Source organism: Heteronotia binoei, chromosome 14, assembly GCF_032191835.1.
Source record: "Heteronotia binoei isolate CCM8104 ecotype False Entrance Well chromosome 14, APGP_CSIRO_Hbin_v1, whole genome shotgun sequence".
Taxonomy (NCBI): domain Eukaryota; kingdom Metazoa; phylum Chordata; class Lepidosauria; order Squamata; family Gekkonidae; genus Heteronotia; species Heteronotia binoei.
In genome coordinates, this window is record NC_083236.1 from 12,276,549 (window position 1) to 12,348,326 (window position 71,778).

Here is a 71,778-nt window from a genome sequence, read left to right on the forward strand (position 1 = left end):
TTGCATCCAAGATTGCTGGGAGGGAGCAGTAAAAATGGAAGCCATCCAGTTGAAAACCCCCACTATTATCAAATATCTATCAGATGCACAGGGTGAGAACAAAGAGTGAATGTAATTGTCCTTATATAAACAATACTGAATAATAATTTTGGTTGGGGGGGCCTAAGTAAAAAAGGACGAAGAAAGATAAAAATAATTCATATCAAAGCCATGTTTCCCACCCACCCTTCCCAATGAATTACATTTAAAACTTTTAAGAAAAACATTAACATATATCATGAGGCTAAAGTACAGATTTCCAAAACTGAAATAGGAGTCTCAAACTCGTCTCTTCCTGTTTCGTCTTTGCAAATCCAAACTCCCTTGTTGGTTGGGACTGGTTAGGACTATGATGCATCAACCTTTGGCCCATCAAACCATCAATCAACTGCTCTTGTATTGCATTGGCTGACTGCTCTCCCCCACCCACTGCTGGCCCAGGACAGACAAAGATTAGCCCTCTAGGGAAACTTAGGCAGTGGCTGCTGCTAGGCAACTAACCTTGCTTCTCACAGTAAAAAGCAGCCAAGCTTGGTTCTCTCAGTAAAAGGTGGTGGGAAAGGCCTTTTCAAGTCCTGTTTTAGCCTTTGAGGGAGAACTCATTGGTTGACTCTGCTCATCTCTCCCACCCGAGTGGCTGTTGCTAGCCAGCCAAACTGCTTCTGTCAGTCAAAGGCAACCAACCTTGGTTCTGGCAGTTTATGGTTCTCCCTCCCTCATTGTCTGAGCTGCCTTTCACGCTAAAGAGAAAGAAACCCTTCAATTAGCTGAGGGAGGGTGGAGGAGGGAAGCAGCTAGAGAAAGGCTTCCCTTGATTGGCTGAGGACTCCTCTCTATCCTCCTCTGGAAAGGGGGAAAAATGACATCCTGTGGCAACAGTCCACAGACAGAGAGATATAGAGGGAAAGTGAGACACAGAAACTAAAGTCCTGTGCTTAACACCAACAACATTATCAGAGACAGACTGTTGGCCTGAAAGGTATCACTAAAGGCCCCTGAGGCAGAACTCATTGGGGCCAGTCCTAACTATGGCTGCCAGCGCCAGGTTGGTGGGAAATTCCTGGAGATTCTGTGGAGTTTGAGGAGGGCATAGGAGTTAGGGCTTCAGAGCGGGGTCTGACAGTCACAGGTTCTTGCTGTGGAAGCTGACAGTGTGATTTCAGACCAGTCACAGACTTGCAGCCTAGCCTTTCTTCACCTTTCTTCCTGTTAGGCCTGTTTCATTCACTGTACAAGTCAAAACTTTAAAAGATGCAATTTATTTGCACCTGCCCACCATGTCCCTCACACTGTCCAGGTACTGCAGTTCTGTGTTTCCCAGCCTGTGGGTTGGGATGAGAAAGTGAGTCATGAAGCCTCTGAAAGGGGGTCCTGGGCCAGGCCCCCCCCCCATGGCCCCCCCTGCCCTTTCCATTGCTCCCTTTCGTATTTCGGAAACTGAGATCTGACTCTGGAAACAGTATCTTCCATGTCATATTAGTATTTTTTTGCTCACAGCATATGCATGTTGATCAAGTAAAAAATGTCTTGATTACTAGAGTGAGTTTCTTCAAATCTTAGGTGGGGTGATGGAGACAGAGAAGGTGACTGACGGCTGGAATGGCACCTCCATAGGCTGGGTGTGCAGGGATGCCGCTAGCTTGGGATTCATATAGGGGCAGCTGGACCCTTTGTGTGCTGTTTGTTGAGTTCTCAAAAACATCTGGTTGGACATTGCAGAAAATGGAATGCTGACCTAGATAGGTGCCAACATCTTCATTTGCCTAGGGCCTCAAGGGTCAGCCTTGCATGGGTCACCATACCGAAAAGATTGGGAACTGATGCCTAAAACTGTTTAAAGCTTCCGTCCAGTCTGCTTTAATGTCTTGAGCTTCTAATTTTATTGCATCCAGAGCAGACAATAAAGACTGGTAACTGGAATGCAGATCACTTGTGCATACAGTCGACACAGTCACTCTGGTGATATCCTTAAACATTAACACCATCTTCAATTTATTTCTCTTAAGTACAAATACAGAAACACAAATTATTACACAGGGCAGTTTAAAATGAGATAAATCATGGTCCTGGAATAATTATATGAATGGAAACAAATAGAGCTGGCAGAATACTGGCAACGGGTGCATCAATAAGTTAAGTTTGAAATACAAAATCCCCCTTACATCTTTTTTATAGGTAATCATTCAAAAAACTTGATGAAAAGAATAGAAGGAATGTTATCAGCTTCTTGGCAGAGTGTGATTGGTGAAAAACATGATTCAATTAGTTCACTGATTTTAGAGGCTTCCTCGGCAAGTCAAAATTAGGATGCACTTGACACAGCCAGCTTCTTTAGGTGGTCCATAAATACTTGCAGGCTAACATCATCCGTTAGAATTGGGGCACCCGATTCCTAAAATCAGAAATTACAGTTAAATTCAAAAACCCGAACAGAAAACGTCAGCAAGAAAAACTGAAGCCCTGGTCCATACTGGATCAGGGGCTAGTCATTGGCTGATTTTACAGCTTTTCTTCTAGTCTCTATTTCCACAATTTTCATTCAGGCTCTGGATAACACAGTAGCTGGGCTGAGCGCACTGAAAAATGGAGAAACTTGCCAAATGAGCAAAACACAGACCTCTCGCAGACTGGCAAAGAGCGAATGACACATTTTCACCTGTGCTTCCTACACAGTCGAAGGTCACCATTTAATTATTTTTTTCACATGCACAGTGGTTTATAGGTTTATTGGATTTATATCCCATCCTCCCCGCTGAAGCAGGCTCAGGGCGGCTCACAACCAGTAAAATCAGAACAATTGTACAATTAAGCAATTCAACAAAACAAACTAAAACAGTTAAAACAATCTGGTGCTAATCACATTTGGTATTCTCTCACTTCAGGTAACATTCAGTATATATTAGATGTACATCAGTCCCACCATATCAGTCATTCCAGATCCATTAAAGGCCTGCCAAAATAGTGTTGTCTTACAGGCCTTGTGGAACTGGGCGAGGCCCCGGAAGGCCCTAACCTCTTCCGGAGGTTGATTCCACCAATAGGGGCAGCAATCTCTCTCTGGTGGACTTTAATCTAGCCTCCCTTGGTCCAGGGATCGCCAATAGATTTTTTGTCCCAGATCTGAGTACCCTCTGGGGAATGTGTGGGGAAAGACAGTCCCTAAGGTAAGCAGGTCCTTGGCCATATAAGGCTTTAAAGGTGATAATCAGCACCTTGTAGCGAATCCAGTATACCAGTGTTTCCCATTTGCAGGGTCGTGGCCGAGTACCGGGCCACAAAAACCTCACTATCGGGTCACAAGAAAAGCCAAACCTAGCCTCCAGCAAAACATGACCTCTGCTCTGCTCTCTTCCCACCTCTCTCTGTTGTGCAGAGAAAAGCTAGCCTTGAAGACTGACACAGGCTGCAAAGCCTGTGCTCCATTTGGCTTCCTTCCTTCCCCTGTCTTTCTGTTGTGCAGAGAAAAGCTAGTCTTGAAGACTGGCATAGGCTGCAAGGCCTGAGCTCTGTATGGCTTCCTTCCTTCCCCCATTTCTCAGTTGTACAGAGAAAAGCTAGCCTTGAAGACTGACACAGGCTGCAAAGTCTGAGCTCTGTTTGGCTTCTTTCCTTCCCCCATCTCTGTGTTGTGCAGAGAAGAACTGGGCTGCCTCTCCTTCCTTCTCCCCCCCTCCCAGTGTTTGAGAGAAAAGCTGGCGTCCACTAGCACTTTAGACCCATGAAGTGTTCTTCAAGGTATGAGCTTTCCTGTGCCTTGCAGTATGTTCTTTTGGGGAGATTTCCCCAGGAGGCCTGGGCAGCAAAGAAGGGTGTGTGTGTTTTTTTCAATTGGGAGGGGAGGGGAGTGGGCATTCCAGTAGCTATTTTTTTTTTTTACCAAATGACCCCTGGGCAGAATTTTTGCTGACTGAGGTCATCTGATGGTGAGAAGGTTGTATTTTTCCTCCCCCCCCCTTCTTCCTTTCTTTTCCTGTAAGTGATGCTCTGTCTGTATTCTTGGTGCTGGGAGGGGGAGAAGCAACAGTGGGAGGGCTTCTAGTGCCCTGCCCCACTGGTGGACATTCTGGAAGTGACATCACAGGAAAAGGTGGAGTTTTGGTTCAGTGTGCCCCAGAAGTGACATCACTTGGCCCTTGACACCACAGGAAATGACATAATTCCTGTCTCCCGGCTCCACCCCCAAATTTCAGTGGGCCACAAAGGAGAAGTATAAAAATAACCGGGCCATGGGAAAGAAAAGTTTGGGAAACCCTGCAGTATACTATTGGCAGCCAGTGCAGTTCCTGCAGCCCCGGCTATATGTGCTCCCATTTGGGGAAGTATGCAGTCCTTAATCCAAGAGCCAGTATGGTGTCGCAACTAATCCCTGCTTTGCCATGGAAGTCCACTGGTTGTTGCTGGGCTGGCCACTGACTCTCAGTCTAATCTTCCTTACAGGGTTGTTGTGAGATTAAAATGGAGGACAAGAGTATGAGGGAAGCTGCTTTGGGTCCCCAACAGGGAGAAAGACAGTTTATAAATGAAGTAAAGTAGTTCAATAACTAATTAATCAAATAATAATCACTTACTTGTCCCCATGCATACATGCTATTATGAGTCTGAGAAGGGTTCACTTTAGACAAGAGAAACCGCGCCTGTAGAAACAAAAAATGAGAAAGTGCTTTAAACAGAACAGACACTAGAACCAAATTTGAGTCCGGTGGCACCTCGAAGACCAGCAAAGTTTTATTCTGGGTATAAGCTTTTGTGTGCCTGCACAAAGTGTGCTTATAGCCAGAATTACACTTTGCTGGTCCGAAAGGTGTCGCTAGACTTAAACTTGGTTCTGCTGCTTCAGGCCTACACGGCTGCCCACCTGAACAAGACACGGTCAAGCTTATTTCAGACGTATGTGTAATCTGTCAAGGCCTTGGAATTTATCTTTTCACACTGTTTAATCTGAATTTAAATTAGAGCCTCTCTGGCACGGCTGGGGGGAGAATCTGGAAGGGTGAGTTCTGTGATCCCAAATCCAAGACATCAAGCTGGCATTTAATGCTTCAAACCCTCATGGGACAGATGCCTACCGCACAAATGACACCTACTGTTTGACTGAATCAGAAAAGGGGAACAGTTGCCCTGGTAACCTGCAAGCTGGACTACCCTAGAGCAACGGCAGACCACTTACAGGGGCTGATGAGTGAGCCAATGGGAGGCTGTAACGTCTACTAAGAGACTGACGTTGGCTTTCCGTTGGTTAAAGCACAATTCAAAGTGCTGGAGTTTGTCCTTAAAAAGCCATAAATGGCCTGGATGCAGCTTCATTTAGAGGATGTCTCCTCCCAAGTGACACTTCCCTGAACACACTAAATTACATTGGGAATCCTGCTGACAGCTCTTTTATTCTTAGAAGCTAGACTTATGCAACAAAGAGAAGAACCCTTTTTCAGTAACACGTGAAGCTACCTTATACTGAATCAGACCAGTGGTCCATTATGCTCAGTATTGTCTACTCAGACTGCCAGTAGCTCTTTCACACAATCCACTACCTGATCCTCTGGACTGGAGATGTTGGGGATTGCACCTGGACCTTTCTGCATGCCAAGCAGATGCTCTACCAGTGAGCCACACACTCCATTATGATAGCAAAAGAGTAGCTGTGTGAGCCTGTTGTAGCAAAATAAAACAGAAATCCACCAGCACCCTAAAGACCAGCAACAATTATTGTAATATGAGTTTCAGTGGGTTACAGGCCACATTGTTGGACAGATACATGAGGGAAAGTCAAACTGGGAAATTTACTTGGAGAGGTGCGGTGGGGGGAGGTCCAAGACTTGGCATGAATTATCATGTGACTCTCTTCCCCCCAAAGGCTTGCCAAACCAGACTGCTTTTCACATTTCGCAGGCCAGCACAAATTCCCCTCTTCTTGCAGCTAGAAATGGAATGGATGGACCACTGGCCTGATCTAGCACTGCTGCTCTTACATATGAACATATGAAGCTGCCTTATACTGAATCAGACCCTTGGTCCATCAAAGTCAGTATTGTCTTCTCAGACTGGCAGCAGCTCTCCAGGGTCTCAAGCTGAGGTTTTTCACACCTATTTGCCTGGACCCTTTTTTGGAGATGCCAGGGATTGAACCTGGGACCTTCTGCTTCCCAAGCAGATGCTCTACCACTGAGCCAACGTCCCTCCCCTGCTCTCCAGGGTCTCAAGCTGAGGTTTTTCACACCTCTTTGCCTGGACCCTTTTTTGGAGATGCCAGGGATTGAACCTGGGACCTTCTGCTTACCAAGCAGATGCTCTACCACTGAGCTACCGTCCCTCCCCTGTAAAACCAATTTTAGCAGGAGGCTGCCCTTGACCTGTAAGGATAATAATGTATTGCATTAATCACGTCCAGGTTTTCTTAGAACTTTTCCAGTTTCACCCTCTGCTGTTCTCCAGCGTTGACAGGCTTCACCTTAAAGGATGGAAAATTTGTGGGGTGGGGTGTTTTTTTTGTTTTTTGCCTAAATCTACATCGTTCACAAATGCAGTTCTCTTAAACTTTTCTTTGTATTTAAAGAAACCGAATAAATAAAATGGGTATATCCCAATTAATTTAGTGTTGATCATCATCATGTGCCTCCTGTTTTGCTTTTTAAACTGGTAAAAGTGATTTCTGGAGAGGGAGGTGGGCAGACAGTGAGGCGATCCAGTTCTGATGCTGATGTTTCTTTAGACCCATGTTACATGCTGATGTTTCTTTAGACCCATGCAAAGAGTTGGCTTACCTGACTGCCCCCATGCTCTGTGTTAACATAACGCGGCATGGGGAACCTGGTCTGCAGGATTTCCTGGGCATCATCTAGAGGCGCCTGCAGTAAGTGCTTGAAGTTTTCGTATTCAGGCATATCTTGATAGCCAGCTTTGCGCCACTGGGCAATAGTCTTATGGGGGGGGGGGGGAGAGGAAGAATCAATCAATATCCAGCAAATTCTTAACACGTGAAGACAGTTAGCGGAAGGTGGCTTTAAAAGATAAGACTAGGGCCAAATAACAAACAGGCAGGGCAGGGAAGCCAGATGTCCCTGAGAAATATCCTCTGGAAGGAACCTTTCCACAGATTCAGAGGACAAAATCTATAGCTTTCCGTTTCAGACACCTAAAATCATAGTGTAGAACAGTGGTCCCCAACCTTTTTGGTACCAGGGACCGGCTGGCCGCCCACCATGGCTCCAGAGCCGGCAGGGTGAGGGAACTGAATTCGGCCTCCCCCCACCGTGCAACACAGCTTTGGTGGCCTGCCCCCCTCCCGCGGCGCCTCCTCCTCCCTCCGTGTTAAACCGGGGAAAGCACCTTCCAAGCTCTTTAAAAGCTCAACCCCCTGCCAATCAGCTGATCTGCGGGGGAAACTGCGGCAGCAAGGGTAACTTCGGAGGCAAGGGTAGCACGCTTGTTCAGCAGCTGCTCGCCGCTGCTGCCACGGGAAGGGGGGGGGAATAAGCTTTTAAAGAGCCCGGAAGGTCCTTCCCCCGGCTTAAAATCGTGAAAATGGAGGGAGGAGGCGGCGCCGCCGGGGGGTGGGCAGCGAGGCTGGCGGCCCGGTTGCTGACTACCGGTCCAGGGTCCGGGGGTTGGGGACCCGTAGTGTAGAATATGTTTTGTAACGGAACGGCCACGTGCAATTAACTTGACTGACTGACTAATGTATTTTCCATCTCTATGTGAACTTGTATAGATAAAAGCCGCCCACTCCTTAAAACCTTTTGAAATTTGGAATCAAAACTTAAAATTAACCAAATCAGCAGTGTTTAAAGAAAATATATATAAGATGATGCATCGATGGTACTTAACACCTGAAAGATTGAGTAAAATATACCCTAAGTACTCAAACAAAATGTTGGAAATGAAGGAAAGCAAAGGGGTCCCTCTACCATATTTGGTGGCAGTGTGAATATGCAAAAAAATATTGGGCCCAGATTAATTTCTGGGCACAAAAAATATTAAGACTAAGGCTGCAACATACTCCGGAATTATACTTGTTGAATGTGTGTAAAGGGAGTTTATCCAGACAAGAAAAAAAATTGTTGTTGTATATAATAACTGTCGTGAGAATCCTGTACGCGAAATACTGGGAAGTCTCTAAATTACCAGCCAGGGATGAGTTTTTACAAAAACTATTTGAAGCAGCTGAGATGGACACATTAACTGTAAGATTAAGAGGAGGAAATCTACAAGACTGTAGGAAGACATGGGACTATTTATATGTATGGATAAAAAGCATGGGAATTACTATGAGAAAGTTGGAACTGTGTTATGGTGAAGCCCCTTAAGCTCCTTGGTTTGGAGGGATGGGTGGTGGTTTGTTTATGTTTATGTATAGTTTATGTATAGTTTTTTTTTTATATATAAAACTGTTAAATAAAGGATTTGTTAAAAAAATTTAAAAAAGGAAGGGAAAAAAACCCTTTTGAATATGCATGGAGCAATGCTTTCCTGAACTGGACAAAGAAGAGCACCTGTCTCACCTATGGATATAACAGAGGCAATGAAATCAGGAGTCCTGCTGACCCAGATGTAGGAATAAGTTCACAGATTGTCATCTACACTCAAATATTAAATGTCAGCCTATTGCTCTAGATCAGAGTTCAGGGAGGGAGGGAAGTCTTCTAGCCTGATCTTTCCTATGCTAAGTGCCTTTTACCCCAGCTCAAGAGCTTCCAAAACCTGGATAACAACAATAGTCAGAGTAGGGAGGCAGGCAGTGATAGAATTGTGTATCATTATTAAGATCTCTTTCCACTTCAAGAGAAGAAGAGTAGGTTTTTATACCCCACTTTTCTCTCCCTCTTAAGTAGTCTCAATGCAACTAACAATCGCCTTCCCTTCCTCTCCCCACAAAAGGCAACTTATGAGGGTAAGTGAGGCCTGAGAGAACTGTGACTGGCCCAAGGTCACCCAGCAGGCTTCATGTGGAAGAGCAGAGAAACGTCAGATTACAGTCTGCTGCTCTCAACCATCACACCAGGCTGGTGTAGTTCTTATACTTAAAAACAAAGAAATACGACAGACAAGATTTTTCAAGGAACTCCTTGATGCTCACACAGCACAGGCAGAACTCAGATGGGACAGAAGGCTATTTGCACATTACCTCACCAAGGTAAATGACGATCTGGAAGAAGGTATCCATCAGAAGTATCCGGTCAGCAAGAATGCTGCTGCTATCCAAGAGCACAGGCTGAGAAAGCAGAAGGGGAAGCATCAGTCCCGAGCGCAGCAGACTGCCTTAGCAAGCAAAAAGGTGCACGAGTACACTGCCCTCACCTCAGGACTCATTTTCTAAAACAACTGCAGAACTGTGTGGAAATCTAGGTCGTCGCTCTCACTCTCCCCAAAGCAACCACTCTCTGGTTCTTTTAAAAAAAAAGGGCCTATCCAAGGGGAAATAATGGTCTGAAGTATTTTTTTTAAATGCTGTCCTGAGCAATCATATATCCTTAGCAGTTCAAGTATGCTGGATGTTCCTCATAAGCAAGGAGAGCAAAACGTGACATACGTATCATTGTCTACAAAAAGAAGCTATCGAGAACTCCAGAATCTGAGGACAAGCAGCAGCACCTCCCATTATTAAACAGAGTTTCTTAAATACATCTAAATTAAGAAAGTTTAAGTTTCTTAAACCTACATCTAAATGTATTTAAATGATTGAAACTACTGAGGGTACACTGCCCTTCTCTCCCAATCACATTTCAGCAAAGTTTCACCAGAAGGCAGATTTGTGTGTGTGTGTCCCAATACCCCCGATGAAGAGCTTAACACAAGACTTTACGTTTTCTAGATTTTGGGTTGGCTACTCATACCTTAAGGCATGATGGTCTGAGATTGTCCCATTATGTACCCCTGCAGTCATACTAGCTGCTAGTGATGCTTGGCTCTTGGGTAGTTCATTTAACTTTGAGCAGAACAAGGGCTTTTTTGATTGTGGCCCCAACATAGTGGAATGTTCTGTCTGAGAAAACTAGCTGATGTTCTGCAGGGGCTGTAAGATGGAATTATTCCTCCAGGCGTTCCATTAAGGCTATCTAACCGGGCCTACTATCAGCTTCTCTGATCATCGTGCCAGAGTAGAGATGCCAGGTCCAGGGAGGGAAATTACTGGAGATTTGTGAGTGAAACCTGAGGAGGACAGAAGCATCATGCCAATCTGTCAGTTGTGTAGTCATCAGCCTTTACTGTACACACAGAGATTATCTAAAATTATAACTCTCTATCACATTTCCACACACATCATTCAGCAGCTTTCTTGATGGTAACATTGGCTCTACTCTCCCTGGCAGCGAAAGTGTAAAGAGCCATCTGTAAGAATTAAAAATATCGGCATCTGAGAGCGAAAAAGGCTAGTTTGTCAGCTGTGTTAACTAAAATTTGATTAAAGAATTTATTCCCGAGTCCTACATACAGTGGGCAAACTAAGATACAGTGGACAAGATCTTCCACTGAGCCTCGACAGAGAGACACACTGATCAAATGGAATTGAAGATACTGTAGTCATCATCATCATCATTTAATTTATATCCCGCCCTCCCCGCCGAAGCAGGCTCAGGGCGGCTAACAACATGAATCAATACATTAGTTATACAATATATTTAAACAAAAAATTAATTTAACAGTTTAATTAAAACCTACTAAAATTCTAAAACTGATAAAAATTAATTTTAGCAGCTCACTTGGCATGGTCTGAAAATGTAGCCGTTTAAGTGCCATTCTGATATGATGTGATGTGGACCAAATAAGAAGCTCTAGAGGGGGGTGTTTTTAATGGTTGATGCCAGGGGGCATGCTTTTGCTGGCTGATTAAAGATTTGTCAATTCTGGTGTCCTTGGAGAGGCACAATGCCCTAGAGCCCAGCCTGCAAAACACCCATTTTCTCCAGGGGAACTGATCTTTGTAGTCTGGAGATGAGCTGTAATTTCAGAGGATCCTTGGGTCTTGCCTGGAGGCTGGCAACCCTACGAGAGAGCGCCAATGTGCTAAATAGTTTTAGAGAATATTTAGGTTTTGTATTTCTATTGTTGAAGCACCCTGAGCCCCAATTGCCAGGAAAATGGCGGGTTAAAAATGGAAATAAATAATTCCCACCCACCCCCAACACCATTCCAAAGGATGGTGCTAGTGTTTACAAAACTCACCTCTGGTGGTCCATAGAACGAATAGGAATAGAGGATAGGCTGGATCATGATGAGGGATTGGGTCAGGTCCTGCCTGGCAAAGTGGTGGCGATAATAGGAAGACTCGTCTGGGCTGTTATTGAACACTTGAAGGAATGGCGAGCGTCGTAAATGGAACATGAACTGCGCGGGGAAGCAAAACAAACAGTAGAGAAGTCTTGCTGGAACGCCAGGCACCAACAAGCCACTCAAAGTTGCTGTTACCTGCCACGCATTTCCAACCTTCCCATGCGGGCATTTCCACAGACTTGACCGGACAAGCGCAATATAAAGATACCAACATGCATCAAAATAATTTGCTGATTTGCTGTTGCAAGCATCTGTCCAAGAATCACACAAGTGGCTCCACTGATGTCAGCTTTCCAAAAGTGTCTGGGGGAAAAAAAATGCCTTACCTGAGGATATAGAGAGAATGAATCAGACAGTCGGAATGAATTAGAGTCATCTTTGTTGTATTGTCCAAACTTCTGGCACTGTTGGAGCAATGTGTAAGCCTCAATTAATTCTGTAAGTTGTTTATATGATCACATGTAAAAACAAGGATGATGATGAGATACTGTAGTAAAAATGCATGCGTCTTGTAGATGGAAAGGGAGTTAAATTTATTATACAAATGTAATAAAGGCTGTAGTTTTAATAAAGGGAAAATTGCTTCCCAAGACCCCCAGTAATGTTCCATTTGGGCCGCATCACTCTGTGCCCATCCCTAGCTAACACCAAACATTATTTGACAGCTCAAATTGCTCCAAGGCCTCCCCACTTCCCTTTGGTTTTCAATAATCCTAATTTACAAGGAAGACAAAAATCACAACCTTTCTGGCACTAAAACAGTTTCCAAAGCCACTTGAAAAGCATTAATTCAGTTCAGAGTTTGGAGGACACTATGGCCAGCATAGTCTTTCCCTACACAGTGTCTTTCCCTATGGCCAGTGTCTTTCCCTACACACTTTTACTTTGGGATGAATACAACTGCAGATTTATGCAACTTAGAATCACAGAGTTGGAAGGGACCTCCAGGGTCATCTAGTCCAACCCCCTGCACAATACAGGAAACTCACAAATACCTCCCCTAAATTCACAGGATCCTCATTGCTGTCAGATGGCCATCTAGCCTCTGTTTAAAAACCTCCAAGCAAGGAGAGCCCACCATCTCCTGAGGAAGCCTGTTCTACTGAAGAACCACTCTAACGGCCAGGAAGTTCTTCTTAACGTTGGGCCGGAAACGCTTTTGATTTAATTTCAACTCACTGGTTCTGGTCCTACCTTCTGGGGCCACAGAAAACAATTCCGCACCATCCTCTATATGATAGCCCTTCAAGTACTTGAAGATGGTGATCATATCACCTCTCAGCCGCCTCCTCTACAGGCTAAACATCCCCAGCTCCTTCAACCTTTCCTGATAGGACTTGGTCTCCAGACCCCTCACCATCTTCGTCGCCCTCCTCTGGACCCATTCCAGCTTGTCTATATCCTTCTTAAAATGTGGTGCCCAAAACTGAACACAAAACTCCAAGTGAGGTCTTACTAGAAAAGAATAAAGCAATACCATCACTTCACATGATCTGGACACTATAATTCTGTTGATACAGCCCAAAATTGCATTTGGCTTTTTAGCCACCACATCACACTGTTGACTCATGTTCAGCGTATGGTCCACTAAGACCCCGAGATTCTTTTTGTACATACTGCTGCTAAGACAAGTCTCCCCCATCCTATAACCATGCATTGGATTTTTCCTACCTAAACGCAGAACTTTACATTTATCCCTGTTAAAATTCATTTTATTGATTTTAACCCAGTTTTCCAGCCTGTCAAGGTCATCCTGTATCCTGTTTCTGTCTTCTACTGTATTTGCAACCCCTCCCAGTTTCATATCATCTGCAAATTTAATAAGCATTCCCTCTATTCCTTCATCCAAATCATTGATAAAGATGCTGAACAAAACAGGTCCAGGGACAGATCCTTGAGGCACTCCACTTGTCACTCCTCTCCAAGAGGATGAGGAACCATTCACAAGCACTCTTTGGGTGCAATTGTCAACCAGTTAGAGATCCACCTAATGGTAACAGGATTCAAACCTTAATTAGATCCTAATGCTTTGTTAAAGTTTACTCTCTAAATTGTTCACTGAGATGAATTTGGCTGTTCAAATCTTGTTTTGAATTTCACTCATTAAATAACAAAACCCCAAACCGTTATTGAAGAAGTAAGGATAGGTTCTTTAAATGTAGAATACACAGGGGGGTAGGTAACTGACTGACCAATCAGCTTAAAATATGCCTGAACCAATAACAATACAGATATGCAGGTCTGCCAATCAATCACACTCACGAGTCTGATGAGCTGCCTGTCCAGCCATCGCAAGACATCCGGCCCCTCCTCTGATTCAGCTCTGTAGACTCCCAGGCGAGCCATCAAGACCGCAGCGGCTTCCTGGTCAAATGCAGCTTCGATGTGCTGCAGCTGGCTCTGTGCATCTGCCCAGCTAATCAGAAGGAGAAGAATTAGTAGGGAAGATGAAAAACTACTTAAAGAGGCACACAAAAGCTTCTTGCCTGCACTCACACCACGGAACAGCAATGCCTGTAATTACAGCATTAGCATCAAGCCCACAGGGTTTCGCTCAGCTTTCACAGTTTTGTTCTCACTTTCTAGCAATTGTAGTCACACGAATGCGCCTCTGCGTGCTGGAATGCTGATAGTGTGTGACAAACTGCACAGCGCCTCTGCCGCCCTGAGGAATTGGAGCGTTGTGCTGAAAAAGACAAACAAGAGGCTCCTTTAGGACAGAAGTTAGATCTTAAAAGGATGAAATTATCATGCAGAGGCACATAACAAAATCAAACAAAAGCAGTGCATTCTACTAGAGGGCAACAGCTGGCGGACTTCTTGGAGAAGTGAAAAAGACAAATGCTGTTGTGCAGGGCCACAGTAACCCAAACGAGACCAAATCAGGTCACTATAAGAGTGTGTGTTGTGTGTGTTCAAGTCACATCAGACTTACGGTGCCCTCAACAAGGGCTTTCAAGGCAAGGGAGAAGCAGAGGTTGGTTTGCCATTGCCTTCCCCTGCAGAGTCCTCCTTGGTGGTCTCCCTTCCAACTAGTGACCGATGTTCCCTCAAAGCTGCGAAGTCTTGTAAGCAAAATTCTACTTTGTGCGCTACTGGCATTAACGTTGCGAGCTCCTGCATCAATTATTGTTCTCCGGGGCCGAACTAAGACAAAAATGTGTGAGCTGGAGGCTAAAAATCTGTGAGCTAGCTCACGCTAACTCAGCTTAGAGGAACACTGCTAGTGACCCTGCTGAGCTTCCGAGATCTGTGGAGATCAGGTTACGCCACGCTGCCTTCCCTCCCTCTAATGGATTAATGACCCTCCAAACCATCCTAACATCAGCAGTCTCGGTCAGGCCTTGCAAACTGAGGTACACTATAAAAAACAGCACACGGGGGGGGGGGGGGGGAGTACATGCTAAAGAAGATAATGATGCAGCTAGGGATACTAAAGTTTGCATTTTCTGCTTGTTAGAAAGCAACTGTAAGCTTTTAATTGGTAATCTGCATAAGTGACTTGCACGGATAAGTAGAATGTACAGCGAACGTTACAGGTATGTAAAGGAGGGAGGGCTCACCTGATTCACTACTTCAAAATAAATGGCAAGAGTCATGGCAGGATCCAAGCTACAAATTTTCCACTGGCACGTTCCACCAACCCCAAGTTCCTGTGACAGAGTCCAGAGAGATCAAGGTTTTATTCTACAGGGCTATATTTGCATTATGGCTACAAGATACAACCCACATCTCAACTTCTGCCCAAGAATGAGCAGTTAAGGAACTGAAGCAAAGGCTGCAGCCTACGACCACGTGGACAGCTGAAACAGAAGTATGACCTGGGCCTGCCCACAGAGCCCTTGCTTCAACTGCTACTCTGCCTGCCATCCACAGTGGGGATGTGACCGACTCTGATCGCATACATCTTAGAGGATATCCAGTCTGACAGTTATGACGGGAATGACCCCGCCTCTCTGGACACCAGCTGGTGTCTGCAAACAAAACTAACGTCTTTCCACACACTTAAGTGCTGCACACTGAAGGAACCAAATCTTCCTAGCTATCCCGTTAGTCCATCGCTTCAAACTCCCATGAATTCTTATTGATGCTCAAAAGTTAAAGAAGAAGAAGATATTGGATTTATATCCCGCCCTCCACTCCGAAGAGTCTCAGAGCGGCTCATAATCTCCTTTACCTCCCCACCCCCACAACAGACACCCTATGAGGTGGGTGGGGCTGGAGAAGGCTCTCACAGCAGCTGCCCTTTCAAGGACAACCTCTGCCAGAGCTATGGCTGACCCAAGGCCATGCTAGCAGGTGCAAGTGGAGGAGTGGGGAATCAAACTCGGTTCTCCCAGATAAGAGTCCGCACGCTTAACCACTACACCAAACTGGCTCTTCTAAAGTATGGAGCACGTCATTCACAAAATGCTTCCCACGTGACATGTGGAAACAAGAACGCGGGTTCTTGCCTAGGACTCCTTACCCCACTAGTGAACCTGCCTATGATCTCCCCATGGAAAAGGAGCAGCTAAATTCCGAGGCTCCCCAGCTGTCTCCTTTTATGACAGCATTTTGTGTTCTTGTCCTACTGGTGGCATGATCTAGCCCACAAATCTCAACCTGCTACACTTATAAACAAAACAAAAGCCCCTTACATTTTCTGAAACGCACGGCCCTTTGGCGTTCAGGGACACGCATGGCCCAATAGCTCCAGCGATCTTCAGTTCTCTAGAGGTCTAACACAAAGAAAAGCTTTTGTCAATCAAAAAAACAAAAAGCCATCCTCTACTGGATCTCTTCATCTCTTCACAACCAGACAGAAATCCTTCCGACTTGACTCTCCTCATTTTAGGACTGTGAACTTCAAAGATTAAATGCAGTCTGTGTAAACATGTGATAAAACAAACAAAGTGTAAATCTCTCTCAAAACAGAGTACTTCCGAGAAGTACTTCTTGGGTAGGTAAGGTGTATTCAGTGCCATTATGAGAAAGTAAGGAAGAGATCTTGATTTAAAAGCAAACTGTTTGGTGTTGGCAGCTACAAACACGGGGATATATTACTAATTTGCTCCAGGATTAAGAGGATACAGTAGTAGGGAGCTCTGTACCTGACTTGCTAGCAGGTGCCCCTCAGACTCACCTTCACTTCTAAAGTGGCCCCAAAAGCCATTCTGAATTCCCCGCTGAGATCTTTGCTAAACACTCTCTGGAATGTCTGCTTGAAGAGAGAGGTGTTGAAGGAGTCCCCCATCACCATGTGGCCTCTGAGAAAAAGAAAACATCACAGCGAAAGAGAATGAGCTACGACATGCAAGGGAACTGGGTATTTAGTGACAGAGAGACTTTGATCTCTACCTTTTATTTTTTTTGGGGGGGGGGATTTCAACACGACGCTTCCATTTTTTGTTTCTTCCTCTCAGAAGACCAAAGCGTGCAACCTGACATCACCACCATTTTAAATCTGCATGCCTGCTTCGTTTTCCCCACACAGGATGCTTAGCAGATGAGGACTTCAAATTGTAGCTTTTTACTCCTCCTGTTTTTTTAACATCCAGCCTGACTAAGAGCTCTGAGGCATTTGAGAGCCATGTTATGTTTCTCTGCCTGGTCCTAACAAAAGGCATTATACAGCTTTCTTTCTGGCATTTTGCTTTGGACCAACACAACTACCTGCAAAACAGCAAAATATCCTCTTACTCACTAACCCTTTTATGGGAAGCATTAAGGAGTCTGAAAAACCTTTCTGTTAAGCAGTTAAGTAATAACCCAGCTCCACAGGAGAGAAGGAGAGCCTAGTGAATTTGAACACAAATTGGACCAGGTGCTGTGAATGCATTTCTCATTCAGACACGGACAGGGACATTCCTCTGCTAACCATAATGGAGGAGCAAAATGACTGGCCTTGTGGCCAAGAGACGGGGGAGAGAAAGAAAGGAGGTGCACAAACCCTGCAAGATGGCTTCGCACTGGGTTGTGCCCTTCCAGCTCCTTCTCAGTGAAGTCCAGGGCATCCCATATCAAGCACAAGGCTTGCTTTCCCAGCAGTCCTTCCCTGGCCTGGTAGCACTTTATTCCTCCCCTGCAATTCCTTCCCATGAAGAAAAGTTAAGGGACACTATAAAGGTGGGGGATGACCCTCCTCTTTCTTGGGGGAGGAGATTATGTCTTCCAACAGCCTTGCCACTTCTAGCCTGTTTCCTGTAGAAACTGACAGAAACCATGGAGAACCAAGCTTTTAACGACCAATCTTGTTTGTTTATTTATTATTTTTTTATTTAAAACCCGCCCTTCCCTCAAACAGGGTCCGGGTGGGTAACAACAATCAATAAGTATAATATGCAGTTTTTAAAAGTTCATATAGTTCAAATCATAATACGCATTAAAAGAAAAAAGGCTTAAATGCTACGGATGGCAGAATCAAATTTCATTTACTCCAGCGTATCTTCCTTACGCAGGTTTACTGAAAGTAAAGAGCCAGTTTGGTGTAGTGGTGAAGTGTGCAGACTCTTATCTGGGAGAACCGGGTTTGATTCCCCACTCCTCCACTTGCACCTGCTAGCATGGCCTTGGGTCAGCCATAGCTCTGGCAGAAGTTGTCCTTGAAAGGGCAGCTGCTGGGAGAGCCCTCTCAGCCCCACCCACCTCACAGGGTGTCTGTTGTGGGGGAGGAAGGTAAAGGAGGTTGTAGCCGCTCTGAGCCTCTGTCCTTGAAAGGGCAGCTGCTGGGAGAGCCCTCTCAGCCCCATCCACCTCACAGGGTGTCTGTTGTGGGGGGGAGAAGGGAAAGGAGATTGTGAGCCGCTCTGAGACTCTTTGGAGTGGAGGGCGGGATATAAATCCAATATCTTCTTCTTCTTCTAAATCCCACCTGGTAAGAGCCTCTGCTTTGGGGAAGGATTAGTGCTAGTGTGGATACATACACAGCACGAGTTTCGCACTTCCAGCCTCTGCATGTAAACAGAGAAACAGTCAGAGAGGAAGACTCTGTGGAGGGGGGGGAATGGATTCTTCCTTGGCTCTGACCCTGGGCTTGTCCCACATGATGATTAATCCCCTGATGCTCAGCTAGAGTGCCCTGTCCCCACAGGCCTGGCCTCCCCATCAGGGTAGTTAGAACTTGAGCTCTTCCTCTTTCTGTCGCATGACTGTGAGAAGCTTGCAGTTCAATGTGCCCCATGCTGCTGCCTCGGGGGGGGGGGGGGAGGTTGAAAGTGAGCCTTAAATCTGCAGAAGTTGAAGACTGTTACATTACAGCATAGAACCACAGAATCATAGAGTTGGAAGGGACCTCCAGGGTCATCTAGTCCAACCCCATGCTGAAGAGAAGGTATCCATAAATTGTTCTCTCAATCCCTTTTGAGAACAGATCACGTAAATATTATCTATTGGAACCAGATTAAATTACCCACAGGTTACTCCATTGCCCTATGTTCTGTAAGATTTGCCAGCAACTTCTTGATCCTGTTATTTCTAACTTCTCTGGCCCCCTGGAAAGAATTACTCAGTATTTACTTGCAGATAAATCTACCAGTTTGGTCGCATTAGTGGCTGAGTATCTGGCTATTGTACTGTATATTCAGAAAAAGGCAAGGAATATCTGATCAATTCTGTTTTTAAGCATTCTTTCTCGGTGACATTGTCTTAATGTATTTAAACTGTTTAAATACTTTAATGTTTTAATGTTCTATTGTTATAATGTGAATCTGTCATCGAATTGTGACTGTTGTTAGCTGCCCTGAGTCCGTTTGGGGAGGGCAGGATACAAGTGCAATAAATAAATAAAAATAAAATTGCTTCTTTCATTTTAGATCCTGTTTGTATTTTTATTCATTATTTTATTATGCCATTAAAGGTTTTGAAACCTGATGTATACAATATTATGGCAGTTGAACAAACAGCTGCAAATATTCCCTTCTCCCTCCCTGGGGGAACATATCAGCAGACTAACCCCCTGCTTCTCTTAGTCCTGTGAAGAAACAGGATGGCTGTGGGCACAGCTTAAGGGTTGCATGTTAGTCAGTCAACCAGTCCTTCTCCATCGAGAAAATCATAGAGGAACAGACCATTCTGTTGAGGATTTGGGACATACCCAGTTAAATTGGCACAACATTTCATCTCCAGAAGGCCCGTCTGATCCAGAGCACAGGCATAAATATCAATGCAGTGTCCATTGGCAGCTGTCCGGTTAGCCAGTGTTTCATAGTGCTGTGAAAACACAGAAAGAAGCTATAACACTGAAAAGTCTCAGTACAGGCTGGTCACTTGAGAGCTTCCCTGTATTTAGTAAGTGAGCTATGCAGTTACAGAATATCCATGAACATTCCACTCCTTCAGGGTTAATGTGTCTGACTGCGTATGGGCAAAGTGTAATTTCTGTGAGAAATATCGGTTTGCATGTCCGAATACTGAAATCGGATGTGGGAAGAGCTATGTCAGGAACTGGAACTTGGTAGGTCAAATGTCCAGGGACTGTCTGGGAATCCAGACAGAAAAAGGACCTAGAGAGCCTGGCAGTTGACAGAAGTAGGCAGAACAGGCAGTGACACATGACGCTGACAGGGAGGCAAAAGTCCATGAGCAAAGACACACAACAGGCAGTGAAGGCCAGTAAGAAAGATGGGCTGGAAGAAGAAATGTCACTCAGTACAGGAGTGACTATTTGGTGTTAGTAGAAAAGTGTGCTGAGCAAACCAAGTGGTTCAAGACTAAGAAACGGAATGATAAAAGGACCAGGAGTCAAAAAGCAAACAGCAGGCTAAAAAGCAGCAACCTGATCAGCGAAGAAGAGAAGACGCAAGAGCAAAGCTGAGGGAAATGCCTTGCCTGGGAGGGAAAGAAAGGCAAGGAGTGGATGAGCTTTGGAGGCTGAAAGATTGTAAGCCAGTAAAGCCAAAGTTCTGCCATAACCACCCAGCCATGGCCTCCAGTTCCTTGGCCAAATTCTCTGAGGTGAAGCTCAGGCTGCCGTCCAGCGACAGAGCTGGGTGTCATCCGCATATTGGTGGCCACCAAGTTTCCATGCCCTCCCTTGATTCACAGGTATGAAGGAAGGAAGTCTGACTTGCTGCGCTGGCTTCCAGAGAGACAAGCTTTGAGGCCAGAAAGCAAAGGGGGCAACATCCAGAGACACAGGGTAGACAATTCTCCAGTGCTGGATATTTCCATGGAAGAACTTCTACCCTGTTTATTGATAGCTGTTAGGACAATTGTGCTGCCCATTCAGCATCTTACAAAGGACTAGATGTGAGATACAAAACACAGATTGTGTGTTGATGTGCTCCTAAGCTCATGCATGCTATATTTGCCATCTTTTGCTGACATTATTTAAATAATCCATTTAAATTAGAATTGGGAAATTCTCCCAGAAAACCCACACTAACCTTGTAGGCGGCAGCCACTATCTCTGGGCCAACAGCTGCCCAAGCAGCTGTCCTTTGCCTCTCTCTGTGGTTATGTATGCAGAATATTTATAAATGTGCCTTTCTCCCAACAAATCAGGATCCAAGCCAGAGAACAATCACAGACATATAAACTAAATATATGTCAAATACATTAAAACCACATGAAAGTGATAAAATGGCCCTGGCAAGCAGAAAGTGCTCTCTTTTGTTAACCCTAAAACTACTCTCAAAGCTCAAGGGAATAACTTCTTGGCAGCCCTGCTGAAAATTCAGGAGGGTGAGAGTCCTCCTGACCTGTCCAGGGAGGGCTGCTCCACAAACACGGGACAGCAACCAAAAAAGTCAGAGCCTGTGGTGTTACAAAGGGAACCTTGGGGGCGGGGGTGGGGGAGGTGGGACGACAAGGCAACATGCTCCACATGGAGGAGAACCAAGTTTGAGTGCAGTGGCACCTGTAAGACCAACTGTAATGATTTGAATTTGTATATGTGTGTTCTTTTAATTGTTGGTAAGTTGCAGTAGAGAAAGGGGTGTGTGTGAAAGAGAGGGAATGAGTGAGTGAGGCAACTGGTTGGTATGTGGAGGGGAAGGGAGGGGGGGGGAGAGAGAGAGAGAAGTCAATCAGCAGTGAGCTCTCAGCAGAGAGGTAGCAGTGAATGAATGAATGAATGAATGAATGAATGAATGAATGAATCTGAGGAGCAGTCTTTTGATTAGAATCTCATGTAGTGCTATGAAAGGCATTAAAATTCTAGGGAAGAAAAGCAGAATACTTTAGAGGACAAATTAAGGGCTAGATAGAGAGTCAAAACCTAATATTGTCAGAGTGAGAGAGACAAGCTGTCAGAAAGTTGAGCTGAAGAGAAAGGAAGATATGAGAGGGGAGGAGTGCGTGAAGTGTCTGTGTGACACCTCAGTCAGAAGGTCAGAAGTTACTCAGTCAGAAGTTACTATTATTCATAGAAGAATTAAGCTATAAACATCTTGGAAACCAATACGCTTATTCTACAAATAAAGTTTTCATTTGTTTTATATTATCCTTGAGTTCCTACAGTTTTAAAATATAAGAGTCTCATCCTCAGGGCCACATAGTTCAATGACAAAGCCTTAGAGCTTGGGCATAAATTCAGTTGGGAACATTAAATAAAGTGCTTGGAATTAAATTCCTGGCGGCAGCATTACACACAAATGAATAGTTGTGGCACCAATGAAGTTTAATTCTGCATGCACATGAAAGCTTCTACCCAGAATAAAACTGTTGGGTCTTCAAGGCACCTGACTGGACGCAAACTTTGTCCTGCTGCTTCACACCAATGTGGCCGCCCACCTGAAGCAACATGGGAGGAGTGAAGGTGCCACGTGGAAAAGTGCAGGAAGAGCCAGTCCGTCCAGCCTGCAGGCCCCCCAGCCAGAAAAGGGTTGAAAGGTAAGAGTGGTATAAGAGGATGGCTGAGGAGCCCATGGCTCAATAGGCAGTGGCTGGTCTGTGCCTCATGCCAAATCTGGACAACCATCAGCCACATCAGAAATGAGCAGCAGGGACAAGAGAAACAGGTGTATGGAAAATTTCCAGAAAGATTTTTATGGAAAGAAGCACGCATTTAACTGAAAGTGTTGGAAACCTTTGGAAAAGTTTGGAGTTACTTTTTGCAGGAAAGCCAAATGCTCAGCAGACCATGTAAGGAAAGTCGTTTACCCCAGCCCAGACGGACTGTCCCAGAAAGACCAAAGAGCCCCTACCTTCATGGCCTTCTTCATAAAGCGTGCGTTGTCTTTCTCTATGTCATGCCAAGAACGGATGGGAGTTTTCAGCTCATCTCCCACCACCATGCCCGGCCCTTGAGTTGGTGGACCACCTGTAAACAGCATTATTCTGGCCCCAGTATTTGGAAATGTTCCCTGGTGCAGAGAAGAGATGGGGGGGGGAATGGATAGATTAAGTTGTGATAAGCATCAGGACAGATGAACATCGCATTTGTGGACAAACTCTATTCCCTGGTTTTGGTACTTCACTAGGAAAAGAGGGCCCAGTGTACCTCGGTCCAGTTGTGTATGTAGGCATGCACACACACACAGAGCACATCTCTCACACGAAGATGGCTAAGAAGTTCTTAGTAAGAACTGCTATTTGCTCAACACTCGCCCACGAAATCTTAGTCTATAATGGTGGGCAAAGTGTGATAGACATAAAAAGAGTTCTAGAATATAACCTGCAATTACTTTAAAAGCAGTATTAAAATATCTCCCAAACAATTAACGTTTAGAGGATTCCGCACAATACACAAGATAGGGTCTACAATAAACAGGTCTGAACAAAAATCTCTCTTTCAGCTACTGAGTACATTTAGCGAAAGCAGTCAACTGCCACCACAATTTAATACTGGCTGCATTCAGAAATAATAACAAACAGAAGTGTGTCCCTGATAAGCTTGAACAGCTTGCTGCCATGTTGACGCACTCTCCTCTTTCCTCCTCCTCTGCTTCGTTGTGCACAGAGTGCAACTGAAGGTTTCTGGGTCTGGGAAGCCTTGAACTGAGGCAGTTTGTCATATGCTAATACAGATGCCTGAGTGAATGGGAAGTGTTGGCCCCCAAACCCTATAAACTAGGGCTTTAAGCAGACTGAAGCTTAGAAAGCTTAGCAGGGGAGTCTAATTAGCCCACCTCAAATTAGCCCAGGCACCTGCTTTCAGATGCTGCAGCACATTAGTGTTTGGCTCTGGGCTCTCCAGAAGAGGAAGCCTTCAAGGGACCTCCACATTCAAGATGAAAAGGGAAGGGACACCACAAGAACAGGAACACGCTGAGTTTAGATCTGTTTGTGTTGATGTCTGAACATGGCCCATTACAGGTAACGAAGATACCTCCAGTAACCCAACAGCAATCGACAAAGCTACTCCGGTGGATCGCAGAGGTCTCTTTCCCTGAGTGACTGGCCACGGGTCCCTTTGCAGTTCTCCTAGGAGATCAGTCAAGTTCATGTCAACCTTGTGAACAGGCTGAAGAAATCTGCAGGAATTCAACAGAAAAGTACGCAGTTTAACCTCTTTAAGGTTCAGAGAATCAACATGATGCATCAAATGCTGAGGCTGCTCACCTTTCTCTCTCCCCGCACATACAGATAATGGACAATTTCACTGCTAAAAGATTCTCACATTAGTAAGCAGAAATATAAGCAAAAGCAACCAGGACACCACAAAATGCAGAGAGCGAGCAGCACCCAGATACACACTTCCCATTGGCTGAAGGGGCTTTAACCTACAGTTTGTACCACAATCGGTTAGTTACTGGAAGACCCCAAGAGGATTCTGTTGTTTTAACACATTCCATGAGAACAGGGCAGATAATTGTGGAATTGTACAGCAATTTTGAAAGAGGTTACCAGAAGTATTCCGTTATATACCGTATTTTTCGCACCATAAGGCACTCCGGAGGATAGGACGCACCTTCCTCCTGGGGGGCGATCTGCTGCCTCTTCCTCCGATCCAGCGCTTCCCCCGCGCCTGCTTGCCTGGCTCCATCTTCTTCAGGCAAGCACGGGATCGCTCCACGTGGCCCCAGCGCTTCGCAAGCGCCGGCTGCGGAGGGGGCAGCGTGCTTCCTACTTCCCTGTGTGCCTGCCTTCAGCTGTGATGTTTAAAGCAAACGCTGGGATCGCTCCCTCCCCCCTCCGATCCCAGCGCTTGCTTTAAACATCACAGCTGAAGGCAGGCACACAGGGAAGTAGGAAGCACGCTGCCCCCTCCGCAGCCGGCGCTTGCGAAGCGCTGGGGCCACGTGGAGAGATCCCACGCTTGCCTAAAGAAGATGGAGCCAGGCAAGCAGGCGCGGGGGAAGCGCCGGATCAGAGGAAGAGGCAGCAGATCGCCCCCTCGCCCCCTGAAGGTACGTACCTTCGGACCATAAGACGCACACACTTTCCCCCCCACACACTTTTTTTTGGGGGGGGAAGTGCGTCTTATGGTCCAAAAAATACGGTAATTTGCAACGAATTCCCAATTGTTGGATTCTACCTTCCAGGAACCTAGACGTCCACTATTTTGAAGGGACAAACGAGAGAATTCATGGGAAAAATACTTTGATCACAAATGCTGCTAAATGTAATTCCGAAGTATATAGACGAAGAAGTCATCGTTCCCTTCGTGATAGCGACACAGGAACTCAGATGTTCAGAAGCTGCATGCAAGCGTGGCGACAGGAGCCTGGCAGAGACAGTGTCCCCTGCAAAGCAATGTACCTGCTGGAGACAAGAGGCTGCTCATGAGGCTGAAAAGGTCTTCCTTGCTGGACAGGTGTGGCAGGCCTCGTGAGCCCCAGCATATCCTGGCAAACAAGACAGACGTCAATGTTGAGGAAGCTCCGGGAAAAAAGGCACTTGCAAAATAATTCTAAAGATAACCAGAAGGCAATGCAAACGGGGGAAGGGAAATACCTGTATTTGCTTTGCTGTGAGATCCTTTGTGCCTCTGAACACATAGCTTTTGGAGATGCCTTCACAACTCAGCTCATGAACCTGGACCATCCGGCCAAACGTAATCAACCCCACCAGGGCATCTGGAGGCAGCAGGCTCAGGGACATCTGCAGCGACTCCTTCAAGGCCTGCAAGTCCTCCTCTTCCAAACACGTGTCCACAACGTAAAGAAAGATCAGTGGGGTCTGAGGTCCACGCTTGGAAGAGAAGCGGGAAAGCAAAATGTTTGCCACGTGAAAGTAAGTACAACAGAAAACCCTCATTTCCCCTAAGGCTGGGGTTTGTTCACGGCAGGCATGAATGCAGCTCCTTGTCATGCTCCCTGACTGACTACCACAAACCTTGAGGGCTACGATATCTGAGTGGAGGCATCTGGACAAATTGGGACTTGTTTCTCCCCCCCGCCCCCAAACAGGAATGACAAAGGAATGAAGTGCTTTCTTAAGAAAGACAGGGACACAGCAGAGAAACAGAATGGATTACTTGCATCTGTCTTCAGTGGGACAAATGTGGGACACGTACCTATGCCACAGCCACAGTTTTCAGGAAGGGTGTCTGAAGAACTGTGTCAAGCTGAAGTGACAAGAGATGAAGCTCTAAGACTGCCAAGAAGTCTGCAGATCCAGATGGCATACATCCGAGGGTTCTTAGAGAGCCAGTTTGGTGTAGTGGTTAAGTGTGCGGACTCTTATCTGGGAGAACCGGGTTTGATTCCCCACTCCTCCATTTGACCTGCTGGAATGGTCTTGGGTCAGCCATGGCTCTCGTAGGAGTTGTCCTTGAAAGGGCAGCTGCTGTACAGCCCTCTCAGCCCCACCCACCTCACAAGGTGTCTGTTGTGGGGGGAGAAGATATAGGAGATTGTAAGCTGCTCTGAGTCTCTGATTCAGAGAAGGGCGGGGTATAAATCTGCAGTCTTCTTCTTAAAGAACTCAAATACGAAACTGTTGATCTACTAACAAGTATGTGTAATTTGTTGCTAAAAATCAGCCTCTGTGCAGGATGAATGGAAAATAGCTGATGTCACCCTAATTTTAGAAAAGGGCCCAGAGGGGATCTAGGAAATTACAAGCCAGTTAGCCTTTCATCTGTTCCTGGAAAATTAGTAGAAACTGTTATTGAAGAGAGGATCATTAAGCATCTTGAGAAACAAAGTCTGCCAAGGGGAAATCCACACGGCTTCTACAAAGGGGTCCTCCTTTACCCATCTCCTTCTTTGAAGCAGTTTAAGAAGCACTTGGATAAGGACAGTTTAAGAAGCACTTGGATAAGGCTTTTAACAAAGACTCCTAAGTAAGCTTAGAAGTTATGGGACAAGATGACTGGCCTTCTCATGGATTAGAAGTTAGTTAAATGGAAGGAAGCATCTTCAAGTACTGGAAGGGCTGCCATATAGAAGGTGGTGCAGAGTTGTTGTCTGTTGCCCCTGGAAGGTGGACCAGAACCAACGGATTTAAATTAAATCAAAAGAGTTTTCAACTAAACGTTAGGCAGAACTTCCTAACAGTTTGAGCGGTTCCTCAATGGAACAGGTTTTCTTGGGAGGTGGTGGGCTCTCCTTTGGAGGAATTAAACAGAGGCTGGATGGCCACCTGACAGCAATGCGGATTCTGTGAACTTAGGCAGCTCATGAGAGGGAGGGCAGGGAGGGCTGCATCAGGGCTTCGTTCTTGTGACTTCTTCTTACACACCCAGGGAAACGCTGTTCGCCCTTTGGAGTCAGGAAGCAATTTTCTTGAGGCCAGTTTGTCCAGGGACCCTGGAGGGTTTTCTGCCATCTTCTGGGCATGCAGCAGGGGTCACTGGGGGTTTGGGGGAGAGGGAATTTCCAGCGTTTTGCAGGGGGTTGGACTAGATTACCCTGGAGATCCCTTCCAACTCTATGATCCTATGAATGGACATTTCTTGCAAGGGAGGGAAGTGAGCCATAGGGTCCCGAAAGGATCAGTATGATTTACCGTATTTTTCGGACCATAAGGCGCTCTGGTCCATAGAACGCACCTTCCTCCTGGGGGGCGATCCGCTGCCTCCGCCTCCGATCCCGGCGCTTCCCCCGCTCCTGCCTGCCTGGCTCCAGCTTCTTCCAGCAAGCGCCAGGATCGCTCCCTCTGCCCTCCGATCCCAGCGCTTGCTTTAAGCATCAGAACTGAAGCCAGGCAGACAGGCATGGAGAAAGCACACCGCCCCCTCCACAGCCGGCGCTTGCGAAGCGCTGGGTTTGCGGAGGGGGCGGGTGCTTCCTCCGTGCCTGTCTGCCTGGCTTCAGCTCTGATGCTTAAAGCAAGCGCTGGGATCGGAGGGCGGAGGGAGCGATCCCAGTGCTTTCTTTAAGCATCAGAGGTGGAGCCAGGCAGACAGACAAGGAGGAAGCACGCTGCCCTCTCCACAGCCGGCGCTCGCGAAGCGCTGGGTTTGCGGAGGGGGCGGGTGCTTCCTCTGTGCCTGTCTGCCTGGCTTCAGCTCTGATGCTTAAAGCAAGAGCTGGGACTGGAGGGCGGAGGGAGCGATCCCAGCGCTTGCTGGAAGAAGCTGGAGCCATGCAGGCAGGCGCGGGGGAAGCGCCGGGATCAGAGGCGGAGGCAGCGGATCGCCCCGCCCCGGAGGAAGGTACGTACCTTCGCTCTATAAGACGCACACACTTTCCCCCCCACTTTTTTTTGGGGGGGGGGAAGTGCGTCTTATGGTGCGAAAAATACGGTAATTTGTTCCTAAACGATTTGGGGCTGAGTGGTGTAGTAGCCAAGTTTCCAGATGATACCAAATGATTCAGGATGGTGCAAGCCAAGGCAGACTGGGAAGAGCTATAGAAGGAGCTCTCTAAACTTGAGTGGGCAACCCATGTAGCAAATGAAGTTCAGTGTGGATAAGTATCAGGTAATGAATACTGGAATAAAAATTCCTAACTTTAAATATATGCTGGGGTCAGGCTCTGTAACTTTACTATGCTAAAGCTATAAATTACTAACCAAATGGACTCTTCATACTAACTCCAAAGCTTTTGTTATATAGTCTGCATATCAAAGGGAATTTGCTTGAAGTGTTAACCTTGTATAGGGTGTGAAAGGAGCAAAGGAATGTGGCCGTTAATAGATACCACGTCCGGCCAGCATCCTCCCTTAGGCAAAGAGATAAGGGGGAGCTCTCATGTGAAAGTCTGCACCTTCGTTCTCTTTTGTTATGAGAATAACTTGGTTTAGAAAATGCTTTGATGTAGAATTCCATAAGATCCAGAGACCCCTAGTCTCTGGCATTAGTCTCAATCTTTGTATCTTGCAATGAGTTTCCAATAAAGTATACATTGTCTTCAATGAATACGGCCTTGAGTCTCCATCGCCTGACAGCTGGTGAGGTCTGAACTGGCTGAGATTGAAAGAGATCTTGGGGTTGTTGTGGAAGCCACAAGGAAAATGTTTACCCAGGGTGCAGAAAAACTCCATGCTAGGATTTATTTGGAAATTTATTCAGACCGAGTATGAAAATGCCAATATTTGTAATGGCCTTATATAAAGATATGGTGTGGCCTTCTTTGGAATACTGTGTGCAGTTCTGTTCAACGTATCTCATAAAAAGACATTGCAGAGCTGGAAAAAGTACAAAGGGATGGATTACTTGCAACCAAGATGATTAGGGGGCTGAAGCAGTTTTCCTAAGGCTGGAAAGTCTGGGCCTCTTCTAGCGAGGAAAAAGTCTGGGACTCTTCTAGCAAGGGGAAACATGCTAGAGATTTATTAAATTAAGCATGGGGGGGAGGAGTGAAGAAAGCGAGCTGTTTCCATCTCACATAATACTAGAACATGGGAACACCCAATAAAACTGTTGGAAAATAGATTCAGGACAGACAAATAGGAAATACTTCTTCACTCAATGAGTAATTAAACTGTAGAATTCACTACCGGCAGGCAGTTATGGCCATGGCAATAGATGGTTTTAAAAGGGGATTAGACAAATTCAAGGAGGACAAGTCCATCAGTGGCTATTAGCCATGGTGATTAAAGGAAGCCTCCATAGAAGAAGAAGATGATGATGATATTGGATTTATATCCCGCCCTCCACTCCGAAGAGTCTCAGAGCGGCTCACAACCTCCTTTACCTTCCTCCCCCACAACAGACACCCTGTGAGGTAGATGAAGATATTGGATTTATATCCCGCCCTCCACTCCGAAGAGTCTCAGAGCAGCTCACAATCTCCTTTCTCTTCCTCCCCCACAATAGACACCCTGTGAGGTAGATGAAGATATTGGATTTATATCCCGCCCTCCACTCCGAAGAGTCTCAGAGCGGCTCACAATCTCCTTTCCCTTGCTTCCCCACAACAGTCAGGTAGATGAAGATATTGGATTTATATCCCGCCCTCCACTCCGAAGAGTCTCAGAGCGGCTCACAATCTCCTTTCCCTTCCTCCCCCACAACAGACACCCTGTGAGGTAGATGAAGATGTTGGATTTATAGCCCGCCCTCCACTCCGAAGAGTCTCAGAGCGGCTCACATCTCCTTTACCTTCCTCCCCCACAACAGACACCCTGTGAGGTGGATGGGGCTGAGAGGGCTCTCCCAGCAGCTGCCCTTTCAAGGATAACCTCTGCCAGAGCTCTGGCTGACCCAAGGCCATGCTAGCAGGTGCAAGTGGAGGAGTGGGGAATCAAACCCGGTTCCTCCCAGATAAGAGTCCACACACTTCACCACTACACCAAACTGGCAGCAAGCCTCTAAATATTAGTACTAGACAAAAACATCAGGGGAAAGCTCTGGCCTCTAAGCCCTGCTTGTTTGGCCCTCCAAGGCAGCTGATTGGCCACTGAGTGAAACAGGATGCTGGGCTAGGTGGACGACTAGTCTGATCCAGAAATAACTCTTACGTTGTTATTCTAAACTGAAATTCTAAGGTTTAGAATCCTAGTTTCTGGGATGGAAACCAACTCCAACTTGCCCAGACAGCACTCATATGTCACAATGAACTGGAGTTCGATTCACCACTTCACAAACTAAGAAGCATTTTATCACACTCTGCATATGAAGGGAAGAGAAAGGGGGAGAGAAAAGGCAAGGGAGTTCACAAGCATACGAATAAGCCGTGTTCACGCCTGCGAAGACTGTTCGCGATGCTGGAGTGTGGCCTAGATCATCACGAAAATCAAATTAAGAACCACAGCACTGAAATTCTTTAAAAATCATCTGTGGTGAATTTTATATATGCTATAGAAAAGGTTACCTGGACTATGTACTCAATTGTGGAGAACTGTGGCATAAGTTCTGCAGGTTGGTTCGTTTCAGATATGCCTGCGTATGCTGGAGGAAACTGTAGAAACATACCAAGGATTAGGACACACGGGTTGAAAAAATGTCAATATTTCTCTATAAATGCAATGCTGGCAAATGGTGCTATGCAATAGATCAAGTTTAATACGGTCATAGACCAGTCAAATTGAATACAAATAACTTAATAAAATACAATCAGGTAAAACAATAATCAGAATAAAACATACACAGTATGATATAATTTCCCTCCAGAATACTAGTTAGGTTCCATAGCCAAGGCATTCAGTTGGATATTTCCCTTAGGAATTGCTTCCGGAGACTTATAGCTCGCGAAGCAAATTTTGCCACACATAAAGTGGTTCTTTTATTCCTATCCGCCAATAATTTGTCTAGCTGATATCTAATATTTCTCCCAGGGGCTATTTTAATAAAACGCAGGAATAAGTTGAACGCCATTAAAATGGTGCCTAACTACAATTCAACAAACACATGTACATATTTATGACTTGAGCTGAAATTCATGGTGTAGGGCCTACGAACACCCTTGTCGGCTCAAATGCCGTATCCTGTCACGTGTGGGCTCAGTTTGGACAATACAGGGAACCACAAATAAAGTTACATACCGGGTCCAATGCAAAGTGCTGGTTATCACCTTTAAAGCCCTATATGGCCGAGGACCTGCCTACCTGAGGGACCGTCTCTCCCCATATGAGCCCCAAAGAGCACTGAGGTCAGCAGGGAAGAACATGCTGACTATCCCTGGGCCAAAGGAAGCAAAATTACAGAGTACCCGGGCACGGGCCTTCTCTGTTACAGCCCCGTGCCTTTGGAATCAACTCCCGGAGGAGGTACGGGCCCTGCGGAATTTGGATCAATTCCGCAGGGCCTGTAAGACCATTCTTTTTAAGCAGGCTTTTGTAGACCGTTGATAGGATGGCTGTTTAATCCATCAACGATTTATCTAGTGACCCCTGCCATAACATAAGTGAACAGAACAACATCAGGAAGATCACTGCCGTCCAAATCATGGAATGATCCAGGCAACTGGAACTGGTTTTAGATCGCTGTTTTAAATTATTGTATAATCTTATATTGTTTTAGATTGTTATTTTATATTACTGTATAACCTAATTGTTTTAAACCCTATATTGTATAACTTATTGAAATGTTGTTAGCCGCCCTGAGCCTGCCTAGGCGGGGAGGGCGGGATATAAATAAAATTTATTATTATTATTATTATTATTATTATAAAATGCCACTCTGGTCTGGCCTGACGCCTGAACGATGGCTTCCTATCAGCTAGCAACCGAGAAGCACAAACCATACTCTGAAGCGGGCTTGACTTATTCACGCCACCTCAAGTTTGGAATGCTGTCTGCACTGACACACCTCGGCGGCGACTATTACCCTCCATCCAGAGGCCACACAGATGGGGAGTGCTGAGCAGAAGGAAAACAAAAGCCCACAGGCCAGCTTGAAGCCATTGTTTTGCCTCTTCTCCATTTAGGAGCTGAAACCACAGGCAACCCATAGTGTGGCACAAGGACTGGACAGAGCCACTGGCTTCTGATCAAGCAGGACAGCGTTGGATGGTATACCACCTCCATAATGACAACGAAAGGCACGGCAAATACCAAAGGAAACACCTTTGTATTACCAGATGGGAAGCAAATTTAACCAAGCAGGGAAGACGGGGCTGGCCCATCAAAAAGCAACAGCACAATCATTTCAGCACCGAAAGGGGGAAAGAAACCCCAAGGAAGTTCTACATGCCACACGTTTTCCACACCCACCTGGTTCCTCTGAAAGCAGAAGTTACAGGCCCAAAGCTTGGCTCGATAATCCACTTGACTGTAAGAAAGGGATACAGATATATGTATAAATAAGCAGCTAAGATCCGATCTGGAAACGTCAAAGACTACATTGTTAGGAACGAAGTCCGAGTGCTCTGTTACCCTCCCAAACTAATTGGCATTAAAGGTTAGAGAGAGATTTTCAAAGGAAGGTAACTGCATGAACAGACTGCTTAATGTAATAACAGACATTTATTACTATTACTATTGCTTCATAAAGCTCCACTTTAATTGTCCTAATAGCAGCAGGACTACAATTACTTCTGGTTAGGCGAGGGCAGTGGTGGAGCGTGGAAGCCCAGAAGTCAGGTCACACAAGCCGCTATACAGATGCCATCTTTCCCCCGACTTTTGGAAGGGTCTGATGCTAGCAGACATGTGCAGAGAGCCATTTTTATTGGGTTCCAGTTAATAAAAGGCATAAGAAGCCTTCTTTGCAGGTACTCTTTTTGGCTCTGCTTCCAGAAGTTTCTTCATTTCCTGGCCCACAGGAAACACCAGGTAATGCCCAGATGAGGTCGCTCAGTTTCGTGACTTGAAGAGCAACCCCAAGCAAATCTACCCAAATCTATTTAAGGGGGCTCACTCCCCAAAAAGTGCTCTTAGCATTGCACTGTCAAGGATCCAGTGCAGATACACAATTAGCACCTGCACCGTGGGATTGCCTAAGCCATCTTCCCCTCTCTTGCATGAATTCTCTTCCAGCCTCCTCTATCAAAGATCAAGATGACTTGGGATCAAGATTCTCCAAATCAGTTTCAGAAAGGTCGCCTGGGTTCCTCTGACCCTGCTCACGTGTAAAGCCAAAACTGAGCAGGCAAAGGAGGTGAAGACTCTTGCTTGCGCACACGCACAATGGAAAGAGGAGACGGGCAATCTTGGAGCATGATGGATTCTTAAATCCCAAGTAATTATATTTCTGTACTAGACCAAGGAGACCCAAGAAAAAGTTCTGGCATCACCAATCTGGATTAAAGCAAAGCCTTTTATAGAATTACCAACTAACGCGGTTAAATTAAGTAAACTGAAAAATATAGGGTACAGGAACTGCACAATAAACAATAAGTCCGCTATGACCATGTTAAAAGGATGATCACTCTTATAGTCTCCAAGGGTTACTCATCCTATACAAAGTGGTCAGCTTTGTACCTGCAAGACGACGAGCCCTCTGAGACAAGGCCTTTTGAATGCAACCCAGCATGGCGGTCTCTACTCAGATGTCACGTTTATGAGTGTGTCCTTCTCGGACTGTAACTCCAACGTGTCGTAACATCCGAAGTGTCTTTTCTTGTGATTAAGAATCCTGGTTACTAGACCCAAACTTCAATTCCCTTAAATGTATTTTCTTTATTTTTATATTTACATTCCGCTTTTCTCCCCAGTGGGAACCCAAAGCAGTTTACAACATCAATCTCCACCCCCTCCAAGTTACCCTCACCAGTTTGCTGTAGTGGTTAAATGTGGGAGAATCGGGTTTGACTCCCCGCTCTTCCACCACAGTTCTCTCAGAACCGTTCTCTCAAGAGCAGTCCTCGAAAGAGCTCCCTCAGCTTTACCTACCTCACAGGGTGTCTGTTGTGGGGAGAGGAAGGGAAAGGAGATTGTAAACTGTTCTGAGACTCAAAGTGAAGGGTAGGGTATAAATCCAATCTCCTCCTCCTCACAACTATCCTGTGAGGTAGGTTAGGATGAAAGAGTGACAATGACTGACTAGCTCACTAGCAAGCTTCCAGGCAGTCAGGGGATTCGAAGCAGATCTCGCTGATCCTGGTCCAACACTCTAACCACTACACCGTTCTGGTTCATGACAAACTGGAGTTAGACTGAGGACAATCTTGAGTGCACCACATGAGAGGAAGCCAAGGGAGCACATGATCCCAACAATAAACCAGGTGTAACCATCACAAAGAAACTCTGACTCTGATGCTGGAATAGGACTGTATCACCCTTCAAGGTGCCGCTAGACAGCTGCTTAGTTTTGTTGCAACAGATTGATTCAGCCTTCTCTCTGGAACTGCCTCAACTACGTCACCAAACATTTCCTTCTCCTCCGGCTTTGGACATTCATCAACACCCACATAGTACACAGGCTAGCCTTGTAGTAATACTGGAGTGTTTTATTTACGACATCTATACGCTACCTTCATGACCACTGGGGCATAAAGAGGTAGGATTATGTTATAATCGACAAACCCTAATTGAGGATCTTCTTTGTTTGCCGATAAGTTCCGCACCACGATCACCAACAAAATGAACCCCTGCCAAAAATAAAACCCTGCAATGCTCTCCCTTCTTAGAGCGTCGGGACCCGGCAACAGTGATCCATGCAACGGTCACCTCGAGATTAGATTGCTGTAATGCCCTCTACATGGGGCTGCCTCTGTGCCGAACCCGGAAACTGCAGCTAGTGCAGAACGCGGCCGCTAGATTACTGCTGGGGCTCCCAAAGTGGGAGCACATACAGCCGGAACTGCGTGAACTGCACTGGATGCCAGTTATTTACGGATTCGTTACAAAGTGCTGGTCATTACCTTTAAAGCCCTCTATGGCCGAGGACCTGCCTACCTTAGGGACCGTCTCTCCCCACATGAACCCCAGAGAGCACTGAGGTCGGCAGGGAAGAACCTGCTGACTATCCCCGGGCCGAAAGAGGTAAAATTCCGGGCTTTCTCCGTTATGGCCCCACAGTTATGGAACCAACTTCCAGAAGAAATGCGAGCCCTGCGGGACCTTGAGCAATTCCGCAGGGCCTGCAAGACTATTTTGTTTCAAATGGCCTTCACAGACTAGAACTGCTAACTAAGTTCGCCATCTAGATAATAGCACAACTTATTTTTTACTGTTTTAAAATTTTAATAGTTTTAATTTATTAATGGTTAAAATGTTTCTGTACTATGTATATTGAACTCTGTTGTTAGCCGCCCTGAGCCTGCTTCGGCGGGGAGGGCGGGATATAAATAAAAGGTATTATTATTATTCTTTTCTACAAAACAGGAAATTGCAGAGGCTCATACCAAAGTGGGTTAAGGACAGTTTTGCAAGTGGGCCTGCTGCAGAGGACTGGCTCATACTGGACAGGCGGGAGGTCTAATCGTTCCTTCAAAGGCGTCAGCAGACAGGCCAATGGTACCACCATTCTAGTGGCCTCCAGTCTGCTGGAAGGCCAGACATTCCAGCTGAAGCGCACTCCATCCCGCTCTTCATTTTGCTGAATAAACTCCAGGTAAGTCGCCATGGAAGCACAACGTTTCTGCAGGGGGAAGACAACAATTGGTTGAGCATGAATAATGGGAGCATCAAGACACAGACCCACAACAGCCACTCTAGTTCATTTCCTGCCTACACCAGGGACCAGCTAATGCACAGAATGCATGCAGAGGCACTGGGAGGCTTTGGTTCCAAATAATGATAACAGAGTTCACCAGTAAGCTAAAAAGGTCTGCTCCGAGCATCACCTAGATAGAAGTTGCCTACAAATCACCTGTAAGCTGCTCTGGGTGCACACAAATGCAGGAGAAAACACAACAGGTTTTGCTAAATGCTAAGGATTAGGTTCACACCACCCTTGCTCTAAAAATAAGCACAGTAAAGAAGGGAAGGGCATCAAAAATGGAAATCAAAAGAAGTGCTTGACTGAAAAGTTAGCAGAATAAAAACCAATCAGTGTCCAAAATTATCTCATTTAGACGGGCAGCCGTGTTGGTCTGAAGCAGTTGAACAAAGCAGGAGTCAAGTGTCACCTTTAAGACCAACCAATTTTTATTTAGAATGTCAGCTTACGTTCTAAATAAAAACTGGCTGGTCTTAAAGGTGCCTGACTCCTGCTTTGTTCAATTATCTCATTTAGTTATCCTCTACAGGGGCAACCGAATACTATATTTACAATATATTCAGCTAGAACAAACTTTTCAAACACACACCAGTCTGAGGCTTGCCTCTCTTTTTTTTCAGTATCTAAAAATAAACCTATTTATTTATTTCATCAGATTTATATCCTGTCCTTTCCGCAAGCAGACGCAAGGCGGCTAACAATCAAAAACGGCGTCAAAAAACAAGTACGTCAGTTAAAACCTTTAACATCTAACAACATCATGGTGTTATACATCAGAACAGTACAGACAAATTTCTAAAAATTCCTTTCCGTTTTTTTCCACTAATTGTTGGGGTTCCTTAGAGGCGATGTTATAGACGCTAGTAAACAATGGTCATATCCAGGCAGGTGAGCTGATGAGCAGTGATCAGATCCAGGCGGGCCAGCAGCTCTCTCCCATTTTAGATGCTACATGCCAGCCGGAACAATTCAGTTTTACAGGCCCTGCAGAACTGGGAGAGATCCCGCAGGGCCCTAATGGTCTCCAGAAGGGTATTCCAAAATATCGGTGCTGCCACAGAGAAGGCCCTGGTGGAACTCAGCCTGGCCTCCCTTGGCCCAGGGATTGAAAGGAGATTCTGAGTCCCAGAGCACAGTACTCTCCGGGGAACATTTGGGGAAAGATGGTCCCACAGATAGAGAGGTCCCCGGCCATATAGGGCTTTGAAGGTCAGCCGCAGCACCTTGAAACGGATTCAGAACGCAACATGCAGCCAGTGCAGTGCTGTTAGCACAGGTCGAATGTGCTCTGGTCGCGGGAGCCCCGTTAACAACAGAGTTCTATTTTAGCATCTCCCTTGCAGTACCTCCTTTTCATAATAGCTGAGCGTGAAGGAGCAAGAGTCCATGTAGGGACTAGCCCCGTATTTAGCAACAGGAAGCCGAGTGCTTAAAATTACAGAAGCATATAAATCAGTGGAATCTTAAACGTTAACCTTAAGAGCACGTAGAGTCAAATCCAGGTCACCAACGAACCGAATCTCATCTCTGCCCTATCGAAATTTTGATTAAGGTGGGTAGAGCTGGCCCCTCTTCTTCATGCTTGCTTCCTTTTAATGTTGTGGGCAAAACAGACACGCTACGCTTTAATGTTGTGTTCCTGGCTGTGTCCACACATGTTTTGCTCTGATTAAGGCGGGCAGCTGTGTTAGCCTCTCTGTCGCAGTAGAAAAGAGGGAGCGTTCCGGAGCAACTTCAAGTCTAGCAAGACTTGTGGCAGGGGAGGAGCTTTTGTGACTCACTGCTCTCTTCTTCAGAGACAGGTGACTGTGGATGCCTTCTGGAATAAAATCAGAAGCCGAACTGTAGCTGAAGAAGTGAAAACTTAACACCCTGGCCACAAATTTTGTTAAGCTTTAAGGTGCTACTGGACTCGTACTCTTTTCTACTGCTCTGATTTGACACTCTTACAATAATATCCCTCTGGCGGCATTCACATGACTGATCTTTCCCTACTCTGGTTTCCTAAGACCTTTTTGGAAAGATCGCAGTTCAAAGCACCGTTGGGTGCCCTAATGATGGAGTGGGGTGTATTTTTGTAGGTCCCACTCACGTCAGTGCCATTTGCCTTGCCTCAGCTCCCCCTGGAGCCAGTCACCTGCCTATACACACATGTACACACACACACACACACACGAGCTTTTTTGAAAATCAGGAACTGCTAGATCAAAGCAATATTATAATGATCTCTTGTCCCAATGTTTTGATTCCCAGCATTTTTTTTAAGTCTCCAGCCTGTTTCACTGCAGAGTTAGGTAACGTCAGATTGGACCATACACAGGGAGACGGGGCTTAATATCATAACTACTCTTCTGAATCAGACAAAGGTTACCCTATTTTCAACAGTTGTCAGATGCCTCTAAGAATCTCACAAGCAAGGCAAGCAACCTGCCTTCTCGCTGTCTGTCCTCAACAGATGGTATTACAGGTACACTGGCATGGAGCAAAGGTCCAGTTTTTTCCTGTCTTATATGCACAGGCCATTGGCTCCTCTATTAATCAGACCAATGCTTTTTTAAAAGTCATGATCTAGGCTAGTGATGTGCCAGTCAACACATCTTGAATGATTGAATCCAAACAGCTAAGAAGGCCTTCTCTGGGTCTGCCCTGAACCTGCAACAGACCAATCCTGTTGAATGAGCAAGTTCTGCTATCATGAAGGGGAGAACGTCCTCCCCAAGGTCTCACTTATTTATTGGCAAGCTTCTAGGGAGGGACCATGTGGTTGATTCACACCCGTCCTAATTCACAGCCTGCCACTGGATCAGTGCACAAAAGTAGCTGAGCTCAGTCTTTTCATTGGCTTTATTACCTGGCCCGTTTGTATCCCACCCTTCCTTTCATGAACATATGTCGTTCTCCCCCCTCCTCCACACTAGCCTCACAACACCCCTGCGAGGCAGGCTCAGCCAGGAGCAAATGAATGACAAGCCACCCAAGGAAGTTTCATGGCAAGCCAGGATTTGATTCAACAGGTCACTGATGCAGTTAACCTCCCTCAGCCTCAGAGAGCAGCTGCGGGGAAGGGTTCATAGGGCTGAATAGCCCCTCTGGAGGGGGGAGGAGGGTTCATAGGGCTGAATAGCCCCTCTGGAGGGGGGAGGGGGGTTCATAGGGCTGAATAGCCCCTCTGGAGGGGGGGGAGTTCATAGGGCTGAATAGCCCCTCTGGAGGGGGGAGGGGGTTCATGGAGCTGAATAGCCCTTCTGGAGGGGGGAGGGGGGGTTCATGGGGCTGAATAGCCCCTCTGGAGGGGGGGGAGTTCATAGGGCTGAATAGCCCCTCTGGAGGGGGGAGGGGGGTTCATAGGGCTGAATAGCCCCTCTGGAGGGGGGAGGGGGGTTCATAGGGCTGAATAGCCCCTCTGGAGGGGGGGAGTTCATAGGGCTGAATAGCCCCTCTGGAGGGGGGAGGGGGGGTTCATGGAGCTGAATAGCCCTTCTGGAGGGGGGAGGGGGGGTTCATGGGGCTGAATAGCCCCTCTGGAGGGGGAGGGGGGAGGGGGGGGTTCATGAGGCTGCATAGCTCCTCTGGAGGGGGGAGGGGGGGTTCATGGGGCTGCATAGCCCCTCTGGAGGGGGGAGGGGGGTTCTGGAGGGGGGAGGGGGGTTCTGGAGGGGGGAGGGGGGTTCATGGGGCTGCATAGCCCCTCTGGAGGGGGGGAGGGGGGTTCTGGAGGGGGGAGGGGGGTTCATGGGGCTGCATAGCCCCTCTGGAGCGGGGAGGGGGGTTCTGGAGGGGGGAGGGGGGTTCATGGGGCTGCATAGCCCCTCTGGAGGGGGAGGGGGTTTATGGGGCTGCATAGCCCCTCTGGAGGGGGGAGGGGGGTTCTGGAGGGGGGAGGGGGGTTCATGGGGCTGAATAGCTCCTCTGGAGGGGGGGAGGGGGGTTCATGGGGCTGAATAGCCCCTCTGGAGGGGGGAGGGGGGTTCATGGGGCTGAATAGCTCCTCTGGAGGGGGAGGGGGGTTCTGGAGGGGGAGGGGGGTTCATGGGGCTGAATAGCCCCTCTGGAGGGGGGAGGGGGGTTCATGGGGCTGAATAGCTCCTCTGGAGGGGGAGGGAGGTTCTGGAGGGGGAGGGGGGTTCATGGGGCTGAATAGCTCCTCTGGAGGGGGGAGGGGGGTTCTGGAGGGGGGAGGGGGGTTCATGGGGCTGAATAGCTCCTCTGGAGGGGAGGGGGGTTCTGGAGGGGGGAGGGGGGGTTCATGGGGCTGAATAGCCCCTCTGGAGGGGGAGGGAGGTTCTGGAGGGGGGAGGGGGGTTCATGGGGCTAAATAGCTCCTCTGGAGGGGGGAGGGGGGTTCATGAGGCTGAATAGCCCTCTGGAGGGGGGAGGGGGGTTCATAGGGCTGAATAGCCCCTCTGGAGGGGGGAGGGGGGTTCATAGGGCTGAATAGCCCCTCTGGAGGGGGGGAGGGGGAGTTCATAGGGCTGAATAGCTCCTCTGGAGGGGGAGGGGGGTTCTGGAGGGGGGAGGGGGGTTCATGGGGCTGTATAGCCCCTCTGGAGGGGGGAGGGGGTTCTGGAGGGGGAGGGGGGTTCATGGGGCTGAATAGCCCCTCTGGAGGGGGGAGGGGGGCCCTGAACACAGAAACCTGTCAGAGGAAGAAGCCTGTCCTAATCCGTCCCCCGACAGGCTAGCTTTCAGCGTGCAGAGAGGACGAAGCCTCCTCCCCCGCAGCCCCCCCCCCAGCCCCCAAGGCCGGTCTTCCCTGCAGCCCTTCGCCCTCCCCTCCCAGGGGACACTCCGAGGCTGTCCTTTCTTACCTCCGGGACTCTCTTCCCTCCACGGTTCTTTCGAGCCTGCTCTCAAAGCCACGCCCGCCCCAGCAAGGACAGCTCAGCGCCTGCCTGCCCGCACTTAAGATGGCGCCGTAAACGTCGCCCCAAAGAGCGCTTTCGGGCGACGGGAGGGCGGAAATAGATGTCGCTCGCCATCTTAGGGAAGGGCAGCTAGGCGCTTTCCGGCGGCTTCGCAGCATGGAGAACTGCCCGTTTCCGAGAGGGAAGGTGGCGGCCGCCTGCACCGCTTAGCGTAGTGGGGTCACGGGGGGCGGTCCCGCTGCCTCCCAATCCGGATCCAGGACGCAGAAGGGGCGGGTTCGCACGAGGCCTGATTGTTTCCCCGTGCAAAACCTTTTGCACAGCTAGGCTAGAACGCTTCTTTGTGACGACATGCGGCGTTTTTATGTGCAGAGGTTTTGCCTCACCGCTTACTCCCAGATGGGCGGCGTTTGAGTCGAATATCACCTTTAAGGCCAAGAAAGTTTTATGCGCATAGGAAAATTAAACAACTGCATAAGCTTTTGTGTGCATGCAGAACTGTGTGTACACATTACAGTTTATACTAGGGCTTTTTTGTAGAAAAAGCCCAGCAGGAACTCATTTGCATATTATTTATTTATTTTTATTTCTGGTTTAAAAATTTTATTAACAACATCAGCAAATAAGAGAACAAATAAACAACAAAAAGAAAAAAAAACATTGTTAAACCTATATACATCATCTAATGGAGCGAATTTACTGAAACTAATACAAATAATGTTATTCTATCCATTCAAATCCCAATTGTTTAGCCCATACATACATCGGATACCAAGTTTTCTTACATTCTTCTACGTTACCATCTTTCAACCTGTAAGTTAGCATATCCATTTCTGCTGCGTCCAGCAGTTTAAACATGAATTCCCTTTTAGTTGGTGTTTGAGACGTTTTCCAATATTTAGCATATAAAATCCTTGCTACAGTAATAATGTGGAGTAATAACTTTTTCGTTGTTTTAGGTAAGGAGACTTTACATATATTTAATAAGTATAATTCTGGGACGTGAGGGATTCTCAGTTTTAAATCTTTTGGCACCAAAGCAATACTTGTACCCAATATTTTTTGGTTAGATCACATTTCCACCACATATGGAATAGATCACATTTCCACCACATATGGAATAGAGAACCTTTCACTTTGCCACATTTCCAACATTTATCAGAAGTATTCGGAAAGGCTCTAGAAGTATTCGGAAAAGCCCAGCAGGAACTCATTTGCATATTAGGCCACACGCCCGACATCGCCATTGTGCATGGATATTTTTATAAAATTCATTTGCATATTAGGCCACACCTCCTGACACCACTGTGTTCCTGTGTCTCCCTGCTCCAAAATAGCCTTGGTTATACCCAGAATTAAAGTTAATAGTAATAAAATATTACAGTCTATGACCAGAATACAAACAAAAGCCTAAAACACTCATGTTAAAATATAAAATGTGTACTTGCTAAAACTCAACAAATACAAACCAAGGAAACCTCGAAGAAACTTAATAATAATCCTGACACAATAACATCTAATTGCCCTATCGCCAGCAAGTAGGGTGAAACTAAGGACACGTTTTTTTCTTAATTTTATTACCGTTTGTTGGTTTCCCACACAAATGCTATCTAGACCAAACGTTTTTTCAATGCTAATTATACTATTCTCACATTTAGGGTTGCCAAGTCCAATTCAAGAAATATCTGGGGACTTTGGGGTGGAGCCAGGAGACACTGGGGGCAGAGCCAGGAACAAGGGTGTGACAAGCAGAATTGAACTCCAAGGGAGTTCTGGCCATCACATTTAAAGGGACAGCACACCTTTTAGAATGCCTTCCTTCCATAGGAAATAATGAAGGATAGGGGCACCTTCTTTTGGGGGTCATAGAATTGGACCCCCTGGTCCAATCTTTTTGAAACTTGGGAGGTATTTTGGGGAGAGGCACTAGATGCTATACTGAAAATTTGGCACCTCTACCTCAAAAAACAGCCCCCCTAGAGCCCCTGACACCCGCGGATCAATTCCCCATCATTCCCTATGGGAATTGTTCCTGGAGGTGCATAATGGCTATGGGGGTGGAGCTTCCCCCGCTAGCCAGCTGGCTGGGGGAGGGGGGAAGCCTGTAAAACCAGGGGATCCCCCGCTGGGACCTGGGGATTGGGAAGCCTACTCACATTGGATTTTAACTTTGTACTACTTTGCATTCTAAACCTCTGCCCACCAGCTATATGTAGCTCTGCTCGCTGTAGCTCATTCCTTGTCTGAAGAAGTAAGCATGCATATGAAAGCTTACATTCTGATTGAAATTTTGTTGGTCTTAAAGGTGCTACTGAGCATATGTGAGAGGAGATCTCAGGGATTGACATTTATATTAAACCAAAGGAAGAATGAAGAGAGAAATATTCTAGTGGCAACCTTACGCATCCGTTTCCAGATGAATCATTAGAAATGCATCTGGGAATCGGCAACACTGACTTGAACCCGTTTGAGAGGGGTGAAACAAGAAGTACATAGAACAATATACGTACCTTAAAGTTGTTGAGGTAAGTTTGTTGCTTTTAAAAGCTTGAGAGCGGCTGGGAGAATGTGCCCCCCCCCCTTAGTTTGAAGAAATTTAATCATATTTGGGGCTGATCTTTCTCTCTTAACCACCACATAGTTACTATGAGATATCTTAGCACCTGATGCTTGCATGACCATCCCCAAGTATCTAAAAGAATTAACATGTTCCACCCTCTGGCCATTTATTGGCCATTTTCATAATTTGGGGAGCTTGCCAAAAGACATAACCTTAGTCTTGTGGTAATTAATCACAAGCTGTTGAGAACTGCAATATAAGGCGAGGCTATGAAGAGCCTTGGAGTTCCAGGAAAACAAAATGGTGTCATTAGCGTAAAGTGAAATTGAAATATGCCGCTGGACCAATTTAGGGGGATGGTGATGTGCTACTTTAAACAAATTTACCATATAATTGATATAAAGAATAAAAGGCAGCATCCTTGTCTAACTCCTTTCATAGTATTAATGGGTTTGGTAAGGTGTCCTGGTTTACTACATTTAACTCTAAAGGAGGAATGTGTACGAAGAGAATGAATTAAAAGTAGGAGTCTTCTATCAGTGGGGGATCTCTCTCGGCTTGACTTCGCGAACAAAGATTTAAGAAAGGTACAGTAGACCACGTCTGCTGCAGGCTCGCTGGTGGCTGACAAGACCAATGCGGGACAGGCAGGTCCGGCCACAGTGGCTGCAGGGAAAAGTCTGATTTGGGGTTGGTGCTGTAGCAGTGCGATTCTTCCTCAATCTCCTTTTGTCCTCAAGACCAGCTATGCGTGCGTTCTCAAAGGAAGAGACAGCCTGGTGGATGGTGTGCCTCCATGCTTTGCGATCTGAGGCTAGGTCAGACCACTGGTGATGGTTAATGCAACAGGTACCAAGGGATTTCTTCAAGGAGTCCTTGTACTTCAGTGGGGGATACTTCCAGATTATCCCACAGTTTGGCCCTAGAAACTGAATCAAATGCAGCCTCAAGGTCCACAAAGGCCACATACAAGTAGGAAGACCCTTTGTTGCAATACTTCTCAAAGAGATGTTGAAGGACTAAGCTATGCTCCAAGGTAGATCAACCTTCCCTGAAGCTTGCTTGCTCTATTGCAATGATATCCTCGTCAATGAGCCAAGACAAACATTTGTCAAGGAGTTGTCTCATATAGAGTTTGCTGATAGAACTTAGCAGGTTAACAAGCCTGTAATTTGAGGCCTGTAATGCTGCTTTTTTTGAAAACAGGAGCTGCAGTTTTCCAGCTTTTGGGGATATAACTTGATATGTCAATATACATGAAAAGTGATGCAAGAAAAGGGGCCCAACAATCCACATTTTCTTTCAACAGCTCCAGGGGGACACCATCCAAGCGAGGGGCTTTATTCCCTTGGAGACAATATGAGATCAGAAACTGGAGGCCAACTTGGAAGGGTATCTGAGTCTGGTAATCCGGAAGTCATCATAGAGATTCTGGAAGTAAGCAACCCATGAATCTGGGGAGATGGGTGAGTTCAAAGAAGCAGAATGGTTTGGTAACTTGCTGGAGATAATTCACCAAAATAGGGATGAGTTCTTATCTTTCGTTGCTTGTAAAAGGATCTCCAAAGAGAATACTTTTAGCTCTACGGATCTCCAAAGAGAATACTCTTTTAGCTCTACGGATCTATACTTTATATGCCGTCTTTTGCATAAGTAGGGTTGCCAAGTCCAATTCAAGAAATATCTGGGGTCTTTGGGGATGGAGCCAGGAGACATTAGGGGTGGAGCCAAGATCAAGGCTGTGACAAGCATAATTGAACTCCAAAGGGAGTTCTGGCCATCACATTTAAAGGGACGGCACACCTTTTCAATTCCTTCCTTCCATAAGGAAATAAGGCACCTTCTTTTGGGGGTCATAAAATTGGTCCAATCTTTTTGAAACTTGGGGGGTATTTTGGGGAGAGGCACTAGATGCTATACTGAAAATTTGGTGCCTCTACCCCCAAAAACAGCCCCCCCAGAGCCCCAGATACCCGCGGATCAATTCTCCATGATTTTCTATGGGGATAAATCTCCATAGGGAATAATAGAGTTCCCAGCAGACATTTCCCTCCCCTCCCCCTGCTTTCTGACGACCCTGAAGCGGGGGGGGGGGCTCTAAACCGGGGGATCCCCTGCCCCCAACTGGGGATTGGCAACCTTACTAAGAAGGGATGAAAGAGCGACCTTCCTCTCATCTGGCCTGGATTGCATATAACAACAATAAACCAAGGAGAGAGTGAGTTTGGCATCAGCAGACTCTTTGTCAAACCAAGCTTTAGATGGCTTGTGTGATTTAGGCCTATGATTTTTAGGAGAAAGGAGCCTAACATCTGAATCAAACTATTATAGTTAATTAACAGATCTTGCACTGAGACAGGATTGAAGACTTTATTAGTCATAAAGGTGCCACTGGATTCAGACTGTTCTGTTATTTCAGACTAACACGGCTGACCAACCTGAATCTGCTCCTAAAGGTGTTACCCCAGTACAATAATTGCAAACAGGGTTTCCTTGTTAGGCTACCGTAGCAATATAAAAGGCAGTTAAAGGTTTTAATATAAGCTTTCCTGAGTCTGAGCTCATTTCTTAAGATGTATGGGAAGGACATCGTCTTTGGAATACTTAAAGAGAGTTTTATGGATACCATGGACTGCAAAAAGAGAGAGAGAAGTGGTTTCTAGATCAAATCAAGCCTGAGCTCTCCCTAGAAGTGAAAATGACTAACCTGAGGCGATGGTTCTGGTCACATCATGAGAAGAACAGACTCACTGGCAAAGACAATAATGCTTGGAAAAGAGGAAGGTCCCCCATGAGATGGATGGACTCAGTCAAGGGAGCCACAGGGGCCCTCTGTTTGCAACGCCTCAGCAAGGCTGTCAGCAACGGGACGTTTTGGAAGGCATTAATTCATAGGGTCACCACAAGTTGAAAGCAACCTTACGGTAATTAACATACACGTATGTATAGGAGATGTGGAGGAGGCGTTGAGGCAGGGGGAGTGTGAATCTCATATAGCTTTCAAGTTGAACAAAATTTGAGTCCAGTAGCACCTTTAAAATCAATAAAGTCTTATTCTGGATATAAGCTTTTGTGTGCAAGCACGTGAAAGCTGATACCCAGAATAAAACTTGGTTGGTCTTAAAGGTGCCACAGGACTCCAGTTTTGCTTTGCTGCTTCAGACTAACAGGGCCCCCACCTGAAAATATCTTCATGAATAGTCTTCAAGTGTTATTCTCTGTGTTAGGAATTGAATCTGGAACTAGCCATTATACATTGTATAACTGTTGATGGCGGACTTCAGAGGTTCCAGCCTCTCTTGGGGTACCAATAAAATAATGAGATAGGTAAATACTAGGGTTGCCAAGTCCAATTCAAGAAATAGCTGGGGACTTTGGGGGTGGAGCCAGGAGACTTTGGGGGTGGGGCCAGGAGTCATTGGGGGCAGAGCCTAGAGCAAGGGTGTGACAAGCATAATTGAACTCCAGGGGAGTTCTGGCCATCACATTCAAAGGGACAGCACACCTTTTAAAATGCCTTCCATGATACAGGACAAGCTAACTACTGTTATATCTATGCTGGATAACATCAAAACAGGAGACTGGTTTTTTAAAAAATGGTTTAGCTTCCTTGAATACGTAAACAGTTCCGACACTATATTTGGGAAACTGCCAGCAAAATATCTGAATATTATGATTTATTAGCTTTGACTTGATATAACCTATAGCTTTGTGGAATCTCGACTTGTATGTATCTCTTGTGAGATAATTTCTTTTTTGTTAAAATCTGCTGACAATATCAAATGTGACGGTACATTTAAGGCAATGTCGTAGACCCCATGTTGGGGCGTGTTGTTGGTTGTTGTAAGGTTATTTAAACATTTTCAATAAAAATTTAAATTTGAAACAAAAAATGCCTTCCTTCCATAGGAAATAATGAAGGATAGGGGCACCTTATTTGGGGGCTCATAGAATTGGACCCCCTGGTCCAATCGTTTTGAAACTTGGAGGGTGTTTTGGGGAGAGGCACTAGATGCTATACTGAAAATTTGGTGCCTCTACCTCAAAACACAGTCCCCCTAGAGCCCCCGATATCCGCAGATCAATTCCCCATTATTCCCTGAAACTGCTGGAGATCTAGAGCTGTGGGGGTGGGGCTTCCCCCACCAGCTAGCTGGCTGGGGGTGGGGAGAAACCTGTAAAACCAGGAGATCCCCTGCTGGGACCTGGGGATTGGGAAGCCTAGTAAATACAACAACAAGCTTTATTGGCATAACAGCACAATCAGCAATGGAGAAAACATATATTACCCCAACATTGGAAACATTTCTCTCCTCTTAGAAGCACAGCGCAGATATTTTGCCACAGTCTCAATCATCTCAGGATTGTGAGAAGACGATAGGGAAAGACTCTTAACACCATCAGATTGTCCCTCATGATTTCAAAGAAGAGGATCTAAGTAAACGGCATGAATATCACAGTAAAATGTACAATGCAGGAGAACACGTTCAGTACTTTCTGTATCCCCCGAACCACAGAAACCTGTTGGAATATGGAATTTTCTTGAACCTTCCACACAGCACAGCAGAAAGGAGGACACCAAAGCGAGCCAGCGTGAAGGCTCTACGAAGTTTAAGGGAAGTCAAGCAAGAAAGATACGTTGCCAAGGTTCCACTAGACTAGAGGCTCTGCGGGTATAGGGATCACTAAGGCAGAAAAGGTACATTGCTATTGCTTCTACAAGAGGAATCCCTAATCTCAGAAGAGAACATCTCCCTGAGGCAGGGCTAAGCAGTCATTGCAACTCCAGTATCCAGGAGTCTTTGTTTAAGTAAAACAAAAGCAGCTTTTTCAGGCAGGGAAAGCAGCTCATCAAAGCTTATCCCTGTAATAGCTATCTTCTTTTCTATAGATGTCAGCCGAGAAGACTGACAAAACTGTGTTAAGACTAGAGAAACAAGACGGTTGGGATAAGTAGTGGTTTTATAATGCAATTTTAACCAGAATTTAAATGTTATTAGCCATGCTCTTGTCTCTAGCAGTCTTTGGTTGGTTTCAAGACACACTGCAGCGTAGGGAACACACATTGTGTGCAGTGTAGGGAACACACATTGGAAGGCCAAAGATTTTCCGAAGGAAGATTGAATGAATTTTTTCTGTTTCCTTATTAACAGCACCAATCCAGATTGGTACCCTATAGGGCATTTTAGCAGCTAATTTGTGATTAAAAACTCGTAAGGCTTCTGGGACATGTTGGTTGCCCTTAGAGGACTAAAACTGGGTAATCGCTAATATGTCACTATTCAAAGATTTCATCATTCCCTTTTTATGAGCAGCCCATATAGAGTTAAAGTGGAAGAGCACTCCTAAGTATCTTTTTTTTAAAAAAAATTATTTTATTGTTCTGTTTAGTCTGTTACATCAAATATTCATAGCTATATACATTTCGATCTCTCCCTCCCTCCCTCCCTCCCTCCCTTTACTCTTAGTCTTTTTGCCCCAGCCATGGGCACAAAGTCTTAATCTTCCACTGAATGTCTTTTCTTCCTTCTTTCAATATCCAATCTAGGTAGGTCTTCCATCTGGTCTTGATTTCATTAGATTTCCCTTCCCATGTTGCCTCTTTGTTGATTGACGCCACAATGTCTGACTGTATAAATTCAAACAGATAGTTGTGCCAGATTTCTACTGTCCATTTACTTTTGTCTTTCCAGCCCAGAACAGCACTCCTAAGTATCTAAAGGTTTTAACTTGCTCAATATGATGCCCCCTTATCCTTCCGAGGTCGGTAAAATGATTACCCAGCTTGCTGGGGGGAAAGTGTAAAAGGACTGGGGAAGGCAATGGCAAACTACCCCGTAGAAAGTCTGCCGTGAAAACATTGTGAAAGCAACGTCACCCCAGAGTCGGAAACAACTGGTGCTTGCTCAGGGGACCTTTCCTTTCCTATAGTTCACTTAGACTGTTTCCACAATTTCCCAAAGATAATGATTTTGGATTTCTGAAAAGTTAAGGTCAATGAGTTTAACCCACGATAGTCCATAAAATGATAAAGTAACCTTTTCAGACCTATGCATGAGAGGGAAAGTAGTATAGCATCATCAGCGTAAAGCAAAAGAGGGACATGTAGCAAACCTAGTTTGGGACTATGCCCATATATGGTGTTCAAAAAGGGAGCTAAATAATTAACGGAAAGGTTGAATAGTAAAGGTGTTAAAATGCATCCTTGTTTAACTCCACGCCTAGTTGGAATCTTTTGAGTTAAATCACCTTCCTTCGAGCATTGAATATGGCAGGTTGTATTAGTATGCAGATTTTTTATTAGAAAGAGGAGTCTTAAATCAGTTACTTGATTCCTAAGTTTCTTCCAGAGCAAGTCTCTTGGGATGGAATCAAAGACACCCTTGAGGTCCAAGAAAGCTGCAAATAAAGGGCTCTTCCCTTTCCTATATTTACCCACCAGACCAGTCTACACAGGGTATAACGGACATTCAACCCCCCACACCCTTTCTGATAATCGTATACCGGATCCAGTACAAAGTGCTGGTCATAACCTTTAAAGCCCTATATGGCCAAGGACCGACCTATCTGAGGGACCGTCTCTCCCCATATGAGCCCCAGAGAGCACTGAGGTCAGTGGGGAAAAGCAGACTGAATATCCCTGGGCCAAAAGAAGTTAAACTTCAAAGCACCCGCACTCGGGCCTTTTCCGTTGCGGCCCCACAACTCTGGAACCAACTCCCAGAGGAGGTGCGGGCCCTGCGGAACTTAGACCAGTTCCGCAGGGCCTGCAAGACCGCCCTCTTCAAACAGGCGTTCACCAATAACTGAATTAATGTTTACCGCCAGTGTTAATTTAGGAATGTTTTAATTAATTATTGACTATTGACTGGTTTTAATGTGAATTTTAATGTGAATTTAATGTTTTTATTATTGTATTGTTTACTTGAAATGCTGTTAGCCGCCCTGAGCCTGCTTCGGCGGGGGAGGGCGGGATATAAATAAAATTTTACATTACATTTTACATTACATAATCTTGAAGTGGGAGTAGGGCCTCCAAACCAGGAGACCCCCTGCCTCCAACGGGGGATTGGCAACTCCACTAGTGAGTCAAGAAATCCAAAGCTGGATTCAGACAGGCAGCTCGTGGCAGTGGCCTCTCGACTTTAAAAAGAAAAAGCTGGTGCAGTTTGAGGTGCTCTGCCGTGAGCAGATAATGCATGCCCCGTTGCCAAGAGAGGCACGGGCTGTGCACACCCCAGAGGAGCAGTTCGCCGCTCATTCGGTTGCAAGGCACTTCCATGACGCATCTCGACTGCTCAAACGGCCCAGAAATGTGCCAGGAAAGCGCTTCAGCAGTTTGCCACTGGGAAGTTCCTGGTGGCTAGTTGAGGTGGAGTAGAGCCCTCAGATGATAAAGTGGGTGTGCTTGCAGCTTGGGGCCCAGATGTGTGCACAAAAGGCACGTAAATGTGCCTTTTAAATCCGGGGTGGGAGGTAGCGGGCCAGAATGCCCATCTGAATGCAGCCCAAGTCTCTGTTTCATCTAGGATGACAGGCAGTGTTTAATGGACAGTGAGCCCAGGGAAGGAGGGACTGGGACTGGAGGCACATCAAACCTGAGAAATCACAAGAGCAACAGGACTGGAGAGGAGGCCATTGTTCCAGGGTGAATAACGGCTGTTTGGATGGCTGCTGGAACCCCTTTAATGAGACCACTAGCGAGATGACTAACACAACAGAGGCCAAAGGAGGTCCTCAGAACTAGTTCCTGTTCAAAGGAAGAATCTGAAGCAACTGGGGAAAAAATGAGAACACAAAAGGTTTTTTTTTTAATTACTACTTTAATACTGAAGCTATACAGAAAGTACCTATTTCAATTGCTAGGCTGATTGTTACAGATTTATAAGTAAGCTCTGCCAAGCTGCTGCATAAAGGAAGAATTATGACATTGTCAAAAAGTTAGCAGGGAGGGGGGGATTAGACACCCTTTCCCTAAGACTCGAAATAGCATTCTGCAAGAATGAGTGCCTGTGTGTGCACCACACAGCCAGTCTAAGACATTTATTATCAAGGGCTGCTGACTCCAAGATGGGAAATTCCTGGGGGTGGAGTCAGGAGAGGGTGGGGTCTAGAGAGGGGAGGGGCCACAGAGGGGGAGAATGCCATTTTCTATAGGAGAACTGATATTTGTTGTCTAGAAATCAGCTGCAGTTCTGGGAGATATCCAGGCTCCTTCCTGCAAGTTGGGAACCCTTATCTGGGTGAAAATTCAGCCAGCACTCAGCACTTGTGCTCACACATATTTATGCCTTTCAACTAATTTAAAATTGCCAATTCTTGCCAGGCAATTCAATTTGAATAAATAAGCTCAGTCCAGGTGTTAGGTTTGAGATGTTGTAGTGTAAGAAAATGTAAATGTTAAAATAATTATTAATCGCTATTATTAACATCTTTTATGCCTCCCTTTTCTCCTCTCCTCCATTTTCTGCTTGCAACAGTGCTGGGAAGTAGGTGAGGCTGAGAGCGTGGCTGGCCCAAGGTCACCCAGCAGCTTCCAGGTAGGCTTCCCAAACCCCCCACCCTGCCGGGGGACCCCTGCATTAGCAACCTCCTCCCCCGCTCTCCAAAAATCTGGAAACGGGGGGGGGGGCGGGGTGGAACGGCGCCATGTATCTTTCCCTGCCTGCCTCCCTTGCAGGCTTCAGGCTTCTCCCTTCCTCTGGGTCACAAAGACCCGCCCACCGCCGGCCTGCTATTCGCTCCAGTCCGGCCTCCCTTCGCGAGGTGCATGCTGGGACTCGTAGTCCTTGCATCCTCTCCGGCTGCCGGGTGGCGTCTCTTCAGGGAGTCTGGCCGGCGGGGGGGGGGGGAGCTCCGCCCCCGGAGGACCATGTGCGTTTCTACCTCTGGAGGCTTCAGTCGCTGATTGAAAGGCTTCCTCTTGGGATGGTGTGTCTGTGTTACTTTGAAGAAGTTGGCAGCAACTCGTGAGTAGAGAGGACAATCCTTGCTTCAGAGTAGCCAGAAATGGGGGGGGGGAGTCTTCTGAGCACTTCATTATTCCCTAGGTGGAGATTGATTCTCATAGGGTATAATGGGGAATTGATCTGGAGGTTTCGGGGGCTCTGGGGGAGCTGTTTTTTGAGGTAGAGGCACCAAATTTTCAGTATAGTATCTAGTGACTCTCCCCAAAGTATCCCCCAAGTTTCAAAACGATTGGACTATGGGGCCCAATTCGATGAGCCCCAAAAGAAGGTGCCCCTATCCTTCATTATTTCCTAAGGAAGGAAGACATTTAAAAAGGTGTGCGGTCCCTTTAAATGTGATGGCCAGAACTCCCTTGGAGTTCAATTATGCTTGTCACTCCCTTGTCCCTGGCTCCGCCCCGATGTCTCCTGGCTCCACCCCCAAAGTTTCCTGGCTCCACCCCCAAAGTCCCCAGATATTTCTTGAATTGGACTTGGCAACCCTACTTCCATGGCAGAGTGGAGACATGAATGAGGGCCTCCAGATCCTACTTCAATACTCTAACCACTACAATAAAAAAAGGTAATCCCCTGTGCAAGCACCAGTCGTTTCCGACTCTGGGGTGACATTGCTTTCACAACGTTTTCACGGCAGACTTTTTACGGGCAGGGCCGGATTAAACCCTGTGCAGGCCCCTAGGCAGTCAAAATCTTGGGGGACTCCTCGCAAATTATCTCAGAGTTGGAGTGCCCACCCCATCACCTGTGGCCCCCACTACAGTCTGCAGGCAACTTCTCAAAAGCTGTGGGGGAGAAGCAGAGAGAGGCAAACTTGGAAACGACGCCAGCGTCCGCATGAGGCAAGTCGGGCAAAGAGCAGCTCAGTTGCTGGCTGCATGTGCAGGCTGGGAGGGCTGCAAGCAGGGGGGAAACGGAGGGGAGCTGGCCCAGGGCCCCTAAAGGCATCGGGGCCCCTAGGCCAGTGCCTACTTTGCCTAATTGTCAATCCAGCACTGTTTATGGGGTGGTTTGCCATTGCCTTCCCCAGTCATCTACGCTTCCCCCCCACCAAGCTGGGGACTCATTTGACCGACCTCGGAAGGATGATGAAGCCGGCTACCTGAACCAGCTTCCGCTGGGATCGAACTCAGGTCATGAGCAGAGAGTTTGGACTGCAGTACTGCAGCTTTACCACTCTGCGCCACGGGGCTACTACATTACACCAGCACTAATTACTCTAGGGAAGGAGTAAGGTTACCAGCGGGTGATGGGGGTTAAGGTTGCCACATCCAGGTTGGGAAACTCCTGGAGATCTGGGGATGGAGTCTGGGGAAATCTCAATGGGGTACAGTGCCCCAGAGTCCCTCCTCCAAAGAGACTGAGATCTGCAATCTGGAGATGAGCTGTAATTCTGGAAGATCCCCAGGTCCCACCCGAAGCCTGGCATCATCCCCTTTTCTGGAAAAAGAGGTGCCGGAACTCTCAAGAGGGAAATGAAAGAGCAACACAAGGGGGCTCCTTATGAACGTGTATACATTTTTTTTTTTAATTTTGTTTCCATGAAGAGGTTCTGGAACTCCATTCCACCACACTCCCCCGGGGAAAAAAGGCCCTGTTTAATACTTTCTTTGCTGTCTTGATTACTGTGAATCTGTTCATAACGGTAATACGGCAACTGACAGATGGCTAGGTACTTCTTTTTTAAAAAGAGTATTAATGTTCCTTAATTGCATAGAATTTTTCTCCAGCCCTTGGAAGGCAACACCATCTAGATAATGGGAGGAGCAGATAAATAGTTAGGAGCCAGTTTTGCTGTTTTAGTTCAGAGAAACAGACAGCTTTTTGCTGGAATAAGATAAAAAGGGAGGGCAGCCATGCAATTGAGCGTCTAAAACGGTGAGTTTCATGGAATATGATGCAGGGCCAACCTAGGGATGCCAATTCTGGATTGGAAAATTCCTGGAGATTTGGGGGTGGAGCCTACAGAGGGCAGGGTTTAGGTGGGGTAGGGACTTCAGGGGGGTATAATGCCATAGAAGTTGCCTTCCAACCTGGAGTTGACAACCTTAGCTTTGATGCTTACTGCCTTGGGGAGCCTAACTGAGTGGAAGCATAGAAATGTTTTATTTTTTAAAAAACCCTTTCTAAATGTGTAATAATTTAAATCACTTGCAGTTTGTGGCTTTTCAGAGATGCTGAAAGTTCTGCTTCGTGAACTGCCTCACTCTGCTGGCTGGGAGGACCAGCCCCTCTTTTTAACGCTATAAACTAAAGCATTACAGTTAAAAGCTAGACCAGTGACAGTCCTTTATCTGCAGCCTGTGTGAGGCTTCTGACATGACTGATTGCACTCGCATTGACATGGAATGTTTGTGAACATTCCAGCTCCTTAAGGATGAAAGCTTTCAGCAACCAAAAATGCACAGTACTGATGCTAAGAAAAAGGGATGGTTAATTTGGCTAGGATGAAAACCTCATGCAAGTGGTACAGTCAAATAAAATGAGTGGAGCAGTTTAAGGATGGGAACGCTGACTAGCAGGTGCCCCTGTAAGGTATGGAATGTAAGAAACTCAACTCCAGAGACAGCTGAAGACAAGAGGCCAACCAAACTGTGGATAATCTACACAAATATGAGAAAGAAGGGAGGATTTAGGGTTGTCAATCCCCAGGTGGGGCAGGATAAAGGTTGTAAAACCTCCGTGAAAACCAGCCTCCAATAATATACAAAATTATTTACTATAATTGTTACTTATAATAAAGATGCTTCTAATATTAACCACAGAATTATACAAAAATGGATATTAAAGGAACATCACCCAAAGTCACTAAAAAAACAAATCAATGTCCAATTCTCATATCCAATAGGTGCAGGTGGAAATTCCAGTGGTAAAGTTTTCCACGGAGACTGGCGCTCCAGACGATTTTTCTGTACAGCAAGGCACAAGAAGTGATACGCTACCTGGTTGTACTTAGTCCCATGTTTTGCATTTGCTTCAATGAGCTTCCAGAAAATATTTCACGTTTCAGATGCTGATGCTTATAATCACTTTCCAACAGTATGGTCAGGTGAGGGCAAGGAGGCCCTCCCCCCACTTCAGGTCATCAGAAAGCGGGGGGAGGAGGGAAATGTCTGCTGGGCACTCCATTATTCTCTATGGGGACCCATTCCCAGAGGGTATAATGGATAATGGAGCTGCGGGTATCTGGGGCTCAGGGGGGGGGCTGTTCTTTGAGGTAGAGGCACCAAGTTTGCAGTATAGCATCCAATGCCTCTCCTCAAAACACCCCCCAAGTTTCCAAAGGATAGGACCAGGGAGTTCAATTCTATGGACCCCAAAAGAAGGTGCCCCTATCCTTCATTATTTCCAATGGAGGAAAGGCGTTTGAAAGGTGTGCAGTCCCTTTAAATGTGATAGCCAGAACTCCCTTTGGAGTTCAATTATTTTTGTCACAGCCTTGCTCCTGGCTCCACCCCCAACATCTCCTGGCTCCACCCCCAGAGTCCACAGATATTTCTTGAACTGGACATAGCAACCCTAGGAGGATTAAATGGGATGGAAAAGAGGTTGGAGGAAACATTTTTGGGCTATGGTCTATGAAGCCAAGAGCTCTGTGGCACAGAGTGGTAAAGCTGCAGTATTGCAGTCCTAAGCTCTGCGCACAACCTGAGTTTGATCCCCGGCGGAAGCTGGGTTTTCAGGTAGCCAGCTCTAGGTCGACTCAGCCTTCCATCCTTCCGAGGTCGGTAAAATGAGTCCCCAGCTTGCTGGGGGGAAATGTAGATGACTGGGGAAGGCAATGGCAAACCACCCCGTAAAAAGTCTGCTGTGAAAACATTGTGAAAGCAACGTCACCCCAGAGTCAGAAACGACTGGTGCTTGTACAGGGGACCTTTCCTCCCTTTTCCTATGAAGTCAAATGAGGCATTAGGCTGCCACATCTCAGGGAACAAACTGCAGGTGTGGTATAGTGGCTAAAGTAACAGTGCAGAATCTGGGAGAGCCAAGTTCAAACCCCCAGTCTGACATGGAAACTCACTCAGTGACCTTGGGTCAGCTACACACTTTCATCCTAAACTTAACACGTGCGGATAAAATGAAGAAGATGAGTATTATGTAAACTGCTTTGGGTCCCCATTGGAGAGAAAGGCAGGATATTAATAAAATAGACGAATTATGTGACAAAGGAATAATTCTGCTGCTTCTATGGTTACTGTAGCATTTAACTTGGCAAATCCTAAGGGGGTTCGAGTAAAGCTAATGGAGGTGAAGTACTGATTTTCATGTACATCTGAAGGAACCAGACAATTCTTTGATTGTCACCTTCTAGATATCTCTGTTGCTTATTGTTACTGTTCAATTTTCTATCCCAGCTTCAGCCCTCATTCCTTTCCTTCCTCCATTGACTTCCTCTTAAAGAGCAAACAGACAGACCATGAAATGGGCTCTCTGATAATAATAATCTTCTTGATGCTGGTTTCTCAAACCAGTCAAGTGTCAATAACAAGAAATGGCTTGTCGATATTGTATGAGGAGGTTTATGGTAATAGCAAAAAATGGAATGTCATCAGCAGAGATCGGCGGTTGTCTGAATACTAAGGAGCACTTTTGGTTTGTATTCAAGGGTGAAGTGATTTCAAGAGGTCTTTCAGGACAGCAGTAGCAGTAGAGGATTTAACTCTATCAGCTGGTGAGTCACAAGTGAAAACTGGGTCATAATCTGATTGAAGGTGGGCTGCATGAGTGATAAAAGTACTATAATTTCTTTTCTTTTCTTTTGCTTTTGAGAGGAGACAAGAGCCCCTCATCATCCACCATCTCATAGTCCCCAGAAGGACTGGCCACAGGCTCACAAGCGACTAGGGTTGCCAGCTCTGGGTTGGGAAGTTCTGGAGATTTGTGAGGTAGAGACTGAGGGCAGAGAGGTTTAAGAACATAAGAGAAGCCATGTTGGATCAGGCCAACGGCCCATCCAGTCCAACACTCTGTGTCAGACAGTGGCAAAAAATTTTATATATACACACACACTGTGGCTAATAGCCACTGATGGACCTCTGCTCCATATTTTTATCTAAACCCCTCTTGAAGGTGGCCATGCTTGTGGCCGCCACCACCTCCTGTGGCAGTGAATTCCACATGTTAATCACCCTTTGGGTGAAGAAGTACTTCCTTTTATCCGTTTTAACCTGTCTGCTCAGCAATTTCATCGAATGCCCACGAGTTCTTGTATTGTGAGAAAGGGACAAAAGTACTTCTTTCTCTACTTTCTCCATCCCATGCATTATCTAGGGGAGGGGAGGAATGTCAGTGAGGTATAATGCCATAAAGTCTACCTTCCAAGGTGGCCATTTCTCCAGGTAAGCTGATCTTTGTCACCTGGAGATCAGCTGTAATCCCAGGAGATCTCCAGCACCACCTCAAAGTTAGCAGCTCTAGAAACCATGGTGGATTAAGGGATGCGGTATGGTCTAGCTTGGCCCTAAGGGGTGCCAAATTAAAGGCTCCACCCAGCAACTACTCCATGAGCAAGTTTCTTTCCATGTTACTACATAGATGGCCCTCCCAGACCTGGACAGAAATTTTCAGGTCAGGTCAGGATGATCAGATATAGAGAGTCTTCTGCCTCTTTGGGTCTTTTCACACAGGGGATGGTTGTGTGACATGCCTTTATAACTGCTCATGCAGGTTTCTGAAAACTTTAAGAAGCCTGTTTTTAAGAGGGAACTAATGGGACGAGAGCACCTGTTTGAGCAACAATGCCTCTCTGTCAGACTGCTGAAAAGCAATTGCCAACCTCCAGCAAAAGGGACAAACAGAGAAAGAGAAAAAGCAGTGTAGTGTAATAACCATAATTTGGGACCCCCGCTGTTGGTCAGGGTTAAATATGGATTCCAGTTCTGGAAAATGCTGCTGTAGACAACACACTGCTTGAAATAAAAACGAGCAACATCTATTTCTGTGTTGTTTTGTTGAAGATGTCTTTGAAATATCCAAGTTGGAATCCAGTAGCACCTTAAAGACCCACAAAGTTTTATTTAGAATAGAAGCTTTTGTGCGCTAAAAGCACACTTCATCAGACAATGAAATGGGGTACAGTGAGCAGCAGGGGTCATTTAATTGAAAAAGAGGTGCCGGAGCTCATCAGCATAACTCATTTGCATATGACACGTACCCTTGACATCACTGGAAGGATAAATTATATCAGTTCAGCATCTACTTTAAAATGCTTCTTGGGATATAATTGTCATAATAAAACCTTCTTCCCATCACACTTTTAAAAGTACTTTCTCCTATGTGGCCACATTGGCATGATGAAGATTTCCATCTGTTTGCTTGATATGTTTTGGTTATTTCCTCATTTTTTGTGGGGGGAAATATTAGAAAGTTTGTCCAATCTTAGAGATCAGCAAAATTCGCACAGGAGGTTTGAACAATGGAACCCAGAAGCAAGGTTTTTTTTGGGGGGGGGGAGCGGTTTAAGAAAGAAAGAGCATGATAAAATTTAGAGGTTCCAGAGCTCTGCTCCTCGGAACTCCTGCCCAAAATGAGGACTGGTTAGCAATGCTACGTATAGCTTGTGGGTTGTGGTTAAGCGTGCAAAATAGTATAAAGTTAGAATCCAATGGCAAGATAGTGAAATTAACAAATTGAACAAGTAACATTTGGTCTAGATAGTATAAGTTGCATGGGAAAACAGCAAAAGGTAATAAACTTGTTGGAATTGGAGAATGATGGTGTGAATGGCAGTAAATGTTAATTACACTGTTTCTCCTCAGGAAAGGAAAGGTCCCCTGTGCAAGCACCAGTCGTTTCCGACTCTGGGGTGACGTTTTCACAACATTTTCATGGCAGACTTTTTACAGGGTGGTTTGCCATTGCCTTCCCCAGTCTTTTACACTTTCCCCCCAGCAAGCTGGGGACTCATTTTACCCACCTCGGAAGGATGGAAGGCTGATTCAACCTTGGGCCGGCTACCTGAACCCAGCTTCCGCCGGAATCGAACTCAGGTCGTGAGCAGAGAGTTCAGATCACAGTACTGCAGTACTGCTGCTTTACCACTCTGCGCCATGGAGCCACTGTTTCTCCTCAAGCATAGGTTAAGCTGAGAGCATTTTTTTCTCAGAGGTGTTTCTATCCACCCAATATACTTTTTAACACGTAGCATAAATATTCCAGTTTGCCAACACAAAAAATAATACATTAAAATAACGTGGAAGAAGGGTTTAGCATATATGTAATGAGATAAACAACTACCGTCCCTTATTCCAGTTTGTCAATACAAAAAAGACATTATTCTGATCTCTCTCGGCTTGACTTCGCGAACGAAGATTTAGGAAGGGTGCAGTAGTCCACGTCTGCTGCAGGCTCGCTGGTGGCTGACAAGACCAATGCGGGACAGGCAGATCCGGCCACAGTGGCTGCAGGGAAAAGTCTGATTTGGGGTTGATGCTGTAGCAGTGCGATTCTTTCTCAATCTCCTTTTGTCCTCAAGACCAGCTATGCGTGCGTTCTCAAAGGAAGTACACTATTCTAAAAAAGAAATACATTGGAATAAAGTGGATGTATGGCTCTTGTAAAATATTGGGTTCAGATGCTAGAGTGATTCCAGCATAACTCCTTTATTAGCGAAAACGCAACTAACAATCCAAGCAGCCAGCCACAGCTATATACACAGAAACTCCACCCAAAACACACCTCCAGCAATAAACAGCCCAACAGAAAAACAGGCATTTGGATCCTTCATTCGCATGGGCTTCATTCACCTAACTGACTGGCTCAGCCATGGGCTTCATTCAAATGGATATTTCCTGACTGGCTGGCTCCACAAGAGCGCCAGTCTGAGTGCAGCTGCCAAGATCCCCTCAAACAAAGGGTCTTTGCTTGAAGCGCCTGATACACTACAGCTCTGCTTGGTGAGAATGGGTTTAGCATCTGTAATGAGATAAGAAACCTTCTGAGTGCCACAGCAGGTGTGGCAAGGGCAGCCACGTCCATTAGGCAGCCTTAGGTGACTGCCTGGAGTGTGGCCCAGGGAGGAGGGTGCCAGTTTCAGCCTTCCTGGCCACCCCCTCCCCTGGCAAGGGAAATATACGAACTCGGCTGGCGGGAGTGCAGCACCTGCTGTGCACAGTGTGTGTTGCCACCCGGCTGCGGTAGTGTAGCTCCACCTCCCACACCACGTCTGTGCTTCCGGAAGTTCTGGCACAGGAGGCAAAGCTATGTCACACTGTGCAGCGAAAGCCGTGCTGCTGGCGCCCAAACTCGCCCTTGCTGGGTGCTGCTGGCGCCCAAACTCGCCCTTGCTGGGGGCGAGGGGGGAGAGCAGGGGGGAGAGGTGCCAGCCTTTTGCTGGCACCCTAGCGCCAGCGCTGAGTGTGACAGAAGCCAGTGGTATCAGATTGGCCACTGGTGATGGTAGTCTGTTGTTATGATTGTTCTAGGTATCCTCTTTCTCTTACTGTGGTTGTAACTCTGCTCCCTGCGCTGGTTGTAGTACGCTCTGTTTTAGGCAGTTGGTTTCTGCTGCCTTCTAATTTTATAATCCTAGTCCTTTTGCATTGGATGGCTTGTGTGTTGTGTTTTTCCTTTCTTTCGTTCGTTCTGTAATCTGCATTGTTTGCATTGTCTTCTAATGGTGGAATCCTAGTCCCCATGAATTATTCATTGGATGCTTTATATGCTATTTAAGAAGAAGATATTGGATTTATATCCCGCCCTCCACTCCGAAGAGTCTCAGAGCGGCTCACAATTTCCTTTACCTTCCTCCCCCACAACAGACACCCTGTGAGGTAGATGAAGATGTTGGATTTATATCCCGCCCTCCACTCCGAAGAGTCTCAGAGCAGCTCACAATCTCCATTATCTTCCTCCCCCACAACAGACACCCTGTGAGGTGGGTGGGGCTGGAGAGGGCTCTCACAGCAGCTGCCCTTTCAAGGACAACCTCTGCCAGAGCTATGGCTGACCCAAGGCCATGCTAGCAGGTGCAAGTGGAGGAGTGGGGAATCAAACCCGGTTCTCCCAGATAAGAGTCCGCACACTTAACCACTACACCAAACTGGCTCTCCACTTAAATGCATTGTTTGTTATTCTGTAATCTGCCTTGAGTCTCAGCGGTGAGAAAAGTGGGCTATAAACAAATGAATAAATGGCATGCACTGCTGATAGGGTCACCATCTTTGGGTGGGGAAATACCTGGAGATTTTGGAGGGAGGGGCCTCAGCTAGGGTTGCCAATCCCCAGGTGAGGGCAGGGGATCCCCCGTTTTAGGGTCGTCAGAAAGCGGGGGGAGGGGAGGGGAACTCTATTATTCCCTATGGAGATTTATTCCCATAGAAAATAATGGAGAATTGATCTGCGGGTATCTGGGGCTCAGGCGGAGGGGCTGTTTTTTGAGGTAGAGGCACCAACTTTTTAGAATAGCATGTAGTGCCTCTCCCCAAACTACCCCCCCAAGTTTCAGGGGTCCAATTCTATGAGTTCCAAAAGAAGGTGCCCCTATCCTTCATTATTTCCTATGGAAGGAAGGCATTGAAAAGGTGTGCCGCCCCCTTAAATGTGATGACCAGAACTCCCTTTGGAGTTCAATTATGCTTGTCACAGCCTTGATCTTGGCTCCACCCCCAAAGTCCCCAGATATTTCTTAAATTGGACTTGGCAACCCTAGCCTCAGCAGGGGACTGTGCCATGGAGTCCACCCTCCAAAGCAGCCATTTTCTTCAGGGGAACTGGTCTCTGGCGATCAGTTGTAATAGAGGGAGATCTCCAGAGCCCCACCCAGAGGCTGGCAGCCATGGCTGACCAGGTTCCTCCCCGTCCTGGAATGATTGCAGTCGGCAAAGACTGAGTTGAGCAGAGCGGGCCAAGCTCCAGGGCTGCAGCTCTGTATCCTGCTGGCTGCTGTTGGCCCTCCAGGGCACTGGCTCATCAGGAGCTTTCCCTGTAAGTTCAATGGCTGATCCATCCCTGATTGAGGGTCCACCTTTGGGACTGAGAGGAAGGGCAGGGAGAGAAAATGGTGGCGCTCTGTGGACCCAGCCAGCCCCAAGATGTGTGTCTGAGCATGGCCAAGCCTTCCCATTCTGAGAAAGAGACTCCAGATGAAACACAGGGAAAGGAAGGGATGTTCAGGGGAGGTAGTTAACTGCTCTCCTTTATTGATTGAGGCTCAGCTGTCCATGGGTCCAAGCAGCGGAAGTGCTGTGTGGTAAATTTTTAAGTAACTCCCACGCAGCTCCTGGCTGAGTGTACTCCTAGGTGACTGTTGTGGTGCTGACAATGAGAAATCTTTTCTTCCTCGGCTGGGGGAACTGAGCTTTGGGTATCATATCAGTCATTGATGCACGCATATATGAGCTTGGAGACTTGTCCTCAGGCACCTGCCGCAAGAGATAATTGCCCGTTCCTGTCTTTGTGCTTTGTCAGGATCCCTTTGAAGCAGAAGTAACGATTAATGAGGAAGCTGAGATGCATCGAACCAGGTGGGGGGGGGGGCTGAGGAAGCTGAGATGCATCGAACGGGTGTGGGGGGGTGCTGTTGCCAGGTATCCTGACTGCCTGGCGAGAGCTCAGAGAGTGCTTTTCATCTCTCCCTTCCACAGCAGAAGGTTTTCAAGTCGATCTGCCGGCAGCCGGAGCACCCTGCTCAGAACTTGGTCTTTGTCCAGTTTAAGCAGAATGAGAAGCGTGTGTGCTTGAAGGGGGCTCCTGGTTGATCAGGAAGAAAGGAAAGTCAGCATGCTGAAAATCTAGCAGCGAGGCAGAGAGAGGCCTGACCTTTTGCCACCTATTCGCCAGTGCTTTCTTTTGGTTTATTGAGAAGCAGAAAGAAAGCTTGATAAGCACTGGGGTCTTGGCAGGTGTGGGGCCGGTGCCGTAGGTTCTGTACGAGGTACTTCGAAATTTCAACATAGTCAGTTCACTTTAGCTTAGTGCTGTTCTTATGGGTTCTTGTTTGGCATCCGCACGCATACCGCCCTCTCCCCTTCCCCCAACATAGCAGCTTAGTTCTAATCAGTGTGCAGTCCAATGTCCCATGGATTGCTTGTCTTCACTGCCCCCTTCCCATTGCTAGTCCAGTTGCTGCAGTGGGAGTAGAAGCAGTGAGGAATAATACCTGGCTCTTTTTGGTGCAGTTCTTTAAAGTGCAAGAGATCTTCCTGGATGAGATTCAAGACCTGCTATGTGTATCCTGCTAAGGATGCCAAGAAGCTTGGAGAAGAATGTCCTGTCCCTTTAACAAAGACTTAATGGGTGGCAATAGGCAGTTGAGGCATTTTGCGGCATGGAGGTTATGACATAACTTGGTAAATAGCCCATTAAACCTCTGTTCAAAGGGTGAAGTGTAGGTGGCTGGGGAAGGCAGTGGCAAACCACCCCGTCAAAAGTCTGCCATGAAAACGTTGTGATGCATATATTTGGCCGCTGTGTGACACAGAATGTTGGACTGGATGGGCCATTGGCCTGATCTAACATGGCTTCTCTTATGTTCTTATGTTCACCCCAAGAGTCGGAAACGACTGGTGCTTGCACAGGGGACTACCTTTACCTTTTAAAAGGAGAGGGTATTTTTTTTCTCCCAGCAGCTGGCAACCCTATAAGAGGAAGGGGGGAGATTGCATCATCTTTCCCACTAGGGAGGGGAAACTAACAGGAATAGGTAGGTGGGTTATTGAGTACAGAAAAAAGTTGCCAGTTGATAATGATTCAAGCAGCTATCTTGCCTTTCCCCCCACCAAATTCACAGCTTCCACCAGTTGCTTTTCATTGATAAGGGAGGGAAAGCCAACATACCTTCATCTTCTTTTTGCCATGTTTGACACATATCCCTGTACCAGGTAAAGCCTTGCCTATTACATTTTTGTGCATCAGGCTGCTGCAAAAGGCTGAGAAGCAGAATAAAAAGGAGATGCAGCTGTGGAGTGCACCAAGAAGACTATTAAAATATCTCTTTAATTCCAGTTAATATGTAGTTCCTCCCGAATGCACACAATTTAAATATTGGCCTGTGCACACAGTAGGAATCATTGTTGCTTCAGGAATCAGGATAATTGTGCTTTGAAAGGGGATTTTGACAGAACATCACTTTTGATCTTTTTGCAGGGAGTGATCTTCCTGCAGAACATAAGCTCATGATTAAATTATCTTCTAGTAACATATTTCTGGCTACTTGTTACAATTAATATTTAAGTATTAAGAATAATCTTTGCCAGTGAATGCTTAAGACATTATCCCAGAAGCGCACAATACCGATTAAGTAGCTCAGGCTCTTTGCAGCAGGATTTTTTAAAAATCTTTTTTTGTTATTAGCTTATACCTGAATATTTGGCCACCCACCACTGAATTGCCCATGGATTCATTAATTTAATGAGGGTAAAATCTGCTAACTGTGCTGTCAGCCAGCCCCGGAGCTCCTGTTTTAAATATTTGTGAGCTGTAGTTTAAAAGTGGAAATGAAGGATAATAGAAAAGTGGGCTATAGCTAGAAGGCTGGTGTGCAGAGACAGAGGTGGTGATACTACTTGTCTACAGAAGTTCTGCTACTTAGTTCAAAATTGTGCGTGTGTCTGTGTGTGTGTGTGTGTGTGTGTGTGTGTGTGTAAGAGGCCAAAACAGCATGGCAGAAGGCATGCATTATAGCTTGGCCGGTTCCTCTCTATCCTGGAAGGAAGCCACATCTTGAAACTAGAGCTGGGCTCTTGCAGTGCTGCCACCACCCAGACCACCCAGCCAGATGGCAGATTTTCCCTACGGTCTGCCTGCCTCTTTAGGCAGTGCACCAGATATCCTGGAAAATGCATGTATTGGTTATGGGGCTCTGTCTCACCCATAATTTAAAAATATTTTATTGTTTATGCCAGTTTACAGCTGTTCATTTCTTATTGTTAATTATAATCGTCACGTAATGTGGTTTATGAGCAAAACCATGTCCATTTTGGCTGCAGATTTGCTGGCCCACTTGAATGTTACTGCCCCAGCTTGAATTCTGTCCTCTTGCTCAGTTGCCAGAATTAGAAGATGCAAAGTTTGAAATGAAATCCTGGCAGAGCCAGTTTTGTGTCAGGCTGCATGTGCAGGCTGGCAAGAGCCCTAGTGCGAGAGTGATCTGACTTCAATCGTATCTTTTTATTTATTTGTGTATTTTATTTATAGTCTACCTTTCTCCATGAGACTTGGATTAACACAGTGTAAATCAATGTACTCAACAGAATGAGACATCTAATAAGCAATATAATATAATTAAGGATTACGGAAATCTGAAACAAAGCATAATAAGTATTAGACGTGATATATTAAACAATGTAGAAATCATTATTCTATAAATAGAAAATGTGAAATGAGATCACAATAATACAAACAGCAAACAGATAGATACTGTATGTAGTACTGTACTAAATTCAAGTGAATGTGAATCAGAAAAACTAGGAAGAATGCAGAAAGACTATTCCTGAAGCCAAAAGAATGAAAAACCTCAATCGATGACTGATGAAATTGAGAAGAAAGAGAATCAGAAGCATGGAGCAGGGGTAACAGAGTGTGGGGGGAAGGTACTTGTGAATTTACTGCATTGTGCAAGGGCTGGACAGGAAGGTCTCTTCCAACTCTGTGACTCTACCTCTAAATGCAGTGTTCCAGCAGCTTACCTGTAGAGACAAAGAGAACTATGATAATCAGACTGATTATTATAATAACTAGCATAAAAATAGAACAAACAAGGAAAAAACAAGAGATCTGTTCTACAAGATCCAAGAAATTAAAGGGAAATTTATGCTGGAAGATCAACGTGGATATACATTAATTGAACAGGACAAAATAAAGAAAAGATAGGAACAATACAATGAAGAACTATTCAGAAGAGATGAAAGGATGACAGATTCATTCCAAGAAGCAACTTTTGAAGAAGAACCTACAGCTTTAGCAAGTGAAACGAAAGGCTGCAGGGAGAGCAATTGGGAGAAACAAATCATAAGAAGAAGATTCCTGTAAGATTTTCTGTTATCAACAGAACTGTTCCAAGTCACAGAAACAGAGTCCATCAAAATCTTAACATGAATATGCCAAGAAATATGGAAAACAAAACAATACTCTGTCTACATCCCAATTCCAAAACAGTTGACGTCAAATACTTCAGCAACCATCAGAGTATCACATTTCTCCTGCTCAGGATTGGGCCCTAACAGCATTTCCAAATGACTTCACAATGGTAGCAGCATCCTCATGGCACCCGGGTTTTGGCCACTGTGTGTGACAGAGTGTTGGACTGATGGGCCATTGGCCTGATCCAACATGGCTTCTCTCATGTTCTTATGTGACACAGAATGTTGGACTGGAGGGGCCATTGGCCTGATCCAACAGGGCTTCTATCATGTTCTTATGTGACACGGAGTGTTGGACTGGATGGGCCATTGGCCTGATCCAACATGGCTTCTCTTATGTGACACAGAGTGTTGGACTGATGGGCCATTGGCCTGATCCAACATGGCTTCTCTTATGTTCTTATGTGACACAGAGTGTTGGACTGGATGGGCCACTGGCCTGATCCAACATGGCTTCTCTTATGTTCTTATGTGACACAGAGTGTTGGACTGGATGGGCCACTGGCCTGATCCAACATGGCTTCTCTCATGTTCTTATGACTGTTACAAAGGAAAGACCCAGTCTGTGTACTTTGTCATATGTGAAGAAAAGGGATTCCTGCTTACCAAAGGACATGGGCACAGAGGTCAAGAAAAAGACCAAGAAGAGCATAGAGGAGTTTCATCTGCCAAATCTCCTGCTTTGTAGCTGTGAGGTTTGCGAAGTAACACTCAGATATACTTCCACTATATGAAGATAGGTGAAGCTTTATGGATATGGTACAAGTACAGGACCTCTCCTTCGGAAAGGCATTGCTAGGAATAAGGATGCATAATACTATCACTCCTAAATAGCCCCATGGTGAAGGCCTTCCCCCTCCCAGGTCCCCTTAACACACACACTGGAAGAGCCAGTTCCTGTTAACATAAACATGCCAAGAGACAGGCCAGGAAGATCACACAGTCTTATCACTAAGGTTGCTTCCCTCCAGGTCCAGATGGGAAGAGCGGGAGGAGAACTTTCACAGGATGGTATTCACAATTCTATCAACAGACATCGGTCACAGGCCTCTCGAGAGGCAGTCCAAGGATGTTACATGCAGCACAGTATACAAAACAGACCAGACCCGCCCCCCTCAGAAGTCCAAGCACATTAGCAATACATAGAAGAAGATAGAGGGAGAGATGAAAAATATGGCAGGGGGCGAAACATGACTCCTGGCAGTAGGAGATTTTAAATATACATTGTGAATCTCTAGGTGGCAACCTGGCAACCCTATGTCATGTATCAAGTGACTTTGATTCACAGGCTGGTCTCAGCTCCTGGCAAAGCCTTTCGAGACTATACTGCTTCAGACTTATGTTGTGCTTTAATGCCAGATAGCTTCTCCAGACTTCTAACAACTTTTGCACCTTTTAACTTAGTGACTGATGATTTTATATAACCACTCTGACATTCCAAGGTAGAAATGAGTAATGTTCCCATTGCATTGTTCAGAAGGCCCTATAATTAGCATCTGCCAGATGCGTTGCAGGAACATTTAACAAAGGCTTGGGCTTGCAACCCTGCACAAGCGCGGAGAAAGAGGAACATCTAGAAACTTTCCATTTAACATTGTCCGAGTCAACAACGTGAGGAATATCCAACTGGCAGCCTTTGGCTTTACTTAAACCTGGCCTGCTCCATAGCTGGCAAGCTGCAGGGGAAAAACAGGTTCAACAGTGTTGCACCAGCATGTGGCATTACCTCTTTCCAGTGCAAAACTGGAAGTGATGTAAGCCAAAATGCCCTCAAAACGAGGTTGGGGAATTGTCAGGTGGGCACCTGGCTTAATCAGGATCTTTTACCTGTGTACACAGGATTCCACGTCCAGAAATTAATGCTTAAAAATATTAGGGACTCTAATTAAGTAAAACAATTAAAATTTATTCCAGAAAAAATATAGGCTTCCATACAAGACAACTAATTTACAAAACACACATACAGTCCTAAGAAAAATAGAGAGAGAGAGAGAGAGAGAGAGAGAGAGAGAGAGAGAGAGAGAGAGAGACAACACATGGATAGACAAACAGGGTGATAATTACCGATCGTAGTCTTCAAGAAGGCTCCAATGGCGACGATAGAGGACAGGGGAAATGGGACCCTCAACTGTGGCCAGAATCAGGGATGGATCTAGACAGCGGAACTGGGGTACTGCTAGATGCACACATGTGGGGAGCTGTGTCACAGGTTATATAGACTACTCTGAGCCCTTAGGGGATGGGAGGCACAGGGGTGGGTGACAGGTGGTCAGCTGGTACATGACCTCAGAAAAGGGGAGGCTCTGCAGTGACCATAAGGGCTGGACTTCTGCAGTAGCCAATGGCAAGTTAATTGGTGGCACCTAATTGGGTGCCCATGGCTGACCAATGAACAAGCTTGGTCCAGGGGTACCTGGTTGGACTTTCAGGTTGCAATGGACCAGGGTGAGGCTCCAAAATGGGGAAAAGAATGGGGGAAATTACTGGGTGGAGGTGTGCTTGAGTTTACCAAACTTATCTAAAGAGGTGACAATAGATGGCCAAATTGCTACCTAAGGTAACACCCGGTTTACACAAAGGAACTTGGCTCTGGCTGAAGATGGTCTTCCTCTTCTTCAGTCTTCTTCTTGGCACCAGTCTTTGTCTTGAGTTCCGTTAGACAAAGGCTTAGGCAGTCTGGCAGGATCCACGCCTAAGATAAGCTTGATTGCCTTATGCAGAAGTTGAAGCAGCTGTTGGATATGGAGTCAGGAAAACAAGATAGATTCTGGTGGCGTTAGCCTTTGGTTCATGGAAACAGGCTGGAAACTGTTTGCCTGTACGGTTCATGGTGGCGTGGCTTCTTCCACTGCAGCGGCCAAGACTGGGCACACAAGGAGCAGCTGGAAGCTCGTCTGTAGTTCTGGCTAACACCCATCCAGAAATGTAGAATGCTGCTGCAAAGCTGAGGCTTATAGTATTCACATAAGCCTTAGAAACCGTGGGCAAAGTCCACTTCTTAGAGCAGATGTGTGCGAGTCAAAACTCCAGGCACCCTGGCAACCATACTGGTGATCAGGATGTCCATGTGTATGAAAAGTAGGGGGCTTTTTCTTACAGCGATGTCATCACGTTGGGGTGATGCTCTAGGATTCTGACCAAAAGCTTCTAGTTTTGTGCCAGAAGTAACAGTGCATGCTGGTGTGATGTCAGTGAGACCTCCCTCATTCCCCCACCAGCCTATGAAGTGACAGTGGGGGACGCCTTGCTGTACCTGGAAGGAGGGGTGGCCAGGTCCCTCCGTGGCCACTGGTAGGGGGCGGGAGGTAGGATTGCCAGATTGAAGTTGGGAAACTCCTAGAGATTTGGGTGTGGAGCCTGCAGAGGACCAAAACCTCGGTGGGCCAGCCTTTATTTTATCATCTGATATCCTACTCCTCAACTGCCAGTGATGGTCTATGGGAGCACAAAGTTCATTGGTCCAAAATCCCTTTAACCAATCCCTTCTGCTTGCTTGACTGATGAATCACACAGTATTTCAGAGTAGCATACAGTATTTGGAGTGGAGTCCTTTGAAATACTGAATGGGCTTGGGAGGGGGGGCTGGGCAATGATATCTGTACTATATACGCAGTTTTCATCTCTCCACCTGAACTGGGGAGAGGCATTCAGATTACTCCATCGAAATCAGAAGCCTATTCCATGACAAGGACTCCTAGGGAAGAACAAGGAGGGGAAGAAGGAAGGGAAAGGAGTCGGGGAAATTTGCTCACTTGCCTTAATCTTCACAAAGCCGGGAAGCAGGACGAGGACACAGTTGGGGAAGAGTATGGCGAACGCCATTGTCCTTTTCTGTTTAATTATTAAGTTTGGTGTCCTCATTGTTTGGATGGGAATTTCTCCTTCTTTTCCAGAACCCGGCATGCACGCCCGGCTGGACAGATCATTCTGCAATTCAATGAAGGGTTTGTTGCCATGTTCTATGGTGCCCTTGGCTACATGGGCTTCCTGGCTGCCATTTCTTTCATTGGCGCCTTCCTAGCCAGAAAGCTGCCTGCGACATTCAATGAAGCCAAGTTTCTCACTTTCAACATGCTGGCATTTTGCAGCATTTGGGTTTCCTTTGTTCTCACCTAGCTAAACTCCGAGGGGAAAGACATGATAGCTGTGTAGTTCTTCTCGATCTTAGCTGACTGGCTTGCATTTTCCTGCTTAAAAGCAGGAACTAATACAAAAAACGTCTAATGAACTTTGTCACTTCCCTGTTCCCGCTGCAGCCCAAATCTCTCTCCCAGCGGTGCTCTAGGGATGCATAGGAAGAGCATGGGGAGGTCTTAGTTTCTAAAAATTCCTCTGTCAGGCAAGGCCTGCCCCCCCCCCGCCCTTGAAGGATTGCAAGCTCTGAGTTGGGAAATACATGGAGATTTTGGGGGGGGGGAGCCTCAGGAGCTTGGGAAGAGGAGGGACTTCAGTGGGGTATAATGCCATACAGTCAACCTTGTAAAGCAGCCATTTCCTCCAGGCCAAGCTGTTCTCTGTTGCCTGGAGATCAGTCTCAGTCCCAGAACTTTGGCTTCCACCAGGAGGCTGGCAACACTACCCCAATACAGGAAGTTAAGTCTACAAAATAGGGGCAGGCACAGGTATAAGAACATAAGAGAAGCCATGTTGGATCAGGCCAACGGCCCATCCAGTCCAACACTCTGTGTCACACAGTGGCAAAAAAAAATTATATATACACACACACTGTGGCTAATAGCCACTGATGGACCTCTGCTCCATATTTTTATCTAAACCCCTCTTGAAGGTGGCTATACTTGTGGCCGCCACCACCTCCTGTGGCAGTGAATTCCACATGTTAATTACCCTTTGGGTGAAGAAGTACTTTCTTTTATCCGTTTTAACCTGTCTGCTCAGCAATTTCATCGAATGCCCACGAGTTCTTGTATTGTGAGAAAGGGAGAAAAGTACTTCTTTCTCTACTTTCTCCATCCCATGCATTATCTTGTAAACCTCTATCATGTCACCCCGCAGTCGACGTTTCTCCAAGCTGAAGAGCCCCAAGCGTTTCAACCTTTCTTCATAGGGAAAGTGTTCCAGCCCTTTAATTGTTCTAGTTGCCCTTTTCTGGACTTTCTCCAATGCTATAATATCCTTTTTGAGGTGTGGCGACCAGAACTGCACACAGTACTCCAAATAAGACCGCACCATCGATTTATACAGGGGCATAATGATACTGGCTGATTTGTTTTCAATTCCCTTCCTAATAATTCCCAGCATGGCGTTGGCCTTTTTTATTGCAAACGCACACGTATGACAGAGCAGGGGTACTCACTCTGTGAGTTGCAAAGAGCCCCATTCACAAATGCCATCAGCCCAAAGAGGCTGACCATGCCTAGGGACTGGTGTGAGGCCTGTACCTCAGGAAGGCTTAACAGCTCCAATGAATCAGCAGTAGTTATTACGGGCTGGAGGGACCCATCCAAGACACCTATCCACATCTTCACTGACATCTTTCCAGTTCTCCCTCTTATAGCTCCAACATGTCAGCCGATGTAACTTTACCGAATGAAATGCTTAGCTGAACTGTCGCCATCTTTAAACGCTGTTACTAACCATGAGAAAGAACCTTGCATATCAAAGTAGGAAATGCAGATGTTGCCAATGCTTGATGTGAACATTTCTTCCCCTTGATACTAACAAAGACAGAAATTCCCCCCTTTGAAGA

General features: G+C 46.2%; 1 protein-coding gene across 1 annotated transcript; it reads right to left on the reverse strand.

The window, feature by feature from the left end:
- Nucleotides 1-1,994: 1,994 nt before the first annotated feature.
- SEC23B (SEC23 homolog B, COPII coat complex component) lies at nt 1,995-35,546 on the reverse strand. Its single transcript, XM_060254098.1, has 19 exons — nt 35,286-35,546; nt 32,212-32,269; nt 30,372-30,458; nt 25,123-25,359; nt 24,928-25,013; nt 23,555-23,699; nt 22,431-22,589; nt 19,379-19,494; nt 16,430-16,553; nt 15,945-16,025; nt 14,868-14,957; nt 13,884-13,990; nt 13,567-13,720; nt 11,631-11,708; nt 11,197-11,358; nt 9,158-9,244; nt 6,798-6,953; nt 4,608-4,673; nt 1,995-2,431 (listed from the first exon to the last, which is right to left on the reverse strand). Exons 1-19 carry the CDS (start codon nt 35,504-35,506, stop codon nt 2,342-2,344), a joined length of 2,304 nt encoding a protein of 767 aa, XP_060110081.1. The 5' UTR covers nt 35,507-35,546; the 3' UTR covers nt 1,995-2,341.
- Between the last annotated feature and the right edge of the window lie 36,232 nt (nt 35,547-71,778).

Excerpts from the sequence above, each read along its gene's own strand:
- SEC23B (XM_060254098.1), bottom strand. The coding sequence starts at position 35,506 with ATGGCGACTTACCTGGAGTTTATTCAGCAAAATGAAGAGCGGGATGGA. Across the intron at positions 13,721-13,883 it reads GTGACTACAATTGCTAGAAA|CTGGGCAGATGCACAGAGCC; the intron begins GTGAGAACAAAA and ends CCTTCTGATTAG. Across the intron at positions 6,954-9,157 it reads TCGTCATTTACCTTGGTGAG|ACTATTGCCCAGTGGCGCAA; the intron begins GTAATGTGCAAA and ends CCCCCCCATAAG.